This window comes from Berghia stephanieae, chromosome 1 (genome assembly GCF_034508935.2).
Source record: "Berghia stephanieae isolate SIO BIC M18660-M18661 chromosome 1, UCSD_Bste_1.3, whole genome shotgun sequence".
NCBI classification, from domain to species: Eukaryota; Metazoa; Mollusca; class Gastropoda; order Nudibranchia; family Aeolidiidae; genus Berghia; species Berghia stephanieae.
Window position 1 is genome coordinate 92167005 of NC_088360.1, and position 56430 is coordinate 92223434.

Here is a 56430-nt window from a genome sequence, read left to right on the forward strand (position 1 = left end):
ATGTTTTAACTAAATTGTTAAGATAAAGTGGACATTGTTCTTGGAGTTTGTGTGTGTGTGTGTGTGTGTGTGTGTGTGTGTGTGTGTGTGTGTTTGACAGGCAGAAGCAGCGACATATATTATTATGAAGTCCTAGGGCAGAAGTAGAGAATTATTTGATGATGATGATGATGATGATGATGATGATGATGATGATGATGATGATGATGATGATGATGGTGGTGGTGATGATCGTAGTTGTGATGATGGTGGTGATACACATGTTGGTGATGATGAAGATGATTGCGACGTCAATAAAAAATGTAGCAGCAAAAGAGAGAATTAATAAATTTGTATTGAATATAATATGAAACAAGGGAGAAGAAAAGTAAACGTGATACTGCTAAGACTATAACTGTAAGAACAATCATGAAACAGGGAAAAAACGAAAGTAGTGTAGAAACAGCTCGTTGGCAATATTGTTGGCTTATTATGATCAGAAGAGTAGAAGTAGAACATTGTTTTTCTTATTCTTTCTGTAAATGAAGAGGAGTGACTTTTGATATTCAAATTTCAAGTTCACAAATGTTAAAGTGATTGATCAGACTCACGATTCTTTAATAATGGCGATAGTTAGATTCAGACGACGGTGCTCTCCATCTAAATTCGCAGTCCTGTGTTTGGTAATTTTCACTCTGGTCTTATTGGTTTTAATCATTGATACATGTAAGTTTCATATCCGTTGTTTACAAAAGAAATGCTTATTTATATAGTTTAAAAGAACCATACAACCATTATTATGATTTTCGTTGTTGTTTTATTTTCTACTGACAGAAGACACAGTAGTAAAGGGTATTGAGTAGAGAAATTCTAAATGTACCTCACACACTTGAAATTGAAACCAATGTCATATGAAAGAGCTGGCAACACAGATTACAAAACATTTTGAATTTTGTTTCTATCTTGATTAGAAATGTAGTTCAAAGTCTGAAATTTCAGACCGATTTTTACCCCAAAATTACCATTTCAAAGTTGTTACCGAAATCGCGTGATGTTAATAAAAAAAATGGTTAAAACAGTCAATATGGAGTTCTTATCATATATTGTATACCAAAATGTTCGTCTTATCGAGGACAATGCATTTACATTAATAAAGAGGAAGATGAGCATTTCAAATTAACACATTATTACATAATATGACGCACATGTTACATAAACAAAAACTCGGCTAGACGTGTAAGAGTAAGAAACAATTTGCTATATCACTTTTGGATTTATCCCCAATATCTCACTGAAACAATTGCAAATAATTCCCCTCTTTGACTTAATACATAGAGAATTAAAAAGGGTTTGAGTATTTAAATGAAAAGATATAAACATGTTGTGTAATGACATAATGAGTTTATTTTTACCTATGGCAATTTAATTGCATATAAATAAAATGGTAGATTGAAAAAGTTCAAATAAATTGAAACGGATTCCCTATTATAATTAGAAGGAAAGTTCTGGCTTTTAATACTTTAAAAAATTCTGCTGAACCACTTTGGGTTTATTGCTATTACATCATTTGAACACAATTAATATAATTTTATCCCCCCCCCCCCCCCTCTTCTCTCTCAATGTATGGGGGTGTCAAAATGTATAACTAAAAGAACTTCTTACCATAATAATTATTAAGGCTAAGGCCTTTAGAATATGGATACAAATGATAAACATATGGGAAAGAAACTTGATGACTTGTTGGCAAAGTAAAATAAAATTCAATTAAAGCAATTGGTATTTTTAAAATATCGATATTATTAATATCGGATTTCACAAAGAGAAGAAATATACGAACTTTTAAAACAAAAACTATAAAATGCCCATAAATAAAGTTAGAAAGTATGTATTCAAAATAAAAACATAGTAAATAATAGTACTGAAAATATTATGGACTAAAATTAAAATAATACATAACTAAATTTAAAATATCGATATAAATATCGATATCGTCCGGCAGTCATGATGAGAAGATAATGTAAACATGGCATTTCGGCGCAGAGTTAAAAGGTGTCTGCGCATCGATATAGAGCCCTGAAATTTGGCATGAATAAAGTTTAGATGTTATTCTAAAAACAAGCGTTTAAATTTTAAAAACACATGCGGTAAATAACAAAATAAATGCATTTGAAAATTGCCAAATTTTAACTTCATATAATTTCTGGAATTTTTAATGGATTTTCCCTTAATTGGCACCATTTAAAAGGAAATTGATAGACGAAAATAATGATATCAAAATATTTGCGATATTCCTCTTTATAACGAAGTTATGCATCTTTAATTGAACCCCCCAAAACGCGAACGGCAATTTCCAGTCACAACTTTCCTATGGGCGGGTTGGGTCAAAATTTGACTGCCACTGCTGCTGCTCACTAATCTGCCTATATTGAGTTCTTGAAATTAACAAAGAGTCAGGTTCGTGTCACAATAAATGTTTACATTTTTATCTAGAGTCGAATCACAAGTTGAGATCTTGCGAGATCAGTAACCTTCCCTTTTTAAATCTGAAACCAGTGTGTAGTTCTAACTTTTGGAATTGATTTTAATTTTACTAAAATATTTTTGTTGATGTGTTTTTTTTTTTTAAAACAGAGTGTCTACGTACAATGTAACTAGGTACCTAGACTCAGGATCTACAAACATGGTAACTTGGTTTGCCACCCCAATACAAGCAATCAGACCTCTCTTTCGTTTGTGTGTGTGTGTGTGTGTGTGTGTGTGTATGTGAGTATGTGTGCGTGCGATTTATTTTTAATAATCAATACAATTTATCTCATTAAAGTTAAAAGGTGAGATTCAATCTTACTTTAACCTAACACCAGATCTAAATGTTATCAAAAGACAAGCAACGTGATTATAGCTTAACTGAAACCCAAGTCGAAATTCTCTCTGTGGGTGGAAATGCGAAGTGACTATTTCTCCGAACGCTCTGGGAAATAAACCTGAACTCTATTTCTCTGAACAGTTTCCGTTCTCGAGATTTTTGGTAACCCATTCGGCAAAATCTTACATCATTCTGCCATTTCTACGAGACCGGGAGGAAGCATGTTCTAGAGCTAGATACTACCCCTCAAAATAAACGAATATTTTTAAAACAAAGAGAAAAAAGAAATTAAAATGAAAGCTGAAACAAAAAAGAAAAGAAAAATAATTTTTGTGTTGAACGGCTGGCAATTTGAAATCTCTCCTCTGTGTTTTCTTAACAGCAACAAAAAAATAACAAACAAAGAAAGAGACCATAAATAAAGATGAAGAAAAAAACTGGGCCCCTCAACATAAAGACTATTTGGATTGGAGTCTGTATAACCATAACCTTATTTTACAGAGCATTCGGGAAAATAGAGCTCAGCATTATTTTGCCGAGCAATCGAGAATTTGAATTAGAGTTCAAGTTTATTTTCCCTAGCATTTGGAGAAATAGAGATCATTTGTAAGATTCGGCTTGTGTTGGAGCATAGTTCAACTCTTTGGAAATGGTATTTATATACATATTTCCACGCCACACTTCAGGTGTAATGAGTCTTAGTCTTATTTATGAGTATTTGACCATAGGTAGTGGAAGAGTTTGTCAGTTTGCTAGAGAGGTGCACATTTTAACTGCACTTCTATATGATCCCCAATGAGTTGAGATGGATAATGTTTGCAAAAACACTTTGAAATAAGTGGGAAAATAATATAAACATTAACAGTGAGAATTGAATCTAGATAAATCAATTGTGTGACTGGAGTCTTGATAACTTAGTTATTGCAACTCAATTGCATTGGCTAACAGTAGCTAATAGACTTAAATTCAAAGCTGCAATCCTTGTTTATCTCTACATTGAATGATCAGCCCCGGCCTACTTATCTGAGTACCTTCATGGTTATAGACAGCCAAGAATGTTGGGATTCTCGTCTGATTCCTCTCAAGCTACTTGTACCAAAGACAAATACAAAACTTTGTGAGAGAGTATTCTCTTGTTTTGGTCCACACACTTGGAATGCTCTCTCCTGAGAGCTGATGGAGTCAGGCAGTTTTTAAATCTAATTTAAAGACTATGTGAGAAAATGCCCTACTGATGTTTACTTTTTGGAAAGTACCATCCTTTGTTTTTTCAAGACCATACATATTTACAATAGTAATCCTGTCTGACTGAGTTTTTGGTATATACATCTGTTCCTAACATTTTGTATCATCCACATTTCAAGTGAATGAAATGACAGCATTATATTTTTAAAATGTGTTTGACGGGTTTTATTTTTATACTCTACTGTTACTAACAAAAAGAACAATATTATAAAATAAAATATACTTTTAAAAAAAACAAAAACATGAAAGACATCTCTTCCGTTTCATGTTTGAATCATAAATTAAATTGTTTCAAATTCATAATTTTATAACTTCTTTTTGTTTTTTTGTTTTCCCATCAAATCTTTCTCAAATGAAGTGCATGAATGCAACGATGAAGAATTGATAGCCACAAAGACACTCCTGCAAAAATATTCAATTCAAGTGCAAGAGTTGAAAAATAGAAATTCACACTTAAAAACTGTGATTGAAAATACTGAGGCGAAACTGAGGAATGAACGCATCAATTCTACCAACTCATTTACTCCTGGTCTACCAGTTATATACATCATTACTCCAACATATGCTAGACTTGAACAAAAAGCTGAGTTGACAAGAATGAGTCATACATTAAAGCTTGTCAAGAATATACATTGGATTGTTATTGAAGATTCTGAATTGAAAACAGAATTGGTAACAAAGTTTTTGAAAAATTGTGGTCTACAGTATACACATCTTAATGTTCTCACTCCTTCGACATTTAAACTTGCCTCATCTGATCCCAACTGGTTAAAACCCCGAGGAGTTTTGCAGAGGAATGCAGGACTGGAGTGGTTAAGGACCAACTCATACCTAACTAGTCATGGAGGAGTGCTTTATTTTGGTGATGATGATAACACATACAGTTTGCAAATTTTTGATGAGGTGAGTCAACTTTTGTTCATTCTTTTCTTTGGTGTGAACTATAAATGCATTCTGTGCAACAGAGATCCTATTGGACCACTTCATGCAGAGTTAGATTTTTATAAAAGTAGCAATGACTATCCCGCACAAATCTTTGGGCCTCTTTTTCGCTCACGCAGTGCCCAAATTCGCGACAAAATATGGGGCGAAGCCGTTCTGTACATGCTATTTTAAAAAATTAATTACGCCGCTGTTTATCGATGAATATGACTGAAAGTTGGCACACAGTTAGAAAAGAGGTCATTTTAGATTATGTCAAGCGACAAAACTCATACGATTACCAGAAGACCATTAAAAATAGATTTTTACTCTTTGGAGTACAATATTTCTAAAACTACAAAGAGGAGAGATTTTGTCACTCATAAGGTTATATATGCACATTTCTTCTATTTATATTTCAAATTTCATTGGATTATGATAAGTATTTTTCCCGTATTCTCACAAAACATCAACCCAATTTGCATTTCAATGAGTGAAAATATGGAGACGGCCATTTTGTTTACCCTATCGCGACACGAAAATGACGTGAGCGAGGCAAGGCTGCCAGATGGCCAGACTTTAACCTGACCAAATTCGACTTCAAAAGTGGCTACATAGAAAATCATATGGCTTTCACTATTAAGACTGGCCCACTTAAATGAACTAAATTTTACAAACAGAAAATTGAAAAGACTAGGATAAATATCACTGAGACATAAATAGATGAATAAAATTTAATAAAAGAAACAAAATTATATATTTGGCCACACATGTGGCCATATGGCAACCTTGTTTGCAATGACTGATGACACAAATCCTCGCGCGCTTTTTGAAAATTAAGGTATTGTTTCATTGTTATGTCATAGGGATAGTAGATTAACACATTCTCTCTCTCTCTCTCTCTCTCTCTCTCTCTCTCTCTCTCTCTCTCTCTCTCTCTCTCTCTCTCTCTCTCTCTCTCTCTCTCTCTCTCAAATAAATACTAGAAATAACATAAGCCATAGTCTTGATAATAATTTAGCAGGCATTTTTCGTGTCATTTGTATGGGTTGTAGACACAAAATTGCACTTCGGAAAAGTTCCAAATGATCAATATTATGTATATTTTAAAACAAAATTATAGTTGACCCTAGCCATACAGCTCTAAAACTATACAAGTTAGATCTCTTCTGATGTCTTCATCATATTTTCTGATAATTTTGCCATAAAATTGCCAAGTTTTAATATCTAATTCCACGTATTAAACGAGATACAGCCACAAACCAGAATAAAACGCAGAAAAGCGTCCCATATTTTCCGTATTCTTTTTCTCTTTGTGAGTCATCCAAATAAATGACACATTTGAAACTGCATAACTTTGTTATATATTAATGGATTTTCAAAATTCAAAAAGATTTTTACTCAGCGGAGATAGGGCTTTGATCTAAGAGTAGTTTTTCCTACAAAAATAGAAAACAAAAATTTTCATAGTCATTGCTAATAAAAGTAATAATAGTTTGTAAACTTTTGTATAAAGAAAACGAACAATGTAACTTCTTAAATCAAGGAGAATCAGCTATCAATTTCAATTTTTGAAATATTAATTCACAGGTCTCTAAAGTATAAACTTACTAATAAAATATTTAATACAAATTTTAACAAGAAAAAAAAACAACAACCCACAAATCAATGAGTTGTTATTACTTTAATTTACATGACACTTATATATAACACAAATATCGAGTATTTGAGATCACGTTTCTAACATTCTCTTTCCAAGTTCAGGCCATGGTTACCATTAAGACCAGAAATAAATCAGAGAAAATCAAAGTTTTAGGTAATACAGTGGAATCCTGGTGAAGCCAACATCATCAGACTTGAGAGATTGGTTGACTTTAAGCAAGATTGACTTTATCCGTTATCAATGGAACACAATTAGATAAAGAACAGAAAATTTGGGACCAACAAGAGATGTTGACTTTAAGCAGAAATTGGCTTTAAAGGTTTTGACTTTGTGCGGCTTCCATCATAATGTTGCTCCTTATTTTTCTGATATAATTTATGTTACATTGATCCCCTCTTATTTCTAAATTGATGTTGAGGATGAATTGAGAAGCCACTCAATATCTTTTTTTCCACTTTTCGTCTTTGTTAAAAAGGAAGAAAAAGTTTTTTAATGATTATTTCTCTTTAACAAGGGCAAAGAGGAAAATATTCTTATACGGCTGTAATTTTTTTTCCCATGGGCATCGGTGGATTTTTCATGAGAGGCTCAGAACATGGTCTAGTTTCATTGGAATAAAAGCTTCTGGGTGAAAAACACCAAATCTACTGAGTTGTTATGAAAAATTGGCATGAATAGCGATAAATAAATTTAAAAATAGCAAATTCAGTACACATCCAAATTGTTGTCAAGTGTAATTTACGTGACATGGAATGGCTTTGTCAGGAGTTGGAAAATATAATTAATGTTCATATGAGTGGAACATACTTCCTAAATTCTTTTGAGAAATCAGTGTTTATAAGTGTTCATTTGTAACACTGGTTCTAGAGTTTATAAAAATCAGATTGCATGGAGTGTTAGTTTTGAATTCAGTTTTAAATTTCTGATAGTTTCAATTTGTTTGAAATACAAGTCAGGTTTACAAAAAGACATTATTTGAAGACAAAGATAGTTTCCATATGACATGCAAGATGCTGAAGGATAATTAATCAGCACTTTAAGATGCAATGACTTATTGACAGCTCTAGAATGTGTTGGATATAAGTTGGGTGTTTTGTTGTTTTTTTTTTTGTTTTGTTGTTTTTTTTTTTTTGGGGGGGGGGTTCAATGTTTTAATGCTTTTTTTCCCCCAAATGCCTTACCCCCTCTTTCTGTTCTCTTTTATGATCCAGATGAGGTTCACCAAAAAGGTATCTGTTTGGCCAGTTGGACTGGTTGGCTATCTACGATATGAAAAGCCAATTGTGAAAAAACATAAGGTCAGAACTTAATTAATCACCACACTTTTTCTATCAAATATTCACAAGCTTAATCCAGTCCAATAAACTAAGGAAACTATATTTAAAACATAATAGTGAAGATAACATTGATACACTTCTTGTAAAAGTGAGCAATTGAGCATGATTACAAACATACACATTTTCTTCTCGTCCAACAAAACTCACTCATACAGGATATAAACTTTCTGAACTTAATGTAATACCAATTACTCGTGATAAATTGTTTTATCAATCAAGAGAAAGAATAATTTTGGTTATCAACTCAATGATGAAATAGACAATTGAGGTCGAACAGTAATTCTTCAGAAATTTTTTTTTTAAAAAGGCGAGTTCAGTAGTCTTATTGAAACATGGGATCTGGGCTAAAAACGGATGAGTCGAGGTTATGTGTTGAGGGATGATGAGGATAGCGTCAGTAAGGGAAAGGCTAGATGAAGAAGAAGGGAGTGAAGGAGGAGAAGAAGACAAAGAGGAGGAGGAGGAAGGTGATGAGAGCAAAATCAATGTTATTAACAATGACTAAAGTTAAAGAAGCAATCAAAACTGTAAGACTTTACCTTCTATTCAATGGATTTGAACTACTGTCAGCACCAGCCTCATAGAAATAGATATAATAATTTATTATATTAAGACATGATGTACCGAGTTAATCAAGCTTCAATTACAAACTTTTAATCCTCGATTACTCATCTATTATCACATAATATGAAAGGATTAGTCTGTATTTAGAGATATAAACTAAGGATAGAGAAAAAAATTAAAATAACGTTTTAATGGTCAATTGAAGTTGTTGGTCTGAAATCAGGAGCATCTTTTATCCCTTGATAAATAAGGTATGCTTAACTCAAGTCAGTGTATGACAGAATAAAAATCAGAATCCCTTTTTATGGATGGCCCAGCTATTGAGACTGCTTGATTTCATAGAACAGTGTTTATAAATGGACACACTGTGTCAGTAATTTAACTTAACTGGAAATAAAGATCATATATCCATTTGTTTCCCTTTCAGGTTGTTGGCTGGTTCACTTATTGGAAACCTGGAAATAAAGATCATATATCCATTTGTTTCCCTTTCAGGTTGTTGGCTGGTTCACTTATTGGAAACCTGGAAATAAAGATCATATATCCATTTGTTTCCCTTTCAGGTTGTTGGCTGGTTCACTTATTGGAAACCGTCTAGGCCGTTTGCCATGGATATGGCTGGTTTTGCTGTCAATATTCAACTGGTTTTAGATCACCCTAAAGCTGCCTTTTCTAATTCTGTTCAAAGGGGTTATCAGGAATCAACTTTTATTTCTGGGTTGGATGTTACTTTAGATGACCTTGAACCGAAGGCTAATTTTTGTACAGAGGTAAGGACAGTTTTGTTTTGTTTTTGTTTTTGTTATTGTTTATTTTTAATTATTATGCTGTCATATTTTATACTACTTTCCTTGTTTTTGTTTCATTCATCTTTTTCTTCCTTTTCCATTACAAAAAAAATTATTTTCGTTATACTCTTCACTTAATTATGAAATGGTTTCTTAATAGAAATATGTACAATATTTATAGTGGTTACTGTTCAAATAACTATGAATTATTTGTGGCAATAAATTATCCTATTATATATTGAACATTTTCCAGGGCATTGCGTGCACCCAGGAGTTCATATGTTGCTGGGTCTAATTTAGATCTGACAAAAAAAGTTTTGTATAATTAGTTTGAAAAACATGAAAAATTGTCACCAAAAAATGAGATTCCAAAAATAACTGTCATATTTTGCCGCTGTAGTTTACTTATTGGTGTTTTTTCTTTTTTCTTTTGGATTTCCAGATTCTCGTTTGGCACACAAGAACTGAAAAAAGTAGCACCAAAAATGAAGACAAAATGATAAAAAGATTCGGACATGGTTCAGATTTAACCATTGAAGTATAACAACCTCTGAAATTCTTACCTGCATTATCGCTTAGGCCAATGATTCCAAAATATTTATTCTATTGAAATACTCATTTTAAATGATTCGTTTTAACACAATATACCCATGTTATTTTTGTTTAAGTTTTAGATAATTATGTATGGAATAAGTAAAGGTGAGGGTAATTGAATTGTATCTTATTGATAGCTGTATAATGTGAGCTTTGATGTGTTGTGTAACGGAAATGGAGGTTTGTTGTAATACAAAACTTGAATATGAACTTAGTGGTGTAGGAGACTGTTTGGAAAGATGGTATGGGTCACTTTTTTTCAGTTTGATAAATGTGGCTTGTGTGAATCTAGTGTTTACCGTGTGAAGTTACTTCTGAATCACATGCTCTCAAAGAGCTGGTACTTGGTACATATCTTATCCTACATATTTAAGGCTCAATAGGGGACCATCTTTACTTTAATGCCTTATCTCACTTAGCATTACTAAGATTTACTAATCATAAAATAAATATAATGAAAATAATTATCCATATGAAAATGTATAGTCAAAACTACCTGTAGACCACAAAAGGTTTTGGAAACGGAAGATAACCACATCAAAATTGTAAAACGAACATCATAGAATAAAAGAAAATTATCATAAATATAATTCAGAGAACTTAACTCTGTCAACCATAATTTTTAATTGGTTCAAGGAACAGGCTTTTTAATATAAAATAAAGAAACTGTTCCATGCTTTTGCTATGCGAAAATGAACAAGTTCTTTCCAATTTTGGTCTGATATCTTGGAATATACCTTCTTTCTCAAAGAATATCCAATTTGTAATTCACAATATATTTTTACTTAATTTATAAGGGAATTTAATTAACACTAGGTACATTTAAAACCCTATTATTACTGATATGTTGTGATATCTAAAAATATCACATCTGGTACAATTAATTTTGGAAAAAGTAAATAGAGTTGATGGATATACGTCATTTTTGTTGTGAACTAACTATCTTGTGACGCCGTAACTGTAACTAACTCTTCAGCTTTTTAGACCAGTTAGCTGAAGGAATACAAAATGATGGTCAAATAAAATTAAAATGTTCTCTTTATATGCTTTATTATGGCATTTATGATCAAAACAATATAATTGATGATATTTTGATACAGTGGAACCTCCCGATTACGACACCTCTGAATAGCGACAATCTCCTGACAACGACATTGACCCGTGGTCCCGATTTTTTTCTATTTAAGATCAGTAAAAAAAACCCTCCAAATAACGACGCACTTTTTAATAAAACCTCTGAATAACGACATCATTTTGGCGATTTTCGGCAGTTTTCGTAGATATCTGATACTAAAAATGCCGAGTATGAGTACTCAAAGTTTATAAAAACGATTCCTGCTTGAATCAATGAGAACGCAGCTTTTGAAACCAATGAGAACGCAGCTTTTTTTTGATGAATCTTGGCTGATATGCATTAATAAAAACCAAGGTATAAATGTAAGTGTAAGCAAGTAAACACAAAATCTTGGAAAATGTGATATTATGTGGTGATAGAAGTAGTAGTAGTAGTAGTAGTAGAAGTAGTAGTAGTAATAATAATTATAATAATAATAATAATAATAATAATAGTAGTATAGTAGTAGTAGTAGTAGCAGTAGTAGTAGTAGTGTTTTTGTGGGAGGAGGAGGAGGAGGAATTTTATCTAACTCGCAGGGTCCGAATTACACTTGTTTTTGTTTGTTTTAAAGGGTTTTACAGCGCTTGTGACACATCTATGTCATATCAGCGCCAGTAAAAAGGAAGAAAATTGGATAGTAAAAAACATTCTAGATTTACAATTGAAATGACATAAGAAAAAGTAAGACAAAGGGGAATGGTTTAAATAGGGAACAGATGTAGATTCCAGGAGCACACTATGAGTGTACTCAGTTCAGATCACCTAAAAGTCTCACCCAGACACACGCACAAGAACCCTCTAAGAGGAATACACTACAATGTTTTGTTTGTTTTGTCAATGTTAATAAAAACTGGTCTCGCGGACCTTACCACACCCACTTTGTCCGCCATCTTGGAAACCTCTAAATAACGACACCTCTGGATAACGACATAAAAACTCGGTCCCGTGGCATGTCGTTATCGGGAGGTTCCACTGTATTGCATTCATATAATGTTTCTAGTTGATGCTTTTGGACTTTAAAATTATTTAAGACTGTCTTTTATTACTTCTAATTGGGATGAGTAAGTCTTTTATTACCCTTTTTATTTTGGTATCTGGCTTATCCAAACTTTAAAAGAGAATTGGTCAGCAGCCTTTGTTGACACACTGTCATACAAACACCGTGGAAACCGGCAGCTCTCCTGATTTCATCGGGATATGTTTAATATGTTCTTATTTCCTATTTTCCTATTTCAGTAATCGCCGGATTCTAGCACACCTAATCCCAGCGCATTTTGCAATATGGCGCGCTTAACCCTTTCACCCTTAGAGTCGCTGACTGTTGCTGCTATTGATGGTCCACTACAGTCGCCGAATGTATCTGCAGTACATATAGTAGTTAGAGTGCATTGAGAAAACAAGCTTTAGCTTCGTTTTTGAATCATGAAATTCGGTGGAATAGTTGATTTTCAACAGATTTTTACATTTTCCATATTTTCTTTCATCAGTTTCACTAAGTGTAATTATATGGAGCCACATTTTACAGCTTATATATGTGATAAGTTGATGTTCAAATTATATTAATATTTTTTTAAGTAAACATTAGCCTTTTGGATTTTAAATTGCCAAATTTCAGAGTTATGAAGTGGTTAGAACATTTTATTAAAAAATTTATTGTTAAATGAGTGAATTTGCAAAGTTATCTCCCTTTTTAGGATGATGGATGGGGGATCGGTCAACTTCTTAAGTGTGAAAGGGTTAAGCTGGTTGACCAAATCTTAACTAAATAATAAGTCGTTACCTCCTATGAGCATCAGATTTTGGCACTCTCGGATTCTAGTTTCCTTTTTTACTTATCCTAAGGGAGTGATAGAATTCAGAGTACTGTACCAGCTACGTGCCAGATTTTAAATTTAAATGTATTTTATTATTATCATCATTAACAACAATAACAACAACAGCATCAACATCATTTTCATCATCATCAGCACCAAACTTTGTATAGCGACATCATATAACAATAAATAGCAAGTTCAAATTGACAGTCAAGACAACGCTTATAACGCTTACTTTCTGACCAATGAGGTCGAGTACTTGGAGCACTCTTTTTTTTTCAGCATTGTGTACTTGACTAAATTCAATTTTTGTCTGACTTGATTGACTGCTCTAATTTTTCAATTATTATTATTTATTTTTTCTTATTTATATTTATTTATTTAATTGATTAAACGGTGGTGTTTCTTCTAAATTATCTCTTTTGTTTTAGATAATTCATATTGATATTCTGGGCATCAAATAAAATGCAACATTTCTCTTTAATATGTGTTTAAGAAAAAAAAACACTCAACTAATTTCAACCAAATTTATTCATCATATTGATTAAACATTATACAGTGGACTCCGGATAAGACGATGCCCAGGGGAACCGAGAAATAAATCGACTTATCCGAAAATCAACTTAACCGGAGTGTAACCAAATGAGCAAAAACGCATGTGAACAAAGCAAACCAATCTAGAATAAGTAAGGCCCTTCATATCGCGCGGTCTCTGTATTGGTCATCAGAGGCTCCTACCCCCAATAGCCCCATAGAGGAATCAGAATACATAAAAATCGGAATTTAAGATAAAAAAGCGGAATCAACTTACTGTTATTGACTATGACATGCTTTGCAACAGAAAATGTAATAGGCAATCCAAAAGTACTCAAATGATTAAAAATATAAAATGTGTAAAAATGTACAGATTGTGTAAAGAGTAAGAATGGGGTCAAATAATAATAGAGAACACACAGGTCCTGGCCGTCTGAGAGCAAAGCATTGAATGGATGGATTTAACCTTGTCAGGACCCTCCCCCCCCCCCCCCCCCCACACACACCTAATCAAACTCGCGTGCCGGTACTCACACACACACACACACACACACACACACACACACACACACATACACATGGTTAAAATTAAATAGGGAAAGAAGCTGACCGTACTCAATAATATTATTACCGATTGAAGCCAACATAAAATATTACCATGGTCATTGACCTCACGAATTGGAGTCACAATAATAATAATAATACTTCGGTCAACCCCCCTCCCAAACATGTAATATTATCCGATATCAGCAGCACACACTTTGAAGGGACTAATCAGACACACAAAATGTGTGTTGATTGACCATAGGAGATGCTGACGAAATAAACCATAGCTCACTTTTTTCACTAGAGATTTTTTTTTTTTAACTTTCCTCGATGGGAAAGGTGAAAAGCGGAACTTTTGCCTTGAATGTTGAATGTGTGCCAATTAAGTGAAATTTTTCCGCGAAAATCGGAAGGGTAGGAACCTCTATGTCAAGGTCATGCTTCTTGTAAATCGTGGAGACAGAAATAGCTGGTATGCCATTTCCTATGCGATGATTTTCTGTCGCATGCCAAACTGTCCAAATGCATCGAACCTTCCTTTTCCGCGATAGGTTTTCCATTGTAGTTGTAGACTTGACTTGAATTCTTCTTGATAAAATTGATACTAATTAAGAGGGCCATTACATGGAATGGCCTGGGATTAGAACAAAAAAAAAAAATCTTGAACTTTAAGTTGCGACAATGTAAAATTTGAGATGGAGAAATTAAAGTTATTCAATACTGCTTATGTACATTGAACAAGGACGTCAGGCAAAGCACCTACATCACATCGATGTGCGCCAATCGTTCGCGGATATTCTTAACCACTGAAAATTCTTACTGGTAGCTTTTTTTAACCAATGGAAATACTTGTTTATTTGTGATTTTATTGTAGTCATGAGTGATAAGAACATCGACTTAAGCGACATCGACTTATGTGGAGTTTTTTTTTTTTTACTAATGCTATATATAGGAAGAATGGGGAGGGACCAAGAAAAAAATCGACTTGGGTAAAAATCGACTTAGGCAACGTCGACGTATCCAGAGTGCACTGTACTTGTATAAAATTTAAACAAAACTACAAGAAAAAAGGGCAGGGGGAGAGGTATATACCTAAGTATGAATGGTCAAAATCATTGAACAAAAACAAAAACAAAATAAAAGTTCTTCATATCAACTAAATGCTTTTCATATCAGTAAAACAATCAGCGGTCCTGCCCTTTACTGATATAAAGAGCAAGCCTAACATACAGGATTTGTTGATAGAATCAGCTCTGTAAAACTAGATCAAGACTTTTCTTATGCACTGCATTGATTTGACTTGACTGTCGAGGCGGGTTGATTTTTTTGGGATGTTTTTTTCTTTCTGGTTAGTCTGGTTTTGTTTAACGCACACCTTTTCACTGTGTCTATTCCATAATTTGTCACTTTCATATTTTCAAATTACACTTGTCAACTCGTATTCAATCTTAGTTTTTGTATTTTTCTTTCTGCTTTGGCATTGTATCATACACACCATTTCAAATTTTTATCTGAAATAAGTGCCTTCTCCTTCATTTGCTGCTTTGATAACGACAAACCTTACAACTTAGGTGGTTTAAACAACTGAATTGCAAGTGGGACAACAGCAGTTCAGCTACTAGCAAATAATCTCTCTCTTTCTCATTCTCTGGAAAATTACATTGAATTTGTTTTCCTTGAGAGCATATATCTAGTTACAGTCATGCTTTGCACAAAAGCTTCTTTTCGAATAAAATTCCACATAACTTCAGACAGATAGTAGTTTATTTATATATATTTTATTTATATATTTCAGTATTTAATTTGGCTAAAAAGACGTGATATTTCATTTTGAAGCTCAAATATTATAAATATTCAAGTTAAATGTTGCATTTTAGCTAATGCCTATGATAGTCATATTGTAGGCATCTTATTTTACTGTTGTTTTTCACAAATATCCGAGTAAGGTTTGGATACTTTGCCTCACTGTGGTTATAGAGGTACATTTTTTTTTTCTTTTATCATTTCAGTTCATTTTTTTTTTTTGTTGTTGTTGATATTATCACACTTATTTTTCAAGGTGCTGATATGAACCAAGCGATGTAAGATCGGTTAATTTCTAAAAGAAAAATAATCAAACTATTATTCTTTGCAAAATATTAAACAAAACGAATATTTATATAAATATGATTTGTTGGTGGACTGAATGTATGTGCAAGTGCAAGTGTGCTGTGGATTAATTGAATGTGTGATTTATTTTTTTCTTTACTGAACTTGATGATTTTTACAGTTGTTACACTTGATGGGTTGGGTTTTGTTTTGTTTTTGTTGGGTTTTTTTTTTTGTTTTTTTTTTGGGGGGGGGGGGGTTAATTGAGCAATGAAATGGGATATTAAGAACAATCCGGATAAAGTCACCAAAGCAATTGTCTTGGTACAATTGTTGAGTATGTTGAATGTTGTGACAAAATAGTATGGCAATTAATTGGAATTTCATGTTTTTTCGCTATTTCAGTTAAGTTGTTTGAGCATAAAACCTTACTTCGTTTTGTGAATTTCTAATGTAAGAACAGTGAATTGTGGAGTAACAGACCAGATTTCCTCTCTACATCTGGCATCAGCACTGCTCTGAGTTGTGAACCCTTTACAGGGATTTGTGATCTTGTGATATGATACTGTTTTTTGATCTGTTGGTCCCTGGTTCAAGTCTTGCTGTTTGGAGAACTCACATTCTTTCGTTGTGCTCATATGAAAAACGAGTACTTCATTGATAGCAGGATTTTTTTATATTAAAAAAAAAAAAAAATATTGGCTCATGTCATTTCCTAGATGCCAAGTGCCTCACTTGGCTTGGGACTCCTTGTAAAGGCTTTTATATATACATAGGTAAACATTGCACTTATGAAAGTGCATTTAAAAAAAAGAAGATAGATAACCAAGCAGATAGGTAAATGGATGAATGGGTGGATAGCTGGAGAGAAAGAAAGAGGGAGGGAGGGAGGTGAGAGATTATGTTACTGTTACAAAGCATCCTCATATTATGATTCTTTTGTTTAATGCACAAAATTAAAAACTTTGTTTTTACCGCTATTATTACTAGCAATGGTAACGTCAATTGGAAATTTTCATAGATAAATAAAGTGAAGGCGTTATTATGATTTTACTTCACAATTTCCAAATAACGATAAATATTGAATTGTAAGCTTCAATTTATTAGACAAAGACAGATAGTGTGAAAATAATAAATTGAAGCTTACAATTCAATTTTTCGTTATTTTTTTCTTCGAGCTTCAAACAGCAACTTTGTCATTATTTATATATCCAGTAACAACATTGTTACTGCTCCACAATTTGAAATTAAGTTTCACAGTTCAATAGTTAAGGTGTATTATAATTGTTTCCAGGTAAAATGGTAAGGCTTTGCTTTATCCTTGTACCGTGTTGTTACTTATAAACAATATTAATACAGTTTTAATTATTGATGCTTGCTATTCTTATATTAGTTGCCATTACTAATTCTAATTAAAATCTGAATGAATGACTCGTGTAGGTAATAGTAATTGGGAATTGTCTTGTGCAACAGATGAAATTCACTTTTCTGGGTGGGGATCCTGACCTCCCATAGTAGACAGGGAGGTACATGCTGTGTCTTCTATTCCCCCCAAACCCGTTTTCCAATTGTTTCCTGTCATTGTCTTGGAATGAGATTTCTTAGTTTTGTCCTGATCCTTGCCGGAGTTCCTTGGCTGCGAGGGAAACAGTCGAATGTATAGTTATAGTTTTGGGAGATGATATTTTTTTCCTTGTAAATCATCTCTCTGTTATGCATTGTATTATGTTTAGTTTACATATTATATAATATGATTGGTAGACATGTGAGTGTATTCCTCTTAGTTGGGACCTGTGCTTGTGTCTGGATGAGACTTTTAGGTGATCTCAAACTAAGTAATTTGACAGTGTGCTCTTTGAATCTACATCTGTTCCCTATTTGAACCAATTCCCTTTTGTCTAACCTTTTCTTTTGTGCTTTAATTGTAATTCTAGAACTTTTAAATATCCCATTTTATTCCTTTTTACTGGCGCTGATATGACCTTAATTGTGTTGCAAGCGCCGTAAAACACTTAAAAACAAAAACGAACAAATTCACTTTTAATTTACCATTCCCATGAACTATGATGTAATCTTTATTAAATGTGAAAGTTTTGCACACAAAAAAAAAAACATTTAGAAGAGAGACATTAGTTAAACTATTTTATTTATTATTATTATTTTTTTAATACGAACAATTTGGATGTGGTATGTACTATCTTCCATAGCTTTTGAAATGAGCTGAAATAGAAAACACTTAAGATGAAATGGTGGAAATAGTAAATGCATACCTTTGTCCATTTTTTTTCTCCTTTTCTGTTGTATGAATTTTTGGTGACACTCAGTCTAGACAAACTGGCACCAGATGTCAAAATTGAGACAAGACAATTGATGGTCGAAAAGAAGGGGGTGGGGAGGGGTAAATGAGTCTAGATTTTTATGGTTTTATTATTTAAAATGATAAGACAACGTTATTATCAAATCATGATTGCCTGGGTGGGGTTCCTGAGCTCTCATAGTGGGCAGGGGGGGGGGGGGGTACATACTGTGTCTTCTATCCCCTCTTATCTGTTTTCCAACATGCTTTCTGTCTTTGTCTTGGAATGAGATTACTTGGTTTTGTCATGGCCTTGGTCGGAGTCCAGCTGGGAGGGAAACAGTCAAATGCATTGTTAGTTTTGGGAGATGATATTTTTTTTCTTGTAAATCATCTCTCTGTTATGTATTATTATATTTGTTATTTTGAATTTATAATGTAAGCATTTGAGTGTATTCCTCTTTGTTGGATTTTGTGCTTGTGTCCGGATGAGACATAGGTGGTCTCAAACTAAGTACTTTGATAGTGTGCTCTTGGAATCTACATCTGATCCCTATTTGTTCCCAGTTCCCCTATGTCTTACTTTTTCTTGGATGATTTATTTGTAATTCAAGAACTTTTTACTGATATAACCTAAATGTGTTGCAATTGCAAGCGCCGTAAAACCCTTAAAAACAAACAAACAAATCATGATTGTCCTATTTTTTATTTAAAGTGAGTGGAATAGGGCATTTTTAAAAAACGCTTGTGGAAATCGAAATCACCTTTCAAGATTTCACCTATGAGGTTTAGTGGTATGACACTCAGCTTTTATCTTTAGATCCCTGGTTACAGGCCTGCCATGGGAGGCACAAAGTTGGGTGCTTGGAAAGTCTATTCACATCCTCTTACTCTTATACCATACTTAAATGTAAAATGGGTACCTGGTCAATATCAGTGTTGATTTTTTAAAAAAATAATGTAATATTGCCTTACAAGCCACATGTCCAAAGTTGCTGTTGACCTGGGACCTTGGGTGGGGTTCCTGACCTCCCATAGTGGGCAGGGAGGTATTTACTGTGTCTTCTGGCTGGATGCCCTTGCTGAGAGGGAAACAAGTCAAATGTATAGGTAGTTTTGGGAGATATTTTTTTCCTTGTAAGACATCTCTCTTATGCTCTGTATTTTGTTTTGTTTACATATTATATGATTTGTAAACATTTGAGTGTGTTCCTCTTAGTAGAGACCTATGCTGGTGTCTGGATGAGACTTTTAGGTGATGTCAAACTAAGTTACTTTGATAGTGTGCTCTTGGAATCTACATCTGTTTCCCATTTGAACCAATTTCCCTTTGTCTTACCTTTTCTTGGTTGGTTTAATTGTAATACTAGAACTTGTTACTATTACTATCCCATTTTCTTCCTTTACTTTTTACTGGTGCTGATATGACCTTAATGTGTTGCAAGTGCCACAAAACCCTTAGACACAAAATAAAACAGATCTGGGACCCTTTATAAAGTGCATAGGAGATGATTTTGCAATAGGGACCCTCCATCAAGATGTCCTCAGCTTTCCTCATCGGCGTTGGACTGTCCATCGTTGTCCAATCCTTGACATTATTTATACAGCATTTTGTTTGTCGTTCTCTCCTTCTGCCTCTCTCCAAGGTCCCTCACATGATGGTTTTTGCCAAAGTCTCATGGCGAGAAACATGACCAAATGAAAACAAGTTTCTTCTTTTTTTCTATAGACAGGAGATATTCATGTGGTCCTGTTAGAGAAAGAACTCCTCTGTATCTGTCATCTGCATTTTTTGCGGCCGCAAATATCAGGGCGATCCGCTAATTTTGGCAAATTTCCCAAAATTGGCAAATCGTGGCAAATTTTGGGGAAAAAAAGAAGCGAAAACAAAATAACAAGAGAAAAAAGTGCGAAATTTGAGAAATGTTGCAGCTTTGCCTGGGCCCAAACCAAGGGAAGCTACTCTCTACGGATAATGATCCTTTAAAATCTTTGTAACAACGCTATTCACAGTCATTTCATTTCTCAAGTCAAATAAATCGAGTCACTTACACTTCCAACTTCAGTTATGGATCGTTTCATCAAAAAATCTTCAAATAAGGACCCAAAGTGCGGCAAATTTTAGGTCCCAATTTGGCAAAATATGCAGATGACAGCTCCTCTGTATATCTCTATTTATTTTTCTTCCAATTATTGCATCAAAAATTCGCTTGTCAAATTTTTCCTATTTTACAAAAAGCGCGACTGTTTTGTAATGGCTTATACTTATAGCATCTTCCAGAAATTTTCACCACAAAAAACTTGAATAACGATGGAAAACAATGCATTAAACTGGATGTTTCTATCAGTTCTAGTTTATAAGCTATTTCAATCCTTTTCGGGTAGTAATAAAAAAGACCCTGTATATTTTTTAATGCTCTGGGGAAATCAAGGATTATTCTCTCTCTCTCTCTCTCTCTCTCTCTCTCTCTCTCTCTCTCTCTCTCTCTCTCTCTCATATAAATTTAAATTTATTTATAACAATTTGTTTTGTTTGGAGGTTTTTTTTTTACATGAACATGGTGTTTGTATTGGACGAGGATTCTCAATTTAATAATTGCATTAAATAACCAAAAATAAAATTACCTCTGTATTTATATCATATGTCGTTTATAATATTTATGTTGTACATTGAAAAGTAAAATATGATACCCATTACTCATGATTTGTTACCTTAATTAGCAATGACTATCCCGCACAAATCTTTGGGCCTCTTTTTCGCTCACGCAGTGCCCAAATTCGCGACAAAATATGGGACGAAGCCGTTCCGTACATGCTATTTTAAAAAATTAATTACGAAGCTGTTTATCGCTGAATATGACTGAAAGTTGGCACACAGTTAGAAAAGAGGTCATTTTAGATTATGTCAAGCGACAAAACTCGTACGATTACCAGAAGACCTTTAAAAATAGATTTTTACTCTTTGGAGTACAATATTTCTAAAACTACAAAGAGGAGAGATTTTGTCGCTCATAAGGTTATATATGCACATTTCTTCTATTCATATTTCAAATTTCATTGGATTATGATAAGTACTTTTCCCGTATTCTCACAAAACATCAACCCAATTTGCATTTCAATGAGTGAAAATATGGAGATGGCCATTTTGCTCCACCATCGCGCGACACGAAAATGACGTGAGCGAGGCAAGGCTGCCAGGTGGCCAGACTTTAACCTGACCAAATTCGACTTCAAAAGTGGCTAAATAGAAAATCATATGGCTTTCACTATTAAGACTGGCCCACTTAAAACGAACTAAATTTTAACATAAAGAAAATTGAATAGACTAGGATAAATGTCAATGAGACAAAAATAGATGAATAAAATTTAATAAAAGAAGCAAAATTATATATTTGGCCACACACGTGGCCATCTGGCAACTTCTTCGCGGTGACTGACGACACAAATCCTCGCGGGCTTTTTTAAAATTAACCCATTGCCGCCCAAATCGTCCGTAATCGCCCGCTCAAAAAACATCTCAGTCCAAATCGGCCGATATCGCCCGCCAGGTACCCAGCATCTTTGAACCCGTAAACTAAAAACGTGTGTCGAACCACTTCTTTTTATTTAGAAAACGAAAGTAGAGAAAGAGTGAAAGTGAAACTAGAAATTTCCCGATCGTTTTTATCTCAATTCGTTTGTCTGCTGTGATTTTTTTAAGTTTGTCAACCAAATCGGTTGTGGTAACGTCCTTTTTTTTAATTTTTTTTTTTTGCTGGAATGGCGTTTGAATTCCTCAATTCTCGGGCGTGATCAACGTTTTTTAATGGATAGTGATGATGATAGTGCTCATTCAGACACTGAATCAGACATTGAGGTTGAGTTGGATGCGTATTTTCATGACATTGACAATGGATTTCATTTGTTTTAATAATATTACATATTTTTCAACTTTAACATTTTTTTTCAAATCAAAATATGTATCAATAGTTCAAAACAATACATCAAATTAAAGGCCATTCATTCTTCTTTTCAAAACAACTTTTATTTTGTTTCTAGCATGCCTCATATTCTTGCAATTAATTTTTTAATGAAGTGTACTATGACATTTGGAAGAGTTATCTCCCCTCGCATGGTCTGTGAGAGACATTTTTTCAGATTATGCCCGGGCAGCAATGGGTTAAGGCATTGTTATGTCATATGGATAGTAGATTAACTCTCTCTCTCTCTCTCTCTCAAATAAATACTAGAAATAACATAAGCCATGGTCTCACGGGACTGATTGATAATAATTTAGCAGGCATTTTTCGTTTGATTTGTATGTGTTGTTGTAGACACAAAATTACACTTCGGAAAAGTTCCAAATGATCAATATTATGTATATTTTAAAACAAAATTATAGTTGACCCTAGCCATACTTACATATCATTCAAACATAGACTCAAAGAGGCGACAATTAAGGCAAAGCGTATCTACTATCTTGATAAAGTTGATAACATAAAAAGTCCGAAGGAGTTTTATAAAATCTCAAATAAGCTTCTAGGCAAAGAGATCAAAACAAGCCTGCCACACCACACTGACGACAAGCAACTCGCGGACTGCTTTGTAGAGTATTTCATGAATAAAATAACAACGATACGGAGTGAACTTGACACAGACGAAACAGAAGCAGAATATACCTCTTTTTATGGTGAACCCTTAACATCTTTCAAAGAAATTTCAATAAATGACACAAAGAAAACGATTCTCTCTAGTCCTAGCAAATCATGTAGGCTCGACCCTTTACCAACATCCCTTTTGAAGGAGTGTATTGATGAACTTGCACCTTACATCACTGAATTGATTAATCAATCATTAAGGGAGGGAGTTGTTCCAGAAAGCTTCAAGAAAGCATTGGTGAAGCCATTGTTGAAGAAAGCGGGACTTGACAGTGATAATTTTAAAAACTTTAGGCCTGTATCAAATCTACCATTCATTTCCAAAATTCTAGAAAAGATTGTACTAAAACAACTTTCTTGTCACGTGAAACATAATAACCTCGATGAGTGCTTTCAATCGGCCTATCGGCAAAATCATAGCACAGAAACAGCATTGATGAGAATCACAAATGACTTGCTGCAAATTATTGATCAAGGAAAAACCACCATCCTTAGTCTTCTCGATCTTTCGGCGGCCTTTGACACCATCGACCATGCCATACTACTTCGAAGGCTACAAGTTACTTTCGGCATATCGGGCACTGCTCTAAACTGGTTTGCATCATATCTTACTCAAAGAACTCAATCAGTTTTAATTGGGGAAGTAACTTCGTCAGAGCGTGACCTTCATTTTGGTGTACCTCAAGGATCCGTTTTAGGTCCAGTCCTTTTTGTACTTTACACTTCCCCTGTTGTGAGAATCTTAGAGCAACATTCTCTCGCTTACCATATGTACGCCGACGATACCCAGATATATAGCATGTGTTTGCAATCCGATATAGTTTCAAAGATAACTGTTTACGAACAATGCATCAACCATGTGATGAGATGGATGTCTGCAAATAGATTAAAATTAAATGGCGACAAGACTGAAGCCTTATTCATTGCTAGTTCAAATAATAAGACAGATCCATTTACACTGGCACTGACAATCAACGATAATGATAAAATACAACTCACAACATCAGCAAAAAATCTCGGCATCACCCTGGAGAGTGATCTGTCTATGAACAAACATATTAACAATGTGAGAACAAGTGCTATCTGCATTCTAAGAAATATCAGAACAATCAGACCATTTATTAATAGGGAAACTTGCAACAAATTGGTAACATCTTTGATATTCCCGAAAATGGACTACTGCAATGCACTGTTTGTTAGTCTAACAAAGGACAAAATAAACAAACTCCAGAAAATACAGAACATGGCAGCCCGCGTTGTACTACAGAAAGACAGAAAAACTGCAGCTCCCGAATTACTACAGCAGCTGCATTGGCTGCCAGTGGACCAGCGGATTAAATATAAATCTTCAACTATCGTTTTCAAATGCCTGGAGGGCTCGTCACCAGCATATCTCTCAAACCTCGTTGAACGGTATAACCCACAGCGATCGCTTCGATCAACGAACGACCTCAAATTGAAAACACCCCGCTGTCGAGTGAAGGCTGGTGAACGCGCCTTTCAGCATTCTGGTCCAAGGTTGTGGAATTTACTACCACTAGAGATACGTTCTTCGTCTTCACTAGAGGAATTCAAGCGTCGATTGAAGACATTCTTATTCCGACAGGCTTTCTTTTGATTATGTGTATAATTAGCGTTGTTCGTGTACTGTGTTAGGGCTTCATTATTAAGTTAATCTTTGTTATGCGCCCAGAGCCCTCCTGATGAAGGGATGTTTGGCGCACTATAAATCTATACCATTATTATTATTATTATTACTTTTACAGCTCTAAAACTATACAGGTTAGAACTTTTCTGATGACTTCATCATATTTTCTGATAATTTTGCCATAAAATTGCCAAGTTTTAATATCTTATTCCACGTATTAAGCGAGATACAGGCACAAACCAGAATAAAACGCAGAAAAAGCGTTACATATTTTCCGTATTTTTTTCTCTTTGTGAGTCATCCAAATAAATGACACATTAGAAACTGCATAACTTTGTTATATATTAATGGATTTCCAAAATTCAAAAAGATTTTTACTCAGTGGAGATAGGGCTTTGATTTAAGAGGAGTATTTCCTACAAAAATAGAAAACAAAAATTTTCATAGTCATTGCTACATTAATTCAACATATTAAGTTGTTCGGCTGCTGATAGGCGGAGTTCTTATGGCGATGGAAATCTACTCCTGGGTGGGGATCCTGACCTACCATAGTGGGCAGGTAGGTATATACTGTGTCTTCTATCCCCTTATATCTGTTTTCCAACATGCTTTCTGTCTTGGATTGAGATTACTTGGTTTTGTCCTGGCCCTGGCCGGAGTCCAAGCTGAGAGGGAAACAGTCAAATGCATAGTTATTGTTTTGGGAGATGATTATTTTTTTCCCTTGTAAATCATCTCTCTGTTATGTATTATTATATTTGTTATTTTGAATACATAATGTAAGTATTTGAGTGTATTCCTCTTTGTTGGATTTTGTGCTTGTGTCTGGATGAGACTTATAGGTGATCTCAAACTAAGTACATTGGTGGTATTCTCTTGGAATCTACATCTGGTACCTATTTGTTCCCAGTTCCCCTAGCTATGTCTTACGTTTTTTTTGAATGCTTTGTAATTCTAGAACTTTTTACTATCCCATTTCTTCCTTTTTACTGGCGCTGATATGAGCTTAATGTGTTGCAAGTGCCGTAAAACCCTTAAAAACAAAAACAAAAAACAAGTGTCTTCTATCCCTCAATATCGTTTGTCTCTTTCATGTTACTAGACTATTGATTGGGATCTTTTGATCTCCCATGGTGGGCTGAAGAAGACAATCTTGTTTACCCTTTCCATGTTGTTTCTGTCTTTATCCTGGAATGTGATTTCTTGGTTTCACCCTAACCCTAGCTGAGATCCTTAGCTTTGGTGGAAAGATTCAACTATATTAATCTTTCATGGGAGATGTTGTTTTCCTTACAAATAATCTGTTATGTACTTTTATAGCTTTTAGTTTAGAATATATATTTTGTAAGCATTTGAGTGTGCCTTGTGATTGCATCATGTTGGGACTAGGTTATTTCACTTAAGCAACAGCAAGACAAAAGGAACCAAATTTCCATTACAAAAAAAAAAAAGACCACACGTTATATTTGATGGCCAACAGCCAGGATTACAATCAGATACTGATTTACACCCCGAGTCCACTCTAAAGTGTCTTACCTTAGGCAGACCTGCTTACTACTACGAAAAATTGGTAGGATTACGAGAGAAGTCGTGTTGTTACACCTACTCTTCCAGTTCCAAACTCCTTGGAAGTGTGTATGTTACTAGTACTTCTGAGGGCTAATAATAAATAGGTTACATTTTATATTATAAGATGGCATAACTATTTTAGTTGCAGGATGTATAGGCAGATTCTTAAGATTACAGGAGTGAGAATGGATAATCTTTATTGATGACCAGCATATATTTAGACTAAAAAATAAGATGCCATCGTTCTGAGACCAGAAGATCAATTGCACAAGGTATGTAACCAGTCATCCTGGAGAGTGGTTTTACACTTCCAATGAGATTGGGACCAGTTTTTTGACATCTCACTTTTGTTCCCTATTAATAAATAATGATAAAAGGGGCGTATTTGGACAAAAAATAAATTTTATTGCATTTATTATATCAATTGATCTGTGTACCTTATGTCACATTCTTGAATTTCTGTGTAGGGATGATGAGTTTGATAATTTAAAATGTTCATGAAACAAAAGTTACAAAAGTAACATATTGGTTTTGTTATAATAAAAAATATCACTTTTTAAAATACGGTTTTCAATTTTTAAAAGTTCAAATTCATGTGCCTTTGATGATTGAAAGACCAAGAACCATGAGCGTTTAAAAATTAAAAGCTGAAAGAACTCTCTTTCACAAATCAAACACACTCAAAACAAAACCAGTTTTCAAATGAAAACCCTTAACAGAAGATTTTATAAAATTATTCAAGGACTGAGTGATGCATTAGAATTCTTTGAGAAAGAAAAAAAAAATAACTTTTTAAAAAATAAGAGATTTTTGTTTACAAATTGCTATGTTTTACAAGCAAATTACACTTATCTCCAATTCTATTCCATAATAAAATTGTTTTCATTAACAATAACTTTACCTTTAACCTCACCAACATGCTTTTCTGTTTCTCTCACACACAAATACACACATCACCTTACTCTAATGAATTTAGTTACTGATGCTTTACTTATGTTTGGCTTTCTTTTTACTTGCTTCCCGTCTCCTTTGAGTCAATGGGTTCCTTGGATCATTGATCTCGTATCGATCTTCATCTGCTACATTGGCATCAATCACCTTCCTCTTTTTATCTTCCTCAAACTGAAGCTTGTGACGCATCCTGTCGAAAAAAGAAAAGAGGTCAGGGTACTTTTTATTTAACAAAAACCTGACTGAAATCCTACAAAATTGGATCTTTTTAAAATCTGAACAGTTGGGTGATAGGGACAAAACCCAGTGTAACAGAATTAGTATGTAATACAATATTTTTTTGGATCTATCATACAAAACACACCACATTAAGCTGAGGCCAAGTGACTATTTCTTTTGCCCCTAATATCTGTCCGATTGTGAAATACTTAATATTACACATATTTTGTGGTAATAAGCTGCTAAGAATATTTTTATATCGTATATACATTAATGCGTTTGTTTCAGTGCAAAATTAATCACAAAAGATGCCATTCTTTTCTCGACTCTTAAAGATTGTTTAATCATCATTAGAAGTCCAATGTAATCATGTGGGATGAGCGTTTATCTAATCTTATGAATTAGGCCATTTGTTTTAACTTTGATATCGTTCATTCTAACATACTCTAGGGAGAAGATTTGTCATGTCTTGTTGTTTGTTAAATTCTTATAGAAGAAAAGGCAACCTTTTTTGCATCATGGTCCAGCTTTTGTATTCACTGACTATCCGTGAACTGGTTTGAAGGATGTGTTTGTGTGTTTTTATGGGTTTTACCATTGCTCAAACGGTACTTTATAATTCATTTGTCAAATCCTCATCCAAATCTTCAATGGATTGATTAGGGTGCTGCTTGTCAACTGAAAGTCATTTGACGAATCTCATCACTTTACAACAAATTAGAAATTGTTATATTCTAAAAGAGCTGACCTCCAGAATATATACCAGCGCAGACTGAAGCAACCTAGCATATGGTAGCGACTAGTGAAAATAATAATATTGTTTGATGCATTTAGTTTTGATATGACTAGTGAAAGCTTGTGTCAAAGATTGCTCTAACGGCAAATAATAGTAAAAAAAATAAATAAAGAGTCACTATTAGTTTAGTTTAGCCAAGATTAACAGGAACCTGGGCTGTCTTTCTGGAGACATGTATTTATTAAAGGAGGATGAATAATAGATTAAATTAATGTTTGTGTCACTGAAGGGATGTTCCCCTTGAGTTTTGGATAAAATAAAACTTATTTTCTGGTCCCTGGGAGTTTATCTTAAGCAGACTGCAGTGTACATGAAAATATCAACATTTCAGTTTTATGGAAATGAAATTTCATAACTAAAGCCTCACCATGATAAATCATTGTCATCATCACCAGCTTCCTCAGGTTCCTTTTCTCCTTCAGAGTCGGAATAGTTTGAAGTCAACTCTTTGAGAGATGACAATTTTGATTGGAATTTTGACAGCAATGCCAAAGTTTGAGCTTCCCGACTTTGACCTTTCTTGTTCTGTTCTTTCTTCAAATTTTTGTATTTTTGCCGCTCCAATTTGAATTTTTCAAGAAATTCAGCATTATCTTAAAAAAGGAAAAAGAAGAAGAAGAGATGAAAAGTGGTAGTTGATAATTAAATTTGAAGCACTACAAAATAGTAAAATGTGATGAAACTCAATTTTCATGTGCAACTGATATTTGTTTATTTAAATAGTCATTGAAGAACTTGAGAGTCACAAAGCCCATAAAACTGGAGCTTATTCCAGTTTCTGTAGTGTGAAAGGGACTGCATATTAACCATTTAGATTGAATGCTGGTATCTTTATTATATTGCACTCTCTCCCCGATCTACCAAATCCACTTCTGGGTGACAAAAGAGGTCTGATAAAAATTTAAAAATTATACAGAAAACAATGCATTAGCGAGTGATCAAAGTGCTCAACCAATTGACATTCTATGTCTCATCTGTTTATTAAGTTGTTGTAGTCATACATAAATAGATGGATTTATCAGCTTTAAAACAAAAAAACTAGTTATTAATAAACAAATAAATAAATAAAAATTGATTCATGAAAATAAGATCTAAATATTGACTTTACGCTCCAGTCTTAAATCTCCAATAAACCACTCTGACAAGAAGGCAATTTGATTTTAGGCATCTATCAGACGCTGTTGTTGAGGTGTGACCATACAGTTCAGAGATCAAAGATGACCTAAATTAAGTCCAAGAATATGCGCCTGCAATAAAACCTCAAAAATATGCCTTTAGGAAAGCCAATTTGCACAGTTTGCCTCTGTCCACCTTGCAGTAATTAGGTAACTACGTCTGTAAGATCTAATAAAAATTACTTTGCACAAAACTAGCATCTTATACAAAAGGTAGCTAACTAATAATTGTTACAATCCACATAATGCTACAAAACCAGGTAAAATCCAGCTCCAAAGTCTTAAAGGACTACTCACTTACAGCAAATGACACCAAATAAAATTGTGTTTTATTATAAGCTTCGGCAGTCTTAAAAACAGAAGACAGATAACAAATCTTTTCATTAGATGTGGACAAAAATTAAATTATTCGGCAAATGTAGCAAAATATGTTTAATCACAAAAATATGTGACAATACAAAAAGATTAGTTTGCATCATAATATTTATCCACAGTGTAGTGATCTCTATTTTCAGTTGAGCACAATTCAACTGACCGAAGAATGTGTATCTAAATTCAAACCCCTTGACCATCATCATCATGACCATTATCATCCTTTGTCTCCTTCACTCATCTCCATGGCTTGTCATGACTCAAAAACTTTTTCTGATCAACATTTGAATATACATGTCATTTGAGAAAATAATTAGTCAAAATAAATAAGGATCCAAATATTAAGAATAACTGTATAATAGCAAGAACTCACTTGGGTCATGCTTTGACTCTTTGTCATCCTCTCTTGATTCATCAGTTGCATTTACTTTCTCTTCCTTCTTGTCCTTCTTCTTTGCTGCTTTCAGATCTTTCTGGAGTTTTCTACTCTCTTTTCTGGCTTCTTCCCTAATAAAATAATTTTTTTTTAAAGTGTAACTGTCAATCAAATAAAATCACTGTCTGCAGCAAAATATACTAGTGATATAATGACAAGGTGAGCAGTGTATTCAATGTAGTTGTATTACAGTCATATTAGCTTCAAACGACTTATAACTGATATTTCAATATCTCCCCCACCTTTATATACAGTAGAATTACTTTAAACCGAAATTTTGGGGACCTTCTAAACCATTTCGGTTTAAAGACATTTTGGTTTAAAGCAAGTTCCCGTTTTGCGATGTTTTTCAAGTGTAGTAACTATTTAAGGAATTTGCTCATTTAATCATATCATCATGGGTTTCCCCTTAAATGGAGTTGTTGAATAAATGCCGTCTTTGTAACCATTTTAAAAAAATGTTATTTTATTATTCTTTGTGTGTGTGTGTGTGTGTGTTTAAAAATAGTTTTCGGGTTTTTCATTTTCCATTCAAAATAGTTGAAAGAGTTGAGTTTGGGATGCCGTGTATTTTACATATCTCCGTCTTGCTCAATTTTTTTTTTTTCATCGACTTCACATAGTGTTTGGATTTTAAACTCCAACATGTAAGCACAGTGCTTTCTTTTGGACATCTTTTAGTAAAATGTAAAGCTAAAATAAGATCGAAAGGTCTTGTGTGATAATTGATAATGAGGTGAAGTGAAATGGAAATGAAAATGCGTGTCAATGCTAGGCTGTCTCCTACACTCCCCTCTTTTGTTGAAAAGCCATTAGGTTCAAAGGCCTAATTACATAGACCCCCCCCCCCCCCTTACACACACATTTAAACAAACTGGAAATGAAATGGCATGTCAATGGTAAGTACCCTACCCCCCCCCCCCCCCCCCCTCGTGTTGAAAATCCAGTCAGTTCCAAACAACGACTTCTTATAGTAGACGATGGTTCCAAAGCATCAGCAAACGAGTGAGAACATCTCGCTTGCGTGATTCTACACCCCAACTCCCCCTCTTTCCTCATTTTTCGCCTGCCAGTCACCCGTCGTCTTCCTTTTCCAGTCTGTGCGATTGTGGTGTTGGCCAAGCCCAAGTGCAGTGATTGAAGTGTTTTCCTACCCCCCACCCTCATCTTGTGCTTACGGTCTTTGTTTTGTTATCGGGCATTATTACGTGTGGCCACCTTCCCGAATTTTTGAAGAAAAATAGAGAGAGAAAAAGGGAAGGTGCTCTCAAGTTGTTTCGGTTTAAAGAAAGTAATGCTTAGAAGTATTTCGGTTCATCGTAAGAATTAGTACAAAGATAATGAAGGAGCTAGTACAATTTATTACATTCTTTGCGGTTTAAGGTATTTTTCGGTTTAGCTTCTTTCGGTTTAAAGTAATTTTACTGTACTATTCATTATTTCATTCTGTCAACAAACTAATTATTACTTCGAGCTCATTTATTTAACTAAATAATCTTAAACCATTTGGGTCCAGGTTCAACAAGAATAAAATTTGCCTTACATCCAGTGCCTCCTTCCTCCTCAGCAACAACAACAAAAAAAAATAATGACCACCAGAGAGGTTGGGGGTCCCAATAGCTCAGTTAGTTGAGTACTCGCTTCATATTTAATGGGACCGAGATTGACCTCGGGTGCAGTCGAAATTTATTTCTGACCCCCCTGTCCCTGTTTCATGCTATAGATTATAGTAGGTACACCAAACCAAATTTTGAGTTAAGAAAAAACCAAAAAGTCTATGTTTCATCACATAGTACTCAATTTTCTAAGAAGTTTGATACCAAAATGAGCCCTCTAACTCAATTATTAAGGAATTTACGCAATATTGAAGATTCGAAAAATATGCGCCTTCGCGCAACTTGCTCCGGTGTCAACTTTGCGCTATTGTAAAATGAAAAGTAATCAAACCACATACCTAAAACTTGCTAGACAGACAGACAGCAACACAGGGAACACGCCTATTTTTTTCCAAGCATATTAAAGAACTTTATTTTACTTTTAAAAGGTCTTGAAAATGGCTCCGAAGCCAATTTCACATAAAACGACAAGGGAGGTAAAAAAGAGCAATTTGAACGATTTTTAAAAATTCATTAAAAAATAATAAAAACATGTACATATTCATGTGATACATCAAATTAAAGTTCATTATCCATACAATGACAAAATGTAAATAGCCAAAGTATGCAAGCCACACATTGGTCATTAAAGAACATGAAGCAAGACTGAAATAATGAAATCACAAAAATTTCACCTAATAAAAAAACTCACAAATATGCAAAATGTCAGGATATACAAATAAAACACTTCATACGTACAGCATGAATAACGTACAATTCAGAAATAGTATGATCTCCTTAGTAAAATAAATTAGATAACTTCAGCAGCTTCAGACTAAGCTATGAAAATTGAGAGAGAAAAATAATCCGAAACCGAGAAATCACAACAAAAAAAATGCACATTAAATCATTAATGCTTGAAAAAGAAATTAAACTCAATCAGGCTATATAACTCTTCGCTTCTTTGATGGGTTCTCAATGTCACCAGAAACAGAATTTGATTTTAAAAAAGACTTTAAAGCATCCAACATAAAATCAACATCACCAAATCTTAAACTCCTTCCGCCCGACATACATTTATGAAAACGTATTTCACTCTTCAATATATCTTTTATCTTTGTCATTGAATAATTTTCAACTCTAAGCCTGTCAAATAAATCAATTACATCTTTATCTGTTCGACAGGGCCCACCGTGTAATTCAACATCTCGTTCAACCTTGGAAATATTCTCCATATCCTTTATCTGCTTATCAATCTTCTTCTGTTGATTCTCTACAAATTTCAATCTTATATCATTATCTACTTTATCTTTTAACATCTTACTCTCATTTCGCATTTTCTTCCCATGCTTTCTAGCTACTTTGAACATGAGCCCTTGCTCTTCAACAGACTTTTTAGATAAAAACGATATTGTTTTATTGCGTTTGACAGCATGAATGGTGGACCGATTATGGAGTGATGCATTTCTCCTTTTACTAATGTCATAATCGAAATCACCAAATGCACTCTCACCAACCAAATTTGTAAGAGGACAATGGCTCAATGTTCTTTTCATTTCATCACTGACATGAGCATAATAACCATCATTTAAAAAATCTTTCAACTGTCTCTCAGTAACAGAAGAAACATCTTTGCATAATATTTTTAACAAATCAATCATTACAACATTATTAAATTTGTCAATTTGACTATGTACCATATCAAATGCAGGGGATTTGGAAAAAGGGAGAGCATCTCCAAAAACAGATGTAAAAGAAATATCAAGTAATTCAGAGGGATCATCAGCCCATTTCTTAAAACAGTCATGCATCATTTGAACATACATAAAAAAATCAGTATACTTCACTGTATTACTCTTGACAAGAAACCAATAAGGCGAAGTGACTTTTAAACAAAATAGGGCAATACAACAAACCAATGACATTAACCTTAAATCTTGAAGGTCATGAGTAACACTCTTAATCAATAAATTTGGGTTATCATGTAAAATACCAGAAGTGAAAAAATTCAATAAATTGTCATGGTGGAATAAAATAGAAACAGCAGCTTCAAAAAAGCAATTAAACCTGTTGGACTTAAAACTAGGAATGGGAACAACATTGTGAGTATCAGAACAAAAAGTAATCCACTGTGGACGACATCCATTTTTCTGGTCACCCCTGGGACCCAACAAATTACAAGTACATCGAATTATTCTATTTGTCGCAGACTCTGAATCTTTGCTAAAAAATGAAAAGGCCCCATCTTTGTCCCTTCCTAAATACTCATCGTCCTGAGTGATCAACTTTCGTTCAAAAACTGACAATGTCTTTTCAAAGGCAGAACTAATTCCTAATAGAAAATGTGCATTACAATGCAAAAAACTGATCTGAAGGGAATCTCCAAGCTCAGCGTTTAGTTTATCTGTAAATTTATGACCAAAAAGAATATTGGGCGCAGCCCTATCAGACATGACACTAGTAATTTTAGAAAGAATTTCTCTTAAAATAATATCAGGAGAAATGGAGTACACATCTTTATAGCAATCAACTAAATTACTAATAACAATCATAGCAATATCCAAAAGAGTGTCAGAATTTTCAGTGGCAACAGGCAAAAACCCCAGATAAAAGGTTTCCCCACTATCTAAAGTGAACTGATGTCCCACTATCTTTTTCTGATCTCTTGATGTACCATCAAAATGAAACGTAGCATTTTCAGATTTTAAAACATTTTCAACAGTTTGCATATTTGAAAGGACAAAAGCCTCATCACACATGTTTAAAACTGTTTGAGCACAAGGTAAATTTTCAGAAAATACATAATGAAAAATATTGCTTGATACAATATCAATTACTTTTTTTACATTTTTAGCTGAGACACCTGTCTCACAAACTAAGGCGATGACAGCTTTCCTGACATCATCAGAATATTCATTATTTTTAGAATTTTTAATTTTAATTTCAAATGGATTAGCTTCTAAATTTTCATATCTGATGATCTCTTTCTGTAACTCATCTGTAAGGTATTTATTTTTTGACTTCATTTTCTGTAAGGACAAATCTTTCTTATTTAAATCACTGTGTAAAACAGATATAGTTGAGCAATAATCTTTACAAATTTTGTCATGCCCAGCTTTAATTTCTTTTAACTTTAAATCTTTTTTCTTTAATTCAGCTTCAAACTTTTCTTCTAATTTAGACACAGTAACTAAAGCTTTATCCTCAGCTGAACTAAGTTTCTCTTTCAGTCCTTTTACCTCCTCCAGTAGAGAAAATTTCTCCGATTGAATATCACGTAGTGCAGATTCAACAATTAGAAGTTTTTCATTCAAAGACTGAATCAAATGTAACTGGTCATCTTTCAGCTTTGGAGTAGTTGGAGTTGGACTAGATAGTAGTGGGGTGGGTGGGCGAGGCGTAGGGTGCTCTTGTAATGGCAATGATGAAGGCTGTAGATGTGAGGGTGGTTGTGGAGACGAAGAAAGGGAAAATTTTGATAGCAGAAATTGCTGAAGCCTTTCAGGATGTTTGGTCTTGTTGCTCCTGAGTCGTTCATACTCTTTGAATGTTTTTTTTAGGACACAAAAAAGTTTAGAATTGATGCTCAGTCCAGATAAATGACAAACCCATTGAGCCGTTGTGTTTGAACTTAATCCCATATCCCTCCTGGAAAGTTCAATATCAATAACTAATCCGTTATCGATGTGTTTCAAATCCAGTGAAGATGCAGGCGGAAAGGGCAATGAAGCACAGGTGATGCCAAAACTCGACAACTTATCCGAAATAAAGTCGAAGTCAACCCCACATTCCAGGAACGACAGATCATGCCGTTGCATGCAGAATCTCTGGTAAGCACGCTCCACTGCATGCCTTATCCGTGATCTGTGTGATGCAAGGTCTGGGGATATCCGTAGAAGACAGTCTTCAATCTGAAATCAAATTATTTGAAAAGATGAGACAATGGCAATACAACACAATTTTACATTGTCAATTGTTACCTAACTCTGTACCTTTCTCGTTAGCAATGCTTACTCATATGTACAGTGAATCCCACTAGGCACTGAAATGCACCAATACCCCTTCATATGATCCTCACCGATTTCTTCCTGTAACAAAACATCTTAATCTTAGCCAGCAAAAAAAAAATTAAAAAAAGCGGTCAGAGAACAACTGTCTTGACTTTGCTCACTTCTTGACAATGGATGATCACATGATAGCTTTGGGAAACTTCTCTGAAAAAAACGTGATTACATATAAATGACGAAATAAAAATATAGTCACCTCCTTCCAAGATTTTTTTGATGAGCAGTTCTCCGATTCCTGCTTCAAAAAATAAAGCTGTACAAGTAACTTCTGGTTCACTTTTATTGGTGGCAAATCTGGTCGTCTACCTCTCCCAGATACCAAAAAGGTATTTTTTTAACCCTTGGTAAACATCATCATCTGAGGAAATATATCAAAATGAAAATTACTAATTTTATCATTAAAATCAAAATCTTCCTTACACAAACATTGAAATAGATACACGTTATTATTATCCCCAATAAATAAAAAATACCAAACAATAATCTGAATCTGATGAATAGGCAATAATTACAACATGAATATGAAAAAAAAAAAGTCATTTGCCATGGTAATAGCTAGTAATAATAAGTACCAGGCAGTCTGGTAGCGCACAATTAATATTTGATCTACTGAAATTATATTGAGGATCACAATAGTCATATAACTTTATAAACAAATCAGTCCACATCCAAATTATTGACAGGGGTCTGAGCCCATCCAAAGCAAAGTTTCATAACATAATTTTTTTTAAAAAAGCTTACTATTGCTGTAAAGTCACATACGCCTCTATAATAATAATAATTAATGATAATTTCTTAACCAATAACCTTAGAACGCATTCGAACTAAAACAAAACTAATGTGAATCTCGATAAGTTGTCCGCAATGGACTCGTCCGAAACCTGAATTGAGTGTCCGCCATTTTGAAATCAAGATTTCATCGCCACAAAAGTCTAGTGTATTAAGATGACAAAATACAGCTGTATTATTCATTAAAATAAAATTTAGATTGGTGTCATATAAAATTAGATAACTGATTAAAGTCTTACTGGTATTTGTATAACATAAAAAAATACAAAGTGCCACAAAGTTCCCAGTTGCTGGATACGAGGGAATACCGCAAGTGAAAGAATTTTAAAAGACACTGCGTTTACGATTTTGACAAAAAAAAACTAACTAATATAAAAAAAGCAATATTTTCAATGATCAGAAAGTAGATTTCAAACATATAACTTACCTATAATGAGCTTTGAATCCATTCTTGAATGAAATCAATCAATCAATCACACCTTGTTTACAACTAGTCGCGAGTCGACTAACGTCAACTCGGCTCCTTCGTTTGAATGACTTCACCGGGCATGGTCGTTCTTTTTAAATAGCCAGCTTGCGGACGCTGTTCCATAAAATAGTTTCGAATTTTTACCATGAATAGAAAATTGAATACTTTTTCATTTCATGTAAGTTTCGTTTCAATGTTCTCATATTTCGGCATTTTTTTTGTCAAAAACTTCAAAAAAATCGATTTTTAGAGAGGAATATGATTTTATACAATATAAAATTATATACCAAACGAAAGAGAATTCAATTCTGCTTCAAATAACACCATTCATTTCCCGATCTCATAAACGGCGCTCGCAAGACATCCGGTTGAAAAAGATGAGGTCATAAAAACTGACCGTGAGCATTCCGACCAACCGTTTTCTACACATTTTTATTCAAATCTATTAATATTACTTATTGAACAAAACCATTTTCTTTTTTCCCTATCATAAAGAAAAAAGGATGATCTTTACAATGACACCAAGTGTAATGCATACATTTTACACATTATTTGAGAGTAGCAGTGTGAAAGTGATGAATTTTCCCGATTTTCATCACAATTTTACCCGATAGTGGCTGGTTTGGAGTACCTAATTATAGAAACTGGCATAAACTCCAGCTCCATGGGCCAAATGGCTCTGAAGGACTACCAGAAAGGCGCACTCTATGTTGAATGTCAGAGTGTTCTTATTACCTGTTTATTGTTATGATTAATGTTAAATAATTTAATATTATAGTATGCAATCGTTATTATAAGTGTGGCAGTTTTCCCTATTTATTTTTTTTTAAAACAGAAACATTTATAATCAAACTTAATTGTTCATCACCAAAACAATGAGTTACAAGGTCTTTCATAATTGGAATCACATTAAGAAGTTACCATCAAATTATTTTGTTAGTTTCAAAGACACAGGCCAAAATGCGTACAAACTATATCACCATTGCTAGATGTTGCTAAACCATTAGACGTTTTTAACTTTTATTCTTTTCAAAAATTTCTATCATCAGTTTCCTCTTCATTAAAGCTGTCAGAATTTTGTTAACCATCAGCAAGATAAATTCTTCAAGTCTCCTTACGAAAAAAGATTGTAGATAGGTAGATTAGGCCCTTAAAATTGTTAATGATCCTAAATAGTAAAATTTCTTGACCAATCCAGAAAACTTCATTATGAATTTAGTTACATTCTTTTGGACTTGAGGTCATCTTCAGAAATTTTGTCTGGAATATCTGGGTTCTGTGCATCAGTTGGCTTCTCCTCTTTCTTGAGTTTTTTGCGCACTGCTTCTTTGTCTTCAAGTTCTCTGTCCTGCAATACAAGTTTCATTACATTTTCAAAGTTATGTTCAAATAAACTTTTTAAGGTAAATTTTGATTGTGAACGGCAAAATGTAGTTTGAGCTTATGGTTCAATGTTATCAAACATGTTATCTAACACTCCATGAACAAATTCACTCAAGACTAAATCAAAAGGTATATACTTTTTTTTTATATGCCCAATCCTCATTTCCTCCTTTCTCTTTGACTTACTATATCTGAGATAGCCAATTTTTAAAAATCAATTCCTTAATTTGTTACATATGGGCCAAACATTTTTAAAAAAATCCTTTCTCCATAGACTTTTTGCAATCAAGTAAGGTCTTATTTTTTAATAATAAGAACAGGGGATCCAAATTTGAACAAAATCAGTAATTTCTAAGGAAGTAATAAGTCTATTAAACATGTGATATATAGAAATAAATAACGATAGTCACATGGAATGGAAGATTCAATTTGACATATGAAGACATATATATGAGTCTTTTTAAAATGAAATTGAAGCTTCTTTTCCATTTGACTATCGTTATTTTCCATTTGACTATCGTTATTTCATTCTTCAAGCCTCAAGCAGCAACATTTGCATAATATATAGATAGAACAACAAACCAACCAGAACTCCCTTTTCATGAGGACAGTGCACAACACCCATCTGCATATCTCTTTGAAAGTACAAGCATCACATTTATCTTACAATTCTACTAAACAAATTTAAGCTCTTATGACAAATCTTAAACTATTTTTGGAGGAGGGAGAATTTGATTTTAGAAACAGGTTAATGCAAAACAGATTGAGTCTACAGTACAATTTGACATTGAAATGAAATAGTGGAAGAGATCCAAGAACTCGCCTCACTCTTCCTTTTATCAGACTTTTCCATGGCTGGCACAGAGCTGAGGTTTGGATCATCAATGAGGTCATGACTGCTTTTACTCTTGCCACTGAATTTCTGTTAGAAAACAAATAAATCCATGTTGGTAACATAAGCTCATATTCAAGTAGAACAAGAAACATATCTTTCATTACTTTTCTTTGTATTCTGACCCTCAAAATCACCACATTATCCATAGGTGCACACGTTATAGCACTGTTGTACTAAGCATACAAAACACTTTCTTGTTATGATTTTCTTCCATCCACTTTAAAGTCTGCTAAAATTTATTAGCGATTACAGGGACCCATCAAAACCTAACCACTTTCTATTACTAATAATAATAATAATAATAATAGTGCACACTTATATGCCCCATTATCTCATGCAATATGAGCTCTAGGCGCTTACTACTACTGCTACTACTATTATTACTACTACTAATACTACTACTACTACTACTACTACTACTACTACTACTACTACTACTACTACTACTACTACTACTACTACTACTACTACTACTACTACTTCTACTCGTACTACTAATACAACCATGATTACTACAGCTATTGTAAGCTACTTTGCCAATGTCCACACCATATAGAGTAACAAACAACAGTCAAACATCTGAAATCAAGAGTATGAAATGGTTAAAATGGTGCCAGAGTTAAGTATATGTAATTACTAATCTGCTTGCAACACAAGGGGTATCCTCACTCACTGGTTTAAAAATATTACTTGGATAGCTCCTCAAGATGACAACACCACTGGTGAGAATAACTGACCACTGCTGAGCACTTATGTGGAAGTTGAACACTATATAAGAAAATTATTATTATTAAAAAAGAGGAATTTTTTCTCCAATCATTGTGATAGAGAATAGCTTACCAATTTCCAAATTATATGATATGTTGATGATGTGGTGGTTGTAGAAGCGGTGGTAGGGGTGATTATGAGGCAGTGTAGGATGTAGGAATGATGGTGTGGTGAAGATTGTGGTAGTGGTGATAGAAATGATATGTTGGTGGTGGTTGTAGAAGTGGTTGTAGAAAAGATGTGGTGGTTGTACGAATGATGGGTGGTGGTGGTTGGATGATGATGTGGCAGTGTTGGTTGTAGTAGAGATGATGTGATGTTGGTAGTTGTGTTAGTGGTGGTAGGGATGGTGGTGGTGGTTATAGTAGAGGTGTTAGGACTGATGATGATATGGTGGTGGTGGTTGTAGTAATGGTAGTGGGAATGATGATGTGGTGGTGATTGTTGTAGTAGTGGTGGTGGAGATGATGAAATGGTGGTTGTTGTAGTAGTGGTGGTAGGAATACTGATGTGGTGTTGGAAATGATGATGATCTAGTAGTTTTGGTGGTGGAGATCATAATGATGCAATGGCGATGGTTGTAGTAGAGGGTATAGGGTGATGTCACAGTAGTTCATGATTGCATAGACTTCTTAATTCCATGTAGTAATATAATGGCCCATCTTTTTAATTCCGGGACAAATAGTAAACTTCCATATTTTCCAGGACTATCCATTATTTTTTCTCCAATTTCTGGATGGTAGGCATGCCTGCAAGGGACTGATTATTGTGACGTATGCTGAAATAAAACAATACAGTATCTCTTCAAATCACATGTATATAAACCTCATTTTTTGTAATACAAACCTTTGATGCCTTAAACGTTCGCTCTTCATCTTCCTCTGCCTCTTCCCCAAATGAAAGAAGACTGAAGTTTCTGAAACAAAATAGTGAATGACAAAAAATTATCCTTCTCTTTCCTAAATTTAATTCATATAACACTTGAACCAAATTGAGAAAGACAAAAAAAAAAAATGTATCCTTTTCCTGCCTAAATTTAATTATATAATACTTTTATACTAATCAAGAAATAAGGTTAACAAATTTAACATGCAAAACTACAATGATTTTGTTGGAATGTTTTTCACCTTAGAGCAACTTTTGCCATTTTGAATCATTTCCTCTATGTCTTTATCAATATTTGGCCAATAGATGTAACTTCTAGCCAATGCTTTTTATTTGATTTCCGATGGTGATCTTCATGTAATTCCATCAGTATCAATTAGTGAAGGCAATTATTGATAAAATTTTAAACATAAAAGTGTTTTCTTAAATCATTTTTATCAATAAAATTCATTGAAAGGTTTTAACTAAATCTAAAAAGACTCCCTATTACTTTAATGATAACAGTACTTGCTGGAATCTAGCACGCCCTGCAATAAGGCCCATGAGCATCTGATTTCGACCCCCTCGGATTTTAGCATGCTTTTCACCTTCTCCCAAGAACACGCTAGAATCCCGCAAATACTGTATATTATTGCAATCTGTGACTGACAAATCTAATTAAGAAAGTCTAAACTTCACCTCTCTTAAATTCAGTCATAATATGCCTCAAAGACTTACTTGGTGGCCTTTGACTTGCTTCTAACTTTTTTCTGATCATCATCTTTATCCTTTTTAGCTTTCTTTTGAACCCTTGGAATTATATCATCAAAGGGGTTAACCAAAATCTGAAAGCGTGAGGAAAAAAAACAGCATTCCTTTAACCATATTACACCCTTAAGAATCATCAATATCAGCAAAAAACAAAACTTTTCATCATTCTAATTTTGTCAGGGATTTTTTTTTAAAGGATAGCCTGTTGTTGGTTTAGAAAAAAAAAAAGATCAAATTTATGTCAAATTATTTTTAAGTATTTGATAAGAAAAAAAAATGATAATAAATCATGGATTTAAGTGATTCTTCAACAACAAAGAATGGTATAGTTGTTTACATTGACAAGACCTGGTTGTGCAAAATTTTGATAGGTTTTATGAAAAGATATGATATTCTTAACTTTTGACATAAGCAGATTTCACTAAATTATTTGCAGAATTATTTTCCTTCTGATCCCCTATCCTTACCCCCTCCCCTGCTCCCTTCACCATCATCACCAATAAACAAAAAGAAATGATGCCATTGATGGAGAAGGTGTTAGGTATTTTTTTGACAATAAAAATTGAGTTTGAACCTAACTATTTTAAAAAATATACTTTCACAAAAAGCAAATAGCCTTTAACTTTAAAGCACAAAAAAGATTTGTACAATATTTGCTTTTTTACAACAAAAGCAGCATTTAAATTATTTCCTTTATTTTCATATCTGTGGCTTTTATAGTCGTGAATTGATAATGTTCACTTACTTCCGATTTTATGATTTTATGAGGTTCAACAGGACGTTCATCATGATCTGTTTCCACTTCTTGAAGCCTCAGCATGTTAAATAAGGTTGGACCTGTAACTTTACCAAATATTGTATGCTTGTTCTGAAGTTCAGGAGTTTGGTTCATGGTGAAGAAAAACTGGCTTGCGTTGTCATTTGGTCCTGCATTAGCCATGGCAACCAAACCTCTTCTGACAAAACGCAGCCTTGAATGAAATTCATCCTTTAAAAAAATATTCAAGAATGGCAAATCTGTTTATAAAAGAAGAAAACTAATGATTCTAAAGAAAGTGGGGAATTTTTAACATTTCAATTTATTTTTTTTTTAATTCTTTCTTCATTGACAAAGTAATGAGAAGGAATAGCCTATTTAGACATGTCAGTGACTAAAGTTCAAACGACTCAAACTTAGCCAGACACAGATACGATGGACAAACTAGTACATGACAGATAACCCAAGTCACACTCCAAAAGTCATTTACTTAATCTAACTGGTACATTATTAAGTATTGACATATAAGTCAAATAATCTGATATAGGCCATGGTCAGTACATATGACACATGTCATGGGCATTTAAAAAATTACCTTGAACGGAGCTCCATAAATAGACTCTCCTCCTTCTCCAGTGCCATTTGGATCACCACCTTGCACAATGAAGTTAGGGACGACTCTGTGGAATACTGTGTTGTCATAGTAACCCTCTAAACAAAGCTGAACAAAATTGCGACAGGCTTTTGGAGCTTCTTTAGACCAGAGTTCAATATCTATGTCACCTACTGTTGTCACAAGCAGTACCTGGCATAAAATTAAAGCACATACAATAAAAATTCAAAAAGATATTCATTCATACATTCATCTTTTATAATCTAAAACAAACAAAAAATGTAGAGCCAGATAAACACTTCAGGAAATTAAGATTTTAGAAATTGAAATAATGAAAAACAGTGCTTTTTATTTTGTTTTTATTTGTTTTACAGTTTTTGTTGATCTCAGTAAATTTATTGGAACAGGATAGTGGCTGTCTAGCAATTGCATCACAGTAATAAGGCCATTTTACATATAATAAATACTATAGGATAATTATACGTCTGATTTTGATTCATAAATTGATGCTGAGTTTGATTGAAAGTCTTAAATTTTCAGTGATAAGTTATAAAATTGTAAATATGGGAGCACAAGTGTTTCAGAGTGCATTCACACACAATTACAAAACTGCCTCTGTCTCAAGACACCTTTTTAGAGACCCTTCAATTTTTAGTTCTAGCACTTTCTGCCATATATGTTCCTTCTGTCAGCCTGTAAATGGCTGGTGAAAAAATTGTCTGAACTTTTCGAGGATGAGAAAATAGACCAACCAAACCAAAGAAGTGGATTAACAACACAACCCAGATATGACACATCAATTGATTAGTCAAACCATGTCATATTTTTCGCAACTGCGATCTAAAAATACTTCAGGCATATTGAATAGGAAGAATAATTGAATTAATAAATAACTGAAAAACCACGGTCGTGCGAGAATAGAGGAAAAGAGAATCGGTCGTAGGCCAAAGGAGCGAAAACTTCCGATATAAGCATTCATTCACCTTTTCATTCGAAAAAAAATTTTTTTTTTGCATTCATATTTTTCCGGTTCACTTTCAACCGGATAGAGATAATGTACTGAACTGAAAAAAGAAGAACGGAATGACGTGTGTGTGTCGGTAGCAAAATAGAAAGAAACAGCCCAGTCCCCAACACGCTATGTGTGTTAGTTGATTCCTGACTATATTGTGTGTGATCGACGACTCGCGAAAGCGACCGACCGACACTAGCTAGCTTCGTGCGGGCAGACACACAGTCTGTGGACAGACAGTAGGCAGTGAATACGTACACGTCCGGGGAGTGTGGAGGTGGTGATAATTATTGACAAGATGGAATGCTGTCTGGTTTGTTTTGTCTTTGACGAGATAAGTACAATGTTTTTTTGTTTTTTTTTAAAATAGACTCTCGTCAAGGCACAAAATAAAACACATTTTCTTTTTAGTTGGTTCTGTCTTTTGACGTTACGAATAGATATATATTTTTTTTTTTTTTTTTTAAATGTCAGAATTTATAGAGCAAAATCGTACTGTCGGAATTCCGACAATTGTCGGAAGATTTACAGGCCTGTTCTGTTTCATAAATAGCTGCGAAAAAAAAAAGGCAAATGGTATAAATACTTAATTTGAATTAATATTTTAGATAACATTCCCTCCACCATTAGCAGCTTTTTTACAAACGAAGTGACTCTTGTAGAGCGACACCTTACATAGCACTAGGTATCACTCTGGTTGAGCGACATCTTACGATACACTGGATATCACTCCAGCATTTTGTTCATTGCAAAATAGAGGCACTAAAACTATAAAAAGGAAAACATTTGTATACCTTGCTTGTTTTTTTCCTGCTAATGTGCAATTTACATCAAAAATAATAAAACAAAAGTGGCATAATTCATATTTTTCAAAATTTCTTATAAATAGATATGATTAAAAATATCTCCACAAGTTTTAAGGTCTGTAGCATAGTGGTTAAGTTTTTGTCTCTTGATTGGAAGGTCCTGGGTTCAAATCCCAACGGGGACAATTTTTTTTTTTTCAAAATTAATTTTTTTAAATTCTATTTATCTCTTTTCTTACTAGCATTATTTCTAAAAATGTCCTTTTTTTATTTTTAAAGCTTATTGATTTGTCTATTTATCATTGTTGTTCTTCTTACTATTTTTCTTTATTTTCCTCATTTTTCCTTTGATAGATTTGTTATAACCATTTCCATCAGTATACTTTTACCATATTTTATCATTATTATAATAATTAGATATCAGTAAACTTACAAAAGTCAGTACAATCAGTGCGAAATTTTCTGAACAATACCAAACACGACATAGCAGATAATACTGGATATCGCTCTTACAGAGCGACACCTAACACCTGCCTTTTATGAAAGAAATTGAAATGGCAACCTCCAGAAGGCCTTCCGTGAGCACTTCGCACGAAGGGAAACAACCCAAGTATTCCTTTAACTAACCCTAAAAAAATAAAAATAGAACCTAGTACTTTTACCTAATCCCGAAAAACAAACACCCTAGGACCTTTACAAAGACCTATAACTAACCGTAATAGAAAAAAATCCTCTGACTTTGAGCTAACCCTACTAGATAAAAGCCCTAGGACTGCTTTGCACTATCTTTCAATACTTCAACGACAAAATGGCAGCAGAGAACCAAATCAATGGTCATATGTATCAGGAAATTTTCAATTTTCACTAATTCAAGGTTTGTTCAAGAGTTTTTAAAATGCTACTATTGACAAATTGTTACTTTCATAAAAAAAAAAGTGGTCCCTGCCAAGCGGATTAATGTAACCGATGTTTTGACTAGTAGCAACCAGATTGCCACATTGGATTTTTCGTAGAATATTTTTACTTCTTTCCGAGATATAGGGAATCTTTTAATTTTTCAAAAAACATACAATCATGAAGGGGATAGGGGTGGACTAACAATCCCATGTCATATTTTCAATATGACTGACAGGTGTCAAAACTGTGACATTTGGGATCTTCCAAAATATGGGTTCATCCAACGTAAAGGGTAAGTTGCTTATGAAATACTTAGCATAAGATGATACTATAAATATAATTTATTTATTTCAAATTCCAAGCTATACAGCTCTATGCTAATTTCTCGCAACATTATGCATTTCTATTCTATTGTGATAACAATGTAACGATGTCTACATATTATGTGCTTGATTTAAGAATGTTATAATGGCCTATATTTTGCGTTAGTTTGAGAGTATTTCCATTACAAGAATGAACCAAAAACAATTTTAAGTTCACCGACCTGCAAGTATGTGCACCTCGCAATGTGCATATTACAATTAGATTATTTGTTTTCATTTTAGCACAAGACTTGTTTGATTGTTTCTTGTGTGTTTCCTTTTTTTTTCCAATTTACGTAATAATCAGATCCTGGCTTCTTCAATTTTCTTTTGCCATGGGGTGGAGGGAAGGAGGTAGTTTTGGTATATTGTTTTTAAAATTATTTATTATTATTTTTTTTTTTAAACGAACACACATCATTTGATTGACGGGTATCAATGTATGACACTTTTACTTGGAATCATCTGTTTTGTGTGTAAGCTTTTAAAAGCAATGTATTTTCTGTTAGTTTTAGATGTAAGAGTTATATAGAGTTAGTTGCATACTTAGGACCTTATTCTAATTATCTATACCATAATAATTCTTTTTTTTTTTTGTGTGTCTCGTCCTCAAAAGTTGACACTCAGAGTACAATTTGAGATCATTCGTAAAATTGTAATTCCTGGTCAAAAGTTCTATAAAGTATTCATTACGATACCCAAAAAACAAGGAAGTATTGACTGTGACCAACACAGAACAATCAGCATAATGAGCCAGGCCACAAAAATTATGTTAAGAATACGTATGAAAAGAATGAGGAGCAAGATCTCTCCAGAGATAAGTGATGAGTTTGGTTTTGTTAAAGAAAAGGGTACGGTAAATGCAATCTTTACATTGAAAACATTAATGCAACGGTCAATCGAAAAACAAAAATCACTTTATCTATGCTTCATTGATTATTCCAAAGCTTTTGATTCAGTACAGCATGAAATGCCCTTCAAAATCTAGACCTGTAAATGAGCTCTATAAAAATTGACTGAAACTGAAACTCTTCGTTATTCGTCGTAGCGGTAAAATCCAAAGAATCAAAATGAAAGGTAAACAGCAAGCTCACTTGAGCAAAGCAATGGCAGAAAACTAATTTGCGCGGGAATTAATTAGGCTACTGACCATTGTTCCTTATAATTAGGTACCCAATCAGTGAAGAAACTTAGAAACGGTCAACCAGTTTGTTTACAACATGAGGCAATCGAGATATGCTTGTAGCAATAATTTAACTTTCGATTAGAAGGTGTCTACATAACGAACTTCCGGTGTTCGAATTTTTCTTTTTCATACTTTTCCTGTCCTTCAAGTAAATGTGGTCAATTTTGGCTTAGACGAAACAGTGAAATTTATCGCTCGGCGGCTCAGTTAAAATTGGCTACGACATGTTTGGAAAGTGAAAAAATAATTTCACGAAGGCTGTGTGAAAATACACTGGGTGTGTTCAGACACGGCAATTCTAAAAAGCGTCGCTGAGCCTTGGCAATATATCCATCGTTAATATAAACGGCCCATGAGCTATGCATAGCGCTGTGGAACATTCCTAATTAACTTTACAGTCGTTCGACTACGATTCATGAATTTTCTTTATTCAATTCTTTCTTTCCTTTTTAAAAATATTTGAATTTGACGAATTGACTGATTTCAGTTAATTGACTGAGAATTTACAGGTCTAAAAATCTTAGAAAAGATCGGTATGGACAGTTAAGACCTTCGACTTGTGAAAAACTTATATTGGAATCAAACAGCGTGTGTCAAACTGGATAATGAAACATTGGACTTCTTTAACATCGAGAAGGGAGTAAGACAAGGTACCTTTTTGACATATATAGTGAAATAATATTCAAAGAAATTGAAGATATGAAAGGCGTCGTCGTTGGAGGGCAGAATATGAATAGCATAAGATACGCAGACAATGGTACTCTGATGGCCTACTCTCCAGAACACGCGCAGAAAATTTTAGATATAGTGGTGTGCAAAAGTGAAGAGATGGACCTGAAACTAAATGTTAAGAAAACCGAATGCATGGTGGTCTCAAAGAATGACAACAACACGACCTTCCACTTGTCACAAAGGAGAGACCATCAAACAAGTAAAGAAATTTAAATATTTAGGCACTATCATCACCCATGACACACGTGATATAAAACAAAGAATATAGCAATAGCAAAAAACGTGTTCCATAAAATGCGACCAGTTGTGTCAAACAACAACCTAAACTTGAAGACCAGAATGAAAGTAGTAGAAACATATGTTATAAGTACCCTTATATATGGTTGTGAAACGTGGACGCTTGACAAAGAATGTACGAGGAGGTTAGAGGCATTTGAGATGTGGATGTATAGAAGAATGTTTAGGTTATCATGGACAGACAGGCGTACGAACGAGGAAGTGTTGGAGAAGGTGAGAAAGAGAAGAATACTGATCGATAACATCAGAAAGAGGCAGTTACAGTTTCTGGGACATGTTCATGTGTGGAGAAGAGACAGAATAGATAAGTTGGTAACATCTGGGATGATCGAAGGAAAGAGCTAGAAGAAGACAAAGAATGACTTATCTAAATAACTTAAGAATGGCCAAATGTGACTTAAAAAGCAACACAGATTTCATGCGCACCGCAGAGGATCGTGATTCGTGGAGACAGCTGACCGGCAACGTACTCAAGAGTACAAGCCACGATGGATGATGAAGTTTCTCATCATACCTTCCCTCTCCCCACCTTCGACTCCAGAACTGCAATTTACTACAGCCAAGGTGGCAACTCAGTCTCTGTCTAAATAAAGTAAGATGGCGGCTGGGACCTCTATCCTTTACCAATGCCCAGTGGTATTCAGTCTGTGACTGTATAACTAAATCTAGACTATCTATCTAACTGTAACAATTGTTGTGAGTGTGAGTGTGGTGACTGATTTCGCTTGTTCAGTTAATACATCTCTAATTTTAGTTCTATACCTTCCCACTTGTGGCAGGCTCTTGAATATAAATGTTACTCATATCTAAATGACAGTCAGTCTTCTTACATCCTCCGGTTTACCGGTTTACAATACAATATTTTTTTAAGCTTTTGATTTGTTTCTCTGGAGAAATACAACAGATGATAAAACTTTGATGCTAAACCGTTACTTTCGTTTTCCTGCTGGAAATGGAACTGTGTATTCCCTACACCAGTGTGTTGAATACACTATTGTCTCCCGTTTTGGCTAGGGAGACCAAGATTTTCGTTTATGGAACTGTTTCTTTATGTTAAAGAGGCGAGTTTTTTCTTCTATTTATTCATTGCTTGCCTGTATGTTTTTGTTGTTGTTTTTTCTTTCTTTCTTTCTTTCTTTTTTTTTTTTTTTTTTTTTTTGGGGGGGGGGGGTTGGTTATTTTTTAGGTAATATTCACCCCTCCCCCCTCCTCACCCACACGAAAAAAAAAAATGTAAGAGAAGAGATTGCAAGTTATCGGCCGGTCGCCCACGCAAAATTTAACTTTAATTTTTTTAACAATATTTTTAGATTTTTGCTAGGAAGATACGATTCTGGTCTTCCGACTCAAAACCAATGGAATTGTTTCTTGTACCATAATTATGTTGAGGAGTGCAGGTTTTGTTGTTGTTTAATTTTGTTGTTGTTGAGAGAGAGAGAGAGAGAGAGAGAGAGAGAGAGAGAGAGAGAGAGAGAGAGAGAGAGAGAGAGAGAGAGAGAGTTAGCAACCGCCCAACACAAAAATTATTTGAATTTTCATTTTCATTCTTCAATTTTATCTTATGTAGTTTTAAAAAATCCGGTTACTTTTCTGGGGGGGGGGGGGGTACAATGCAGTACAACGACTATTACAAATATTTTGTTTGTAAAGGGTTTTACGGCGCTTGCAACACAGGTCACATCAGTGTCGGTAAAAAGGAAGAAAGGATAGTTTTAAAAACACCATCCAAGTGCGGCAGCTTTTTCTCTTTGATCTCGTATCATGGTCTCCCCTGCGCCAAACACATTATCATCTATGACTTACTGACTTAGATGCCTTTCGCGTCTCGACCGAAAGATCGGGTCGCCTTGGCTGTTTCCAGTATTTCCTGTGTGAGGTGTCTCCAATATTGCCGGTCCTCTGCTAGGGTTCTCAGATTTTCAAGGTCCCCTGCCGTTATGAGACTAATGCTTTGTCCAAGTGTTGTGAGGTTTTTGTTTAGGATCACAGGGAGTGTTGTGATCGGTCTTCCTCTGAAAAGGTTCCCGTGTTTTTGGAAGTATCCCGACATGACTTGGTTAGCTGGTATGTTTTTGTCCCTGCGTAGTATGTGACCGAAAAGTTGCCATCGTTGTTGTAAAATGTCAAGGGAGATTGGTCTTTCTTTTGTGATCTTATAGAGTGATTCATTTGAGATCTTTTTTGGGTATTTGATGTCCAGTACCCTTCTTAGCTGTGTGCGATGGAAGGCATCCAGATGTTCTTCTTCGGATTTTGTCAACGCCCAAGTGCCGCAGTTATACAGAAGTACCGGTTTTACAAGAGCACGGTACAGTTTCAGTTTGGTTTTTCTCTTTATTTTGTCACCTCTAATCCATACATTGGTGAGTTTACTGAGTGCGGCGTTTGATAGCTGTTTTCTTCTTTGTACATCCTCGATGTCTCCAATTAGTGAGCCTACTTTCTTTGTTCTTTTCCATTCCTCTTTGTTCCTCGATATTGTTGTAAATTCGGTTTTATTGGCATTGACTTGGAGGTTATATTTCATGAGGGTATTTTGTATGATGTCTATATTTGCTGGTGTTGATCCAATAAAATCGACATCATCTGCATAGGCGATTTCTCTAGGGATTGCATTCTCAATATGAGTCATTGGTTTTGGAATGACTTTTCGAACTTCTTTCAGAGCGTGTTCTAAGTATATTGTGAACAGAATCGGGCTCAGACTATCTCCTTGGGGGGTTCCGATGTTATATATCATCTATAGAGATGTTAATTGGCCAAACACCTTGGTCGTTTGTGGGTCCCCCCACCTTCCCCCCTCATCAGTTTATAATTTTCTCTCCGTACCTATAACAGAGCTCCGCATTCACTATTATCTAATATTAAATGACACTGACCCTGCCCCACCCCTAACGCATGATAGGATGGGCCTGAGGTAATCTCCACTCTATACTCTATCGTCGTCTCAGTTTGTTGTGAGCTGACGCAATAGCTGACGCCGACAGCAGATTTTTGTTCAACTGAACGTCTCAGTAGAAAACAGGGTCGTTTTAAAAAAAGTGAGTCTGCCTATACTACTGGTTCGTTGGATCTGAGACTGAGTCTGAGATAAGTTCGTTTGAGAAGAGGTTTTTCACTTAATGAAGTCAATGAAGAGAAGAAAAGAGGGGTGGGGGGATTTTTCTCTGTTCACAAAATTTAGTTGTACGTTGAGTCCGAATTGTTTATTTCATGTTATTGAAGCCTGCATATTTTTGCATATTTTTTTTTTCTTTTTTTAAAAAATGCATATTCACCTAACCCATAATGAATATTTTTCATTTTTAAAATGCATAAAACCGCGGGGCCAGATATGGTGGGAGAATTATGTAAAAACGGAAAAAATCATGACGCTATTTTAATACGAAATGGAAATCAAATATACGTACAAGCAACAAGAACAAAACCTTGAGATAATTACTGTCAAGTTTGTTTTTTAAATATTTTTTTAAATATATAGACCTATGCTCTATTGCTTAAAGAAACTGCGCCGGTTATACCAAAGTTATATGAAAATCACGATATTACGAACATCAGTCTTGTTATTTAATATTAGATAACAATGCATGCTGAGCATTGTCTACTATATAAGAAGTCACTGATGCTGAGCCCTCTTTAGACACGGAGAGAAAATAATAAACTGGTGGTGGAGGAAGGCGGGTGGAGAGGGGGGGGGGGGGGATCCACAAACAACCGAGATGTTGGGTGCAAGGGAGACCATGATACGAGATCAAAAAGAAGACAAAAAGCCTCCGACCATTGAAAACACGGCTTTACTCTTTGCCGGGAGGCCAAAATCATGGTCTCTCTTGCCAAAATTGAATTTAAAAAAGAAGAGTACAAAAATAAATTTCGTATGGGGCGGGGGGGGGGGGGTATGGTAATAATGTTAGCTACAAGGCCTACAAAACAAAACAAACAAAAAAAAACAATCCACAACATGAAGGAGCAGTTCTATAAATGAATACGCCGTTAACAGCAAAAATCTAAAAATATTGTTTAAAAAAAAAATTGTGTGGGCGACCGGCCGATAACTTGCATCTCTTTTCTGACATTTGTTGACGTGTTATAACCCCCCCCCCCCCACCACCACCACCACCACCACCACCACCACCACCAAAAAAATATTATAAAAGCAAAAACAGCAACATAGACAGACAGGCAAGCAATAAATAAATAGAAGTAAAAACTCGCCTCTTCAACATAAAGAAACAGTTCTATAAAGGAAAAAAGACCTGTATTTTTGGTCTCCCTAGCCATAATCGGCCAATTTGGCTAGGGAGACCAAAATCTTGGTCTCCCTAGACACTTCCATTAAATTTAAATACACATGAATGCCCTACACAGGAAGAGATTTTAAGGGCTAAACGACTTGACCGATAAGGTGAGATGGCCTGATGTTTTGGCACGCGTAACTGGGACGAGTTCTTTTTAGGCATTTTCACTTCTGTGTGTGTGTGTGTGTGTGTGTGTGTGTGTGTGTGTGTGTGTGTGTGTGTGTTCCCTTGGTCAAAATTGTTAATTCTCAAATTCCATATTTTGACAACATGAGTGATTACTGATGACATCAGACTCAAGATAAATTTGATCGACATTTCGACTATTTTACGACTTTGAGAAGACTTTGGATATGAGATTCCCTCTCTTGAAAAACCTGTAGATTAATTCGTCCACCTGTGATAAGGGTTAATAAACATGAATTTTAAGCTGTTATCTTTCTTTAATAATGCCAGGTTCAGAGAGAGGTTTAGGACAATGACGAATTTGTCCTTGGTGACATTGTTCAATCTGACATAATTTAAAGATGAGAAATTCTCTTAACCTAAAAAAGAATATTATTATTTTAGTACTTGGTTATCATAGTTATTGAGAAATTCTCTTAACCTAAAAAAGAATATTATTATTTTAGTACTTGGTTATCATAGTTATTGAGAAATTCTCTTAACCTAAAAAAGAATATTATTATTTTAGTACTTGGTTATCATAGTTATAGAAATAATTCCTCTAAGTTTTGGAATCAACATTTATTGCCTTATTCACTCGTGGTACATATCAATATGGGTTCCACCGGATAAGATAAAAAACCCAAACAACCTTATAGTTATAAGGTCTTGAATTGGTCTCGAATTATTTTCAAGAAGCCTTAGAGAGAGAGAGAGAGAGAGAGAGAGAGAGAGAGAGAAGAGAGAGAGAGAGAGAGAGAGAGAGAGAGAGAGGGGGGGGGAGGACAAAAATTCAGAACTGCTTTTATTTTTTTTAATAGGGGGGGGGGGGGGTCCTTTCTTTTTAACAGTCTTACGGGCTTGGGACACTTTTTGCTTTAGGCAATATTGGCGTCAACAAAAAGGATATGGATGGGATCTACATTCTTTATATTATTTTTAAAGGTTTCATGGCGCTCATGGCCAGTCGAAAGGAAGGAAATTGGATACCAAAAAATTTTTTATTTTTTTTTACAAATATTAGCACACGAGAAAAGATAAGACAAAAGGGAACAGATATATGGTTCCAATAGTGTACTATCGGTGTCGAGTATACTCAAATGCTTACACATCAATATGTATTCAAAACAAAAAATCCAACACTACATAACAGAGAGGCGACCTAAAGGGAGGAAAAAACTTCTCCAAAAATAATAACTATAGATTTGATTGCTTCCCTCTCAGGCAAGGACTCCGGCCAAGACCACGAAAGAAAAATACACAACTAATCTCATTCCAAGACAAAGAGCAACTTGAAAAACAGCTAAAAGGGGAAGGAGACACAACAAGTGATCTCCCTTACCACAATGAGAGGTCAATTAACTCCACCCAGGATGGGATCTAAGACTAAAAAAAAAAAAGGAAAAAAAAAAAAGGGGGGGGGGGGGGCAATTTTGCCAGTGAAAAGGTCTACGTAGATCCAGGAATAATCTATTCTTTAGTCTGGTCTGATAAACTTGACTGGCATGTGATACACTCAACTCGAATGATTGAAATTGCGTGTTATATTAAAACCTAACACTTATATGGAGAGAATAATAAATTCTCCGTTCCCCTCAAGATCTCTCTCTCTCTCTCTCTCTCTCTCTCTCTCTCTCTCTCTCTCTCTCTCTTTCTTTCTCTCTCTCTCTCTCTCTCTCTCTCTCTCTCTCACACACACACACACACACACACACACACACACGTTCAGGATAGTATAACTACAAAGTTTTTCGGATTTGTTGGGGGGGGGGGGTTCTCCGGAACCTATATTGCTATGTACTACAAATGCATAAGGCAATAAAATTTGACTCATTAACTTACTTAGACGTAGAGGATTAATTTCAATAACTTTCATAACTATGTACTAAAATGATAAATAAAATTCTAAGTGAAGAAAACTTTTCATCTTTAAATTTTGTTGGATTTAACTTCAACAATTTCACCAAGGGTAACGTCGACATTGTCTTAACTTCGCCTGAATTGGCATTATCAAAGAAATATACTTGTCAGCTTAAAATTCATGTTTATTTACCCTTATTACAGGTGAACGAATTAAACTACAGGTTATTTCAGGAGAGATGCTCTCATATCAAAAGTCTTCACTATATCCTAAAAATAAATAATAAAGGTAAAATACCAAATAAAAATTGTAAAAAAAGTCACTCAAATTTCTCGAGTCATCAGGAATCACTCATGTTGTCAAAATTGTTACCAAGGAAGTACACACACACACACACACACACACACACACACACACACACACAAGAAAATGTCTAGAGAGGAGCGCGAACCCCTAACTCGCCCCACCTCGATTACAGTTACGCGTGGAAAAACATCCCGCAACCTCGCCTTCTCAGTCAAGCAGTTAAGCTTTATATTTAATCGCTTCCGTTGTAGGGAATAATATACATGTGTGTCTTTGTAGTCGCTTTTAACGAAATCGGGCCGAACGAGACGCCGAACGCCGAACCCGAACGGATATAGCCTTCTCACGTGACCATGAACGAGATCTGGATAGTGAAGACTCTCAAGCGGTATGCAGCATCGGATCTAAGGTCACGTGATAGAGGATAGCTTGGGTTGCTGTTGGCTTGTGTTAGGGGAGGGGCAAGGGGTCAGTGTCATTCAATAGTATATAATTGTGCATGTGGCGCTCTATACAGAGAGAAAATTATAAATTGATTATGGGGGAAGGTGGGGGGAGGGGGGGGGGGGGTTGACCCACAAACGATCGAGGTGTTGGGCTTCGGGTAGACCATGATACGAAATCAAAGAGAAAAGGCCGCTGGTACTTGGATGGTGGAAATGGTTGGGGGGTGGGGGGGGGGGAAGAGGGGGGTAGTGGCAATCAGCATGGGATATATGTATATATTAACATTAATAATATAGGCAATAGATGACCAGGGATGTGTATTGTTTGTGTATTGTTTGTATATGTTTGTGTGTGTGTTTGTGTGTGTGTGTGTGTGTGTGCGTGTGTGTGTGAAAGGGATTACACAAAAACACCTTTCTCTGTAGCTTCCAAATGATTACGCAACTATTACATACAAGACCTTGCAGTCGAGTCGGCAGGGCTTTTGGGTTACACAACCACTATTTACCCATCGGTCAGCGGTACTCTTTAATGTATACAACACTCACCGCCTTTACGCAAAGCCGCCTGCCCATAAATCAAGAGATGGTCTCCTAACTGTTCACAAGCGAACTGTCAAACGAGCAATCGATGATTGGATAAGAATCTCAAGATCTCATATAATAAGGTAAGTTTTGGAGAGGTGATATCCCCCCACCCGTCATCGGACAGAACTTTCATTGCGTTATATCAAAAAAGCTCCACCTCCTCTTTCTATTCCGGAGTGACGAGATTAAACGAGAGGACGCGAGAAAAAACTGAACACGTGATCGTTAAAGTCGATCGGTCGGTGAGCTTCGGGCTCTAACTGTAACTCCGTATTGTGCACTAGTGTACGGAATACACAGTTCCTTTCCTGATAATGAGGTCCAAACTGGCAACTTTGAACTGAACCATAT

The 56430-nt window shown here is 34.6% G+C and overlaps 3 protein-coding genes across 3 annotated transcripts; 1 reads left to right on the forward strand and 2 right to left on the reverse strand.

Annotated features, from left to right (window-relative positions):
* Window positions 1-451: 451 nt before the first annotated feature.
* LOC144962176 (galactosylgalactosylxylosylprotein 3-beta-glucuronosyltransferase 2-like) lies at window positions 452-16958 on the forward strand. Its single transcript, XM_078895118.1, has 5 exons — window positions 452-705; window positions 4446-4990; window positions 7883-7969; window positions 9136-9342; window positions 9803-16958. The coding sequence occupies exons 1-5, from the start codon at window positions 603-605 to the stop codon at window positions 9902-9904; spliced, it is 1044 nt and encodes a 347-aa protein (XP_078751244.1). The 5' UTR covers window positions 452-602; the 3' UTR covers window positions 9905-16958.
* A 9629-nt stretch (window positions 16959-26587) lies between these two features.
* Window positions 26588-49375, reverse strand: LOC144962199 (spliceosome-associated protein CWC27 homolog). Its single transcript, XM_078895128.1, has 10 exons — window positions 49178-49375; window positions 43106-43315; window positions 42499-42741; window positions 41721-41827; window positions 40965-41034; window positions 39279-39377; window positions 38296-38420; window positions 30090-30223; window positions 28537-28762; window positions 26588-27344 (listed from the first exon to the last, which is right to left on the reverse strand). Exons 1-10 carry the CDS (start codon window positions 49217-49219, stop codon window positions 27191-27193), a joined length of 1410 nt encoding a protein of 469 aa, XP_078751254.1. The 5' UTR covers window positions 49220-49375; the 3' UTR covers window positions 26588-27190.
* LOC144962186 (uncharacterized) lies at window positions 32159-36148 on the reverse strand. Its single transcript, XM_078895123.1, has 2 exons — window positions 36011-36148; window positions 32159-35658 (listed from the first exon to the last, which is right to left on the reverse strand). Exon 2 carries the CDS (start codon window positions 35563-35565, stop codon window positions 32692-32694), a length of 2874 nt encoding a protein of 957 aa, XP_078751249.1. The 5' UTR covers window positions 35566-35658; window positions 36011-36148; the 3' UTR covers window positions 32159-32691.
* Window positions 49376-56430: the final 7055 nt, after the last annotated feature.

Excerpts from the sequence above, each read along its gene's own strand:
- LOC144962176 (XM_078895118.1), top strand. The coding sequence starts at position 603 with ATGGCGATAGTTAGATTCAGACGACGGTGCTCTCCATCTAAATTCGCA. Across the intron at positions 706-4,445 it reads GGTTTTAATCATTGATACAT|TGCATGAATGCAACGATGAA; the intron begins GTAAGTTTCATA and ends TCTCAAATGAAG. Across the intron at positions 4,991-7,882 it reads GTTTGCAAATTTTTGATGAG|ATGAGGTTCACCAAAAAGGT; the intron begins GTGAGTCAACTT and ends TTTATGATCCAG.
- LOC144962186 (XM_078895123.1), bottom strand. The coding sequence starts at position 35,565 with ATGCAACGGCATGATCTGTCGTTCCTGGAATGTGGGGTTGACTTCGAC.
- LOC144962199 (XM_078895128.1), bottom strand. The coding sequence starts at position 49,219 with ATGAGTAACATTTATATTCAAGAGCCTGCCACAAGTGGGAAG. Across the intron at positions 41,828-42,498 it reads ATAAAATCATAAAATCGGAA|ATTTTGGTTAACCCCTTTGA; the intron begins GTAAGTGAACAT and ends TCACGCTTTCAG. Across the intron at positions 28,763-30,089 it reads AGAGTCAAAGCATGACCCAA|ATAATGCTGAATTTCTTGAA; the intron begins GTGAGTTCTTGC and ends TCCTTTTTTAAG.